Here is a 66052-nt window from a genome sequence, read left to right on the forward strand (position 1 = left end):
TCAGTAGATTTCTGCACACAATCACTTTAGACTTTCACTTGTATAGTTCTGGAGACTCAAACTTTGATATAGCCACTTTGAACTTGAAAAATATCCATCTTGTCTGCACTGTGAAAATTTTTCCCTCCTGCGCCATTCGTGGTCGACCTTGACCCCCCGGAAGAAAGAGAGAGAGAGAGAGAGTCAACCGGAAAGCTCAGTACAGTGCAATAGTTTTTGGCGTGCCACCTCTCAGGTACGTTACAGAATGCTCCAGAATGCTCCCCGCAAACCCCCGTTTCCTAGACCATTCTCGGCGAGCGTTCGCAATTGTTACGCAAAAGAACCGAGCGCTTGCTAACGCTCGCGAGCGCCACAACAAAACTATGCGTTGCATAGAAAACATTCGCAAACGTTCTGTGGCGCTCTGCCTATGCAACGCACCCCTGGTGTCCATTAGGGAGTAGATCTGCTAGTAGGCGGAGGAGGAGGGGAAGGGTCTGGGGTGGGGGGGGGGGGGGGGAGGGGGGGCACCTAACCAAGAGAGTGGAGGTGACGGGGTTGTTGGTTCTCTATAAATATATAGTAAAAGTTATATGTTTAAGAGATGTGAGGTTTTTTTATTCTGTATAAAGGATGGCCAAGTCTCCTGTCCATAGCTTTTATTTGATATTGGGTGAGTTTAGCTAACCCTAGGGTCAGAATAAAAAAAAACAAGAAAGGTAATTTGTTGGTGCGTTTGTTATTGATAAAACAATACGTTACAATCACAAATACGTCGACCCAACGGTCTTTTAAGGTAAAACTAAATTCAAGTGCACAGACAAACAATAAGTAACAAGACTGAAGAGCTTAGCTTGGCTGAGTTTTGGGCCGCTTGCTGGTAAACCGCAAGCGAATGAATCTTGAAGTAATGAATTTTGGAACGTTGGCAGTCTCTTTGTTTTTGGATTTAACCTTCGGGTCAGTTACTCCAACCAAACTATTCTTTTTTTTAAATAATGTTAAAACAAAAACATTTCTCTTTTTATCCCCCTCAAAGCGAATTTGACGCACCCACTTGCTAGCAGACTCACTCGGATGATTCTCTTTCTGTCTGCATATTTACACCCTGCCACACTATAGTGATCTGAGATACTATAATATTCTGAGATACAAGTCCCCCCGCGGGTTAGGGGGAAGAATTTACCCGATGCTCCCCAGCATGTCGTAAGAGGCGACTAACGGATTCTGTTTCTCCTTTTACCCTTGTTAAGTGTTTCTTGTATAGAATATAGTCAATGTTTGTAAAGATTTTAGTCAAGCAGTATGTAAGAAATGTTAAGTCTTTTGTACTGGAAACTGGCATTCTCCCAGTAAGGTAATGTACTACGTTGCAAGCCCCTGGAGCAATTTTTTTATTAGTGCTTTTGTGAACAAGAAACAATTAACAAGTGGTTCAATACCATCTCCCCCCCTTTCCCCGTCGCGATATAACCTTCATGGTTGAAAACGACGTAAAACACCAAATAAACAAAGAAAGAAAGATGAGATACCAGTGATTTCAGCTAATGGTGATCTCAATATAGCCTGTGATCAAAGCTACTGGTTATCAGAGAAACAAATAATCACAGAAAAAAATATATGAAGTGGGATAAGGCTCTTTCCATGGTTACTGTCTGTAAATATATGCACATACCCTGTCTCTCTGTCGCGATATAACCTTGAATGGTTGAAAACGACGTTAAACACCAAATAAAGAAAGAAAGAACCCTGTCTCTGTTTTCACCGAGTCGGGTTTAAGAAAGTGATGCAGCTCAAATTGCCTGCTGCACGTGAATTTAGCAGGACAGAGCAGCTGTAAAGAAATAGCCGTTTACACGTTTATTTCTGTTTTTGTTTTAGATAATTAAAGTGCTTGCCAAAAAAATAAGTTGTTTCTTTCATCAGTTACATAGAATACAAACATCAATTTTGATGCATTTTTTGTTTGTTTGCGAGTGTGTGTGTGTGTGTGTGTGTGTGTGTGTGTGTGTGTGTGTGTGTGTGTGTGTGTGTGTGTGTGTGTGTGTGTGTGTGTGTGTGATCGTATTGTTACTATACCTTCTCCTTTCTCTCTCTTTCTGGATCACCCACACTGATTTGTGACCCTCCAACACGAAATGAGTCACATGTCACATCGCGCTGTTCTGCGCTAGGCTTAATATAAGTCCGGGGAGTGTCTGGTAACAGTGTGAGGGTCATCTTAGGCAGAGGCTTATAACTCAAACAGTTTTCCCTCTTTTCTAAAACGGTTTTCACCACTGGATAGAGCATAACAAACTCTTTAGGAAAATGTACAAATATGAAAATCATGCAAAGGTGACATGCAACTCAGTCCGTGGTGGAGGGTCACATTTGGCGGAACAGAGACATCTGATTCCATAGGGAAGCTCACTTAACATAAAAAAATAGCACTATCACAGTTCTTTTGATTTGACATTAAGTTTAGCAAGAAATTCATTTAAAAATTTGCAGGTTCATTCAGGTGTAAAAATCATCTCCAGACGCACATAATAATACCCATGATAAATGTTGCTAGCACACAGAATAAAATCTTTGGGGTTTAAAAACATGAATAAGAATGCATACATTCAGTGTAAAGTCAACATGAATCTTTTTTTTTCAGCTAAGACATCTCTGCCACTACACACCACCCTGAGGGACAACCATGCACACACATTTTCTTGCAAAAATTCCCCAAGATAAAAATATGATCTGTCCCAAACATTATTCTCTATGAGTACTTAACTGACATGGTGTGTGTGTGTGTGTTTGTGCATGTGTGCTTGTTGTGAGTATTTGTCTGTTGTATGTGTTTGCGTGGTTTTTTGGCTCACGTAAGTGTAGCCTATGCGATCGTAACTTTGTCTGTCCGTGCGTGCGTGAGTGCGTATGTGCGTGCGTGCGTGTGTATGTCTGTGGTAGAAACTCTAACATTTGAAGACGTCACATTACATTGACGTCACATTATGACGTAAGAGGGTTAGATGTCACGCGAAGGAAGTACTGAAAGTCTCGGTCATTATTATTTTGAGCGGGCCGAGACTAGTTGGCGGTCGTGTCCCTGTAAGTAGGCTACATGCAGACAGACAGATCTAGATCTAGTGTCTCGTTTTCTTGCACAGTTTCACCTATGCTCTTTCTGTGTGTGTGTGTGTGTGTGTGTGTGTGTGTGTGTGTGTGTGTGTGTGTATGTGTGACGGAGTGATTGAGCCTTTGTGTTACTGTTTGTCGATTTCTTAGTGAGCCTTGATGGCTTCGCCTCTTGTTTTACTGTGCACTGTGCTGCGCTGTGAAAAAAATGTGATTCTTTGTATCTTATGCGAGCATGTATATGTGCTCTTTGATGATTATTTTCCTTTTTATCTGAGACAAATTGTATTAGTTGTATCTGTCGTGTTGTGTTTTTGATTGAACTTGTAAATTGAACTTGTAAAGCGCTTCGAGCTGTGGAGAAGCGCTATATAAATGTCCATTATTATTATTATTATTATTATTATTGTTATTATCATATGAATAATATTCAATACAGTAACAAAATGTTCTTTATTGTTAAACCACATTTGTTTATGGAACGACGTAAAGTTACCTTCATATAAACATCAGAATTGAGTAAGTTTCCATAACCTTCGTGGTTGAAAACGACGTTAAACACCAAAGAAAGAAAGAAAGAAAGTAAGTTTCCATACCAATAGCAATACTCTTGCCGTCTAAATTTATACTTGTTTTATTTTACCGCTGCGTCTTGTATTTGTTTGAATTAGGCTAAAAAGACATTTCCATGGAAGGGAGGTCACTACTACCATGTTTCCGGGATCGAGGCAGATTTCTCGACTTCACAGCAATGCAAACTTGTGCCATGAATTGTTATTAAGCCATTTATAAAACGACTATCACTGAGCCTTTCACTAAACGGACACCTATTTTCAAGGGACTGTAAGTTGTTACGACAGGTGGTTTGGAAAAGGAACACAATCCGCGAAAAGCCTCACAGTCAGTGAGTCACAGGTAATGTAGCGTTCTTGTTAAATTCCTAGCTCATAATACTTACTACTTGTACTTGTACTTGTACTTGTGCGACGATTTAGGTTAAAAACCTGTACGCCGATCCACAAAAGTAAGCTGCATACGCGGGGGGGCTAGTAGCAGCTTGGTGATTCACTGCAGAGGAATATTAAGGCTCCAAATTTGCAGAACCTTCACTTGTAAGCATAGCAAGTCATTTTACGAGGGTCAACTGAAAATGTTGGACTCGAACAGGAAGGAGTTGACTTGCGAGTCTCGGAAAAAGTTTGCATTTCAACATCGAAGTGGATTCACAGCGCGCGGCGCGTTCTGCAGCGTTGCGATTTTCAACGCGCGGCGCTACGAGGAGCGCTGCGATTCACGACGCGCGATGTATTCTGCTGTAATATTTCCTTCACAATCGCAAAGTTTACAACTGTCAACAGCTACATTTATCTGAGAAATAAAACTGTCAATAAAACGAAAAACAGAGCTCCATTCTCTCTCTCTCTCACTCTTTCAACTGAGTTCACCACATATCGCTGCGCCGATGTAAAAACGTGCCAAAGTTCCGGCCTTGAATACGTGGCAGTCATATCACTACATGTCATTGCGATGGCTTCTACTATATGGAAAGCAGCTAAGTTTTTAAACTGGGATGACGTTTTTAAACAAGTATCCGAGTACAGTGCCGCGGAACCGCTGTTAATCGGTGTCACACCACAGGCGGAAGGCTTCGTCCACTGGACTACTACTATCACAGAAAGACTACAAGGTATGTCACTCACCTTCGAGTCTTCTGTGTTCTTGGAGTCGCTTCCTGGGGAAAAAATATTGTTCAAGACGGTTTGCCTTTTCCTACAGTCTGTGTAAGGTCAAATAAATACAGTGGAATGATTGTTCGCACTATTATGTGCCTTTAGTTTTCAGTTTCCGTCCGCTGCAGGTTGTTTTTAACCATCATTTGGACGAATCTTCGTTTGCGAGCCGCTAATCCACTTGGGGACAAATCATGTATGCCGCACCGAATATGCATGCCAGCGCTCATTGGTTAATAACAGGATATTCTATGATTATTTTCCCGTGGGTAGCTTTGCTGCACAATATTTACATATGTTTTAGACCAATGAGCGCTGGTATGCATATTCGGTGCGGCATAACCAAATGATGGTTAAAAACAACCTGCAGCAGACGGAAGCTGAAAACTAAAGGTACATAATAGTTCAAACAATCATTCAACTGTATTTATTTGACCTTACACAGACTGTAGGAAAAGGCAAACCGTCTTGAACAATATTTTTTCCCCAGGAAGCGACTCCAAGAACACAGAAGATTCGAAGGTGAGTGACATACCTTGTAGTCTTTCTGTGATAGTAGTAGTCCAGTGGACGATACCTTCCGCCTGTGGTCACACCAGCAGTTAACTTTTCAGCAGCCATTTTGGAATTCGCGCATGCGCAGATTTATTTATTTTTTTTTTTTTCTCGGTTGATTAGAAAGCGTATTCAGTCAGCAGAAAGTGCAATTTTGTAGTCTTGCAGCCCTGAAGTTGCTTTTGAGTGTCCAAGGAAAGAATGTAAAGGTTCTTAGGATTACATCGGGCACACAAATACACGATTTGTCTTGTTTTTCTGGTTGATTTGAACGCATGCGCAGATCGTTTTTTTCGAGTGTTTTTCCTCCTCTTTCGGGTTCCTTCTTCGTTCCATGTAAGCGCTGGAACTGTTAACTGGTGTATGTAACATTCACTTGAGATAATATAATAGAGGTAGGTGCAATCAATTGTTGTTCAAAATGTTGCTGATAATCATAGATGTACGAAAATAAAGCGCGTCAACAATCTGCGCTGCTGAGAACAATAGCCGTGCTCTGGGAATCGCTGCGCTGCACAACACGCCGCGCTCTGGGAATCGCTTGCCTTTCAACATTGTCCCTCCGGACCTCCACGACGTCGTTGTCCGTTTCGTAGTGCTCAACCCTGAGGTACTTCTTCATGGTTGCAAACATACGATGGTTTGAGGATGGCGTATCTGGCAAATATAGCGGATGGTTAACCATCTCCAAGCCGCAATATAATCATTTGTTGCCATGGAAACCAAGGACTTTCTGGCAGGGTCGGTGTCTTAAGGGAGCAATATCCCTTTCCGTAGTGTTCCTCGGTGCTTAGCCTTGATATATATGCTCTCTTAGTTGACTTGCAAGTATGGAAAAAGAATTCACCGGTTACTGTCATCTTTTGGAACGAAGTCCAACAGGAAATACCCCTCTGCGTCTAATGAAACAGATGCCATCACTTTTTTTAAGGGGAATTGACCCTGACTTTCTTTAGGTGGGTATAACCTTGATGCCCCTACTGCATGAACAGTTGATTGGTTTCAGGCTGAAAGTGATGTACCCTAGTCTCATCATCAGAAAACAAATAGGGGCAGAAGATCCTCTCGATCTGCCTCAAATAAACGTAAAATGTCACGTGCCATGTTGGATCTGAAGTGCTTCTTTTCTGGTGTAAAAGTTTGAGGACCTGCCTTGCTTAAACTGTCTTCATGAAAAGTTTTCTGCACAGAATACTCCAAACATTCATGTGAGATGCCAAGAGTATCAGCAATGTAATAGGTGCACATTGGTTAATTTTGCACCACCAGTGTGAGATGCCAAGAGTATCAGCAATGTAATAGGTGCACATTGGTTAATTTTGCACCACCAGTGTGAGATGCCAAGAGTATCAGCAATGTAATAGGTGCACATTGGTTAATTTTGCACCAACAGTGTGCAGACAGCATCAACGGTTTCTTGAGTTGTGACCATTGTTGGTTTTCCACACGGTTTGTCACCTTAAACGGTTTTCCTTCCAAGCCTGTATTCCGCTGACCACCTTATGACTGTGGTCTATGAAGGGGGATCCCTGCCAAACGTTTCCGTCAGGTCATTATGAATTTCCAGTTATAACCTTCGTGGTTGAAAACGACGTTAAACACCAAATAAAGAAAGAAAGATTTTCAGTTGTCTAAGATTAAAAACATTTTTTTGCAAATATTGGATCGCTGAGTTTTGTTAGTTTTCTAGAATGTGGGGTTAACAGTGGGGTATGGTACTTTGAGAAACCGAGGCACACAAACTACTCGTCGCGATATAACCTTCGTGGTTGAAAACGACGTTAAACACCAAATAAAGAAAGAAAGAAAGAAAGAAAGCACACAAACTAACCGGTAAAAATACATATTATTTTGCATGACCTCTTCACAAGAATCTTTCTTAATTCATGTCAAGTAAAGTTTTGAATGTCTAAGTCAATTCCTTCCTGGTTGGGCCGGTACTTCTCACTGACCCTTGTAGATCCCTTTGAAGTCACGGAAAGAACTGTGAATACATTTCGTTTACATGTGTCAAAGAAAGAATGATCTGTGTAAGCCAACAGGGGAGGCAACTCTGTCGTGTAAGTGATGTCCCTTGGTTGACACAGTGTGTATTTTCTCGTCATTTTTGTCAATCAAACATGAACATTATTTGTGCTTAAGTTTGGTGCTCAATCTGTCTACTAATTTCACGACAATAATGCTCTTTGGCTTGATGACAGGGATCTGTATCAAAATCTAGTAAAGAATGCCACTGGATTTTAAGCTAAGAATTTAACACGCTAAAGTTCGTTATTACCCTTGCTCAAATTAGGAGCCGTGATTTTTGTAGTCACCTTCACTTGCCTTGACTTGATCAGTGGTTGAGGCACTTGAGCTATGGCCTGTTCACTGTTCTAAAGTTGATGGGGAATGAATACGGACTGGCTCGGGAACCGGCAAGTCGATTGTGGAGCCCTACCATCTTATTTTTGTTAGTATATTTTAAAAATGTGTTCAACTCTTTTTGTTTCCTTTTTAACACTCCTTCCTTTTATTTTGCACTAAATCTATTCCTTTTTATTCTGAAGCATTTTGGTGATGGCACTGAGATTGCAACAACTGTGATCACTGCCTTTCGTCCTTGAACTGAAGCAGCAATAAATTGGTTTCAGTTGTGGTTAGTTGTCGTGCAGGAACGCAGAAGAAGAAGTTATGGTTAAACATATAAATCTGCTTCGCATCGAGTTACTCTGCCAGGATCTCTGACAATTGCGAACCGCATCTCTTGATGTACAGTACAGTCAGTCGCTGATTAGGGATCGCACTGTTGATGAAATACAAGTCTTTCTGAGTCTTCTTCTTCTTTTTCTTCTGTGTTGTTACAATTGAATTTTTGAAGAAAATCTTATTGGACGGCAAAAAATATAGGTAGCTTGTGGAGAATGCGGGTCTCCGAGCCTGGGGGGTCCGTAGCCGACTTTGTGGTTGTCCAGCCTAGGGGCTCCGTAACCGACTGGCTGGTTCTCCAGCCACAGCTAAAAAGATATGTCAGTGTCACTGACACTCACCAGTAGATCTCTGATTCTCAGAATGCTCACTCTGAATGTAAAATGTGTATGGCATTTGTTTAAAGTGCTCCGGACAGTGGTAATGGTATGTGTGGTCGAGAGTTCAAGTCTTGCCCTTGCTGATGTTTTTTTTTTAATTTCTGCAATTTATAACCTTTCTAATATTTGTACCTTCTTAACTAACCTTTATTATATTTTTTGCTCTCTTCTTCTTTAGTCCAAAGCATGTATTCCAATGTGTTTAGGTGGTTTCTACCAAAGTGAGGCAAAGATCGCCACAACAAAGCTCACTGAGTTAATGATTCCGAATCGGCCATCATTGAATGCGCCCACGAACCAAGTATTGTGAATCACTAGTCCCAATTCTAGAAGCGGTATTTATCAACAAAATGCAGTACATGTATATATATATAAATCATCACCGGCACGGTTGGCCTAGTGGTAAGGCATCCACCGCCCTGATATGGCCCTTCGTGGTCGGCTGGGCGTTAAGCAAACAAACAAACAAACAAACAAAGTGGTAAGGCATCCGCCCCGTGATCGGGAGGTTGTGGGTTCAAACCCCGGCCGGGTCATACCTAAGACTTTAAAATTGGCAATCTAGTGGCTGCTCCGCCTGGCGTCTGGCATTATGGGGTTAGTGCTAGGACTGGTTGGTCCGGTGTCAGAATAATGTGACTGGGTGAGACATATGAAGCCTGTGCTGCGACTTCTGTCTTGTGTGTGGCGCACGTTAAATGTCAAAGCAGCACCGCCCTGATATGGCCCTTCGTGGTCGGCTGGGCGTTAAGCAAACAACCAAACCAAATACATAAATCATTAAAAACAAAAAACAAAAATCAGTTGTTATAAAACATAGCTTGTGTGAATACTATATGTCCACCAGGTAAGGACAACCAGCTAACATATCAGGATGAAGAGGAAACTGCCGTCTACTGTGGTGGTGAAGGTCGAGTACGATGTCGAAGAGCCGCCTGCAGCCTCTGATGAGATGGACACAATGCCAAACAGTAAGTGTGTGACCTGATGTTGTGTGTGACCTGATATTGTGTATTGTGTTACATTCATTGATTGATTGCTTGATACAGGCTCTTGAAATGAAAGTTAATGGCAGTAAGTCGCGTGTTGGGACGATTCGTTCACTGGGGGTTCATTATATAGTAAAATGCATACGTGGTGGCAAAATCGGTCCTACAAAGGGAGTAGTTGTAGAAAGGGGAGTCGGTAAGGGGGTGTACTACTGTATCACAGTGGAAAAGGGCATTTGTAATCATAAATCATAACTCATAACATTTTATTGATCCAACAAAGGAAATTAAATTGGTCATCAGCACATATAGGTCATTAATTAATAATTATAAAAGAATAAGAGAAGAAAATTCATAAAACCCATGATAACAAAAAATATCTAAAGTAATATATGTACAACTACAATACCCTTTTTACTTGCACACTTGACACACCGACACACCAGCACACATGCATACATACCTACATACATACCTACATACATACCTACATATATACATACATACATACATACATACATACATACATACATTCCATGTTAAAGTGCAGCCAAGAATATCACAATAACCATATCACTGTTTGGACTAACAGACAAGTCCCCATGCAAATGATGATAACAACAATCCATAATTAACGCTATTGCACTACCAAAAGAAGAGACCAACCAAACACATAAAACCAATCACAGTAATCATCATCAGTTATCACAGGTATCACAGTAGATTAGCCATCAGGTAGTTAGACTCAATTGGGCAAATATAGTGTCAACACCATCACAACAGTGCTAAAGCTCATTATCACAGCACTAGTTATGATCAAAGGTCAAACAGTCATCAAATCATATTAAATCTATCACTAAGAGGTACATTTAAAAGGCATCACTTATAGTCTGTGGCCAGGACAATGGCTCGGTTGTTGTTAAAATATCTAACAGCTGCAGGAACAAAAGAACGCCGAAAACGCTCCGTTCGACACCTAGGCATGAGAAACCGAGCGTTCCGTGTGATGCGGAGATCCATCAGTGCGTCGTGGAGGGGATGCCCTCGGTCGAACAGAATAGCTCTGGACTTACTGGCAAGCCTTCTTTCAACAAGGACTTCAAGGGTGTCAAGGCTCTGGCCTACAGTAGAACTCGCTTTCTTTATCAGCCTGTTCAGCCTGCCAGTGTCCCTTGCAGTGGCATTCCCTCCCCAACACACTGATGCAAACACCATCACACTGCACACCATACTCTGATAAAACATGTACAGCATCTTGTTACACACATGAAATGATCTCAGCTTGCGCAGGAAAAACAATCTTGACTGCGTCTTCTTAAAAACAGCATCAACATGATTAAACCAGCTTAGCTTGTTATCTAAAACTACACCTAAATACTTGTACTCGCTGACTATCTCAATCGCATCACCTTTGATGACTACAGGATGGACAGTGTCTTTCTTTTTGCGAAAATCAAAAATCATTTCCTTCGTCTTGCTTGCGTTTAATACTAAAAAGTTGGAATCACACCAAGACACAAAATCATCAATATGTTCTCTATACAAGCTCTTATCACTAGTTAATATTTATCTAGTTTTTAGTGTAGTGGTTTGTTTTTTACATTTAGTCAAGTTTTGACTGAATATTTTAACATAGACGGGGGAATCAAGACGAGGGTGTGGCCTTTGTGTGTGTGTGTGTGCGTATAGAGTGATTCAGAGAAAACTTCTGGACCGATCTTCATGAAACTTAACATGAGAGTTCCTGGGTATGATATCCCAAGACGTTTTTTCCTTCTTTTTTTGGATAAATATCTTTGATGACGTCATATCCAGCGTTTAGTAAAAGTTGAGGTTGCACTCTCACGTTTTAATTTTTCAACCAAATGTATTCACATTTTGGTCAAACAATCTTCGATGACATCCGGGCTATGGGATTGCATTTAAGCTTGGAAGCTTAAAAATTAGTTACCTTATTTGCCTCTAAAGTTATCATTAAAATCAAATTTGCAGAAGTGAAAGTGTTGCACAGATGGTCAAAAATAAAGTACATTAAAGTGTAGCCTATGCGATGCTAACTTTTGTCTGTCTGTGCGTGCGTATGTATGTATGTATGTATGTCTGTGGTAAAAACTTTAACATTTGACTGAACACTGAAATACTAATTTTACCTGGTTATTATTCAAGCAACAGCTTCAAAGTATTGAAGCAATGATCAACATTTCGTCGGCACGTAGGTAGTTAAAGTGTGTATCCAAAGAAAACGGGTGGTGGGGGGTTTTGGGGGGGTAAAAACAGTTGACTGGTTTGTGTCGTGTTTGGTATGTAGACCAGGTCAGGGGTCAAGGTTAGGTCAGATTGCTTGAAGGATTGTGGTATCGATTCACTTTTCAGTTCTAACCGAGCTGCATTCATCGATTGTTCGGTTTCGTAGCAGCTCCAGAAAAATAGATAAAGAAGATACCAAAGGAGATTTCCTACAGGTTGATCTGCACAGCGTGTTTTCAGTGTCTGCGTGAGGAGGCGCTGTCGAAAGCGCAGTGTCGATCTGGCAGTCGTGTCCCCTTAAGTAGGCTGCAGACAGATCTAGTGTCTCCCACTCTTGCACCGTGTCACCAATGCTTAGTCATACTGTGTGTGTGTATGTGTGACGGAGTGATTGAGTTTGTGTTACTGTTTGTCGATTTCTTACGTGAGCGTTGAAGGCTTCGCCTCTTGTTTTTACACATTTGCTTCTGTGAAAATTTCATTTTAAGTGACCGACCTAAGAATTCACCAGCTTTGGAGAATGACTCATGTATTGACATCTAGAGATTCTGGTTGTGTTGCTATTTTCATTGTGACACACATTGCTTACACAAAAATTATGTGCCTCTTTTTCAGCAGCTAAAGTCAAGGCAGAGGCATTCCCAGCTGTGACCGAGACGAGCAGTTCAGCAGCTGAAGTCAAGACAGAGGCATTCCCAGCTGTGACCGAGACAACCAATTCAGCAGCTGAAGTCAAGATAGAGGCATTCCCAGCTGTGACCGAGACGACCAATTCAGCAGCTGAAGTCAAGACAGAGGCATTCCCAGCTGTGACCGAGACAACCAAATCAGCAGCTGAAGTCAAGATAGAGGCATTCCCAGCTGTGACCGAGACCAGCAATTCAGCAGCTGAAGTCAAGACAGAGGCATTCCCAGCTGTGACCGAGACGACCAATTCACCAGCTGAAGTCAAGACAGAGGCATTCCCAGCTGTGACCGAGACGACCAATTCAGCAGCTGAAGTCAAGACAGAGGCATTCCCAGCTGTGACCGAGACAACCAATTCAGCAGCTGAAGTCAAGATAGAGGCATTCCCAGCTGTGACCGAGACGAGCAGTTCAGCAGCTGAAGTCAAGATAGAGGCATTCCCAGCTGTGACCGAGACGAGCAGTTCAGCATTTGAAGTCAAGATAGAGGCATTCCCAACTGTGACCGAGACGAGCAGTTCAGCAGCTGAAGTCAAGACAGAGGCATTCCCAGCTGTGACCGAGACGACCAATTCAGCAGCTGAAGTCAAGACAGAGGCATTCCCAGCTGTGACCGAGACGACCAATTCAGCAGCTGAAGTCAAGACAGAGGCATTCCCAGCTGTGACCGAGACAACCAAATCAGCAGCTGAAGTCAAGATAGAGGCATTCCCAGCTGTGACCGAGACGAGCAGTTCAGCAGCTGAAGTCAAGATAGAGGCATTCCCAGCTGTGACCGAGACGAGCAGTTCAGCAGCTGAAGTCAAGATAGAGGCATTCCCAGCTGTGACCGAGACGAGCAGTTCAGCAGCTGAAGTCAAGATAGAGGCATTCCCAGCTGTGACCGAGACCAGCAATTCAGCAGCTGAAGTCAAGACAGAAGAATTCCCAGCTGTGACACATACAGGAGAAAACCCACAATGCTCAGCAACATTTTCCCAGAAACCTCATTTAGAGATCCACATGTTAACTCATACAGGAGAAAAGCTACATTTCTGCCCTTATTGTCCAGCAACATTTTCTTGGGAAGAAAGTTTAAAGTACCACATGGTAAAACATACTGGAGTATTAAAGCCACAAGTCTGTCCTCATTGTACAGCATCATTTCCTCGGAAAGAAAGTTTAAAGACCCACATGTTAACGCATACTGGAGAAAATTTGCGAAAATTGAAGCAAAAGCCACATGTCTGCCCTGAGTGTACAGCAACATTTTCTCGAAAATTAAGTTTAAAGATCCACATGTTAAAAGTAAAACATACTGGAGAAAAGCCACATGTCTGCCCTGAGTGTACATCAAAATATGCTCACAAACCGAGTTTAAAGACGAGCAATTCAGCAGCTGAAGTCAAGATAGAGGCATTCCCAGCTGTGACCGAGACGAGCAGTTCAGCAGCTGAAGTCAAGACAGAGGCATTCCCAGCTGTGACCGAGACGAGCAATTCAGCAGCTGAAGTCAAGACAGAGGCATTCCCAGCTGTGACCGAGACGACCAATTCAGCAGCTGAAGTCAAGATAGAGGCATTCCCAGCTGTGACCGAGACAACCAATTCAGCAGCTGAAGTCAAGACAGAGGCACTCCCAGCTGTGATCGAGACGAGCAGTTCAGCAGCTGAAGTCAAGACAGAGGCATTCCCAGCTGTGACCGAGACGAGCAGTTCAGCAGCTGAAGTCAAGATAGAGGCATTCCCAGCCGTGACCGAGACAAGCAATTCAGCAGCTGAAGTCAAGACAGAGGCATTCCCAGCTGTGATCGAGACGAGCAATTCAGCAGCTGAAGTCAAGACAGAGGCATTCCCAGCTGTGACCGAGACCAGCAATTCAGCAGCTGAAGTCAAGATAGAGGCATTCCCAGCCGTGACCGAGACAAGCAATTCAGCAGCTGAAGTCAAGACAGAGGCATTCCCAGCTGTGATCGAGACGAGCAATTCAGCAGCTGAAGTCAAGACAGAGGCATTCCCAGCTGTGACCGAGACCAGCAATTCAGCAGCTGAAGTCAAGACAGAAGAATTCCCAGCTGTGACACATACAGGAGAAAAGCCACATACCTACCCACAATGCTCCGCAACATTTGCCCAGAAACCTCATTTAGAGATCCACATGTTAACTCATACTGGAGAAAAGCTACATTTCTGCCCTTATTGTACAGCAACATTTTCTTGGAAAGAAAGTTTAAAGTACCACATGGTAATACATACTGGAGTATTAAAGACACCTGTCTGCCCTCATTGTACAGCAACATTTCCTCGGAAAGAAAGTTTAAAGACCCACATGTTAACGCATACTGGAGAAAAGCCACATGTCTGCCTTGAGTGTACAGCAAAATTTGCTCAGAAAGGAACTTTAAAGAAGCATATGTTAACGCATACTGGAGAAAAGCCACATGTCTGCCTTGAGTGTACAGCAACATTTCCTCGGAAAGAAAGTTTAAAGACCCACATGGTAAAACATACTGGAGAAAAGCCACATGTCTGCCCTGAGTGTACATCAAAATTTACTCAGAAAAGTCATTTAAAGATCCACATGTTGAGGCATACTGGAGAAAAGCCACATGTCTGCCCTGAGTGTACAGCAAAATTTGCTCAGAAAGGAACTTTAAAGAAGCATATGTTAACGCATACTGGAGAAAAGCCACATGTCTGCCTTGAGTGTACAGCAACATTTCCTCGGAAAGAAAGTTTAAAGACCCACATGTTAAAACATACTGGAGAAAAGCCACATGTCTGCCCTGAGTGTACATCAAAATTTACTCGGAAAAGTAATTTAAAGATCCACATGTTGAGGCATTGTCACAAGCGGCTTTAATATTAGCATACTTTTATGCTGTGGGGTTAAAGGTATTGTGTTGGAGCGCCTGTGTTCCTCTATTTCGCCTGTCTTAGGTAGACGCTGGTTAACTGCAAGTGTCTCGTGGAGCTCGTGCTCAGGTATTTCACGTGTATTTTACTTGTATTTATGAAGGTGAACTCAGAGCTAAATTCGAGCTCGTAGATACTCCTTTTTATTCATTCGTTCTTTGCCTTTAGCCGAGGAAAGATAGCTTGCGTTCCAAGCGAATCCGTTCTTCGTTGAACGTAGGGTCTGTTTACGTCGAGCAGACGCCGGAAAACTGCTATCAATGGCAGGGGATATTGTTGTGGCTACTTCAATGCAACCAGGATGTGGTATGTAATCATTGAATATTATGTTGTGTGGGTTACAGTTAAATTATTCTCAGGTTTAGATTTGTTTATTGACTTATGAAAACCGGTCAATCCAAGATGGCGGAATGTATAGTGTGCACGTGCGTGTTTGTAACTTTGTACTTGAACGGTATGAATTTGTGAGTTTGTTTTGGGAAATGGTTTGGCATGTTATTGAATGAATATGTTTTGGTTGAAAGGAGAGTGGTGGACAGTTTTGTTTATAGAATGAATTTGGTATTGATTGTTGGACTTCATACTTAGCAAAATTGAATGTATAAGTCGGTTGGTATGTGTGTGCAAGATGCATGAGAGTGAGAGTAAAGAGCTATGTCCATTTAATCCTGCACTTGGTTGTTAAATTATAAGGACGGGTGGGCGATGTTGCTGTTACGGTGAACTAAGTCTTGCGTTCACCATTCCAGGTTGTTGTGTTTCACCATGCGGAGGCTTTGACATGGCCTACTACTGAGGAGATGTCTGCCTGCTCCACTTTCAAAGACGGCACTGCTCGCCTGGCAAGGACTTGCCGTCACCGATGGCTCCTGTCGCTTCGCACTACGGCCTCGTTAACCCAAGTTCATGGACGATTTCGGATACGCAAGCACGGTAACATTAGCCTTAGCCCGTCCTAACAGCTAAAAGTGCAGGATCCATAACGTCATTGTGAACTGAGCGAAAGTGAGAGGTGTGAAAAATGCGTTAAAAGGAAAATAACTATTCTTTGTTGTTATTGGCTTTAATACTGGTTGATCTTTGTTGTCGTTGTGGATGTTATCGTAAGAAAGAGTAATATGGTTAGTTAGTGAGTTGTGTGTGTATTTATGTTTGGTCTATGTATTATTGATTTGTTGTAAGAAACGTCCTTAATTTACTGTTCGTGTCAACTCGTGTTTTGTAGTCGAAAGAGTAAGATTGTTTTGAGTCGTGGATGACAGACTGCGTGCGTGATTTATGCATGTGTGCGTGTCAGGCATACTGGAGAAAAGCCACATGTCTGCCCTGAGTGTACAGCAAAATTTGCTAAGAAAGTGAGTTTAAAGATGCATATGTTAACGCATACTGGAGAAAAGCCATGACCTCCGAAAATCTGGGATAATCAAATATTAAAATGGAGGTGAATTTACAGAGGTTATGAATATGAAAAGATAATCTGAGTAATACGATCTTAAAGGGGAGGGAGTGTTATATTGGGGGTCTTAAAAGGGGGTTCCATTGTATTCACTTGTAAAGATAACTTACTTATCATACAGTGGACCGCCCTGATATGGCCCTTCGTGGTCGGCTGGGCGTTAAAGGCATATGTACTCGATGACTATACACGCTAATTGCTTTGCCAACAGCTGGAGACATGCTAAATTAAGTTCCCTGCAAAATATTGTGGTCTAGGACCCCTTCAATGTTGAGATATGTTAATTTTCATTTTGATCTGGATCGTCCTATTTATAGATTTGGCAACACATGTAACGTTGATGCAAGGGAGCTAACACCGCGGCTTTGTTGACATCCTCACTTTTTCAGAGGCTAGAACAAGCTGTAATGCATGTATTATGGTCCGCGCATGGTGACATATCGTCATTATATGGTCTTATGGTGCGTTTGACATCGATTATGGGCAAACTACACTTTGTAAACACGGGAGCGCGTACATATGCCTTTAAGCAAACAAACAAACAAACAAATCATACAATGGACCGGCACGGTTGGCCTAGTGGTAAGGCGTCCGCCCTGTGATCGGGAGGTAGTGGGTTCGAACCCCGGCCGGGTCATACCTAAGACTTTAAAATTGGCAATCTAGTGGCTGCTCCGCCTGGCGTCTGGCATTATGGGGTTAGTGCGAGGACTGGTTGGTCCGGTGTCAGAATAATGTGACTGGGTGAGACATGAAGCCTGTGCTGCGACTTCTGTCTTGTGTGTGGCGCATGTTATATGTCAAAGCAGCACCGCCCTAATATGGCCCTTCGTGGTCGGCTGGGCGTTAAGCAAACAAACAAACAATCATACAATGGACCGTTAAACTAACCACTCACCGGAGAGCACCCAGCAGACTACTCGGTCAAAAAGTAATAGCAGAGAGACTGGTCAAGTCTCCTGTCCCTAGCCTTTATTTGATATTGGGTGAATTTAGCTAACCTGAGGGTCAGAATAAAAGAACAAGAAAGGTAATTTGTGGGAACGTTTGTTATTGACAAAACAATACATTACAGTCACAAATATATTGTCGACCCAACGATATTTTAAGTGCACAGACAAACTACACTTGTCACAAAAAGTCAAGGAACAACTGACATATTCACATGAAAAAAGCAAACAGCAATATCTTCATAACCCGAAAAACGAAATCAACCAAACTTGGCTAATGCACTGACAACAACTCGCAAATTGTCTAGACAGCATCATTGGCCGCATGTGATGCACGGACGCGGTGCTAGGCAGGCGGAAAGTGCAGGCCCTCCACGTCAAAAATGCGCCTAAATTCACTGGCTCAGCAGAATGAACATTGGTACTGAACATCGGAACTGATCATGGCACGTGCTAGGCGGACGTCTGGGCTGTGAAACTCACCGCACTGAAAGCCTTTATAAGCCAGCGTTTCACAGCTATGGTCCATTCCAACACCATGGTCCAGAGACGATCGCTGCCAGATGTCGACAAAGGACGAGCCCTTGCCTGGCTTCAGCGCGGCGCCACCTACCGAGCTGTTGCCCACCGACTTGGGGTGTCTCCATCGGTTGTCTGGAGGCTACAAGAACGCTGGAGAGCGACTGGACGGGTCCAGGACAGGCCAAGATCTGGGAGACCAAAAAAGACTGATGCAAGGGCTGATCGTTACATCGTCCGCCAGGCTCTGACGTCACGCACCATCACTGCAGAGCGCATCAGGGGGCATGCAGCTAAGGGTGGCTACCAACATTCAAGTCAGCACGCAGACCATCAGGAACCGTCTCCACAACGTGCGGCTCCGTTCCAGAGTACCAGCCAAGAAGCCCAAGCTGACTCCAGTCCACAAACGAGCCCGCCGAGACTGGTCTGCTCGTCATTCGAGATGGACACGTCATCAATGGGCCACTGTTCTCTTCAGCGACGAAAGCAGGTTTAATCTGATGCATCCGGACAAGCGGCTGTCCGTATGGCGACGAGAAGGCGAACGGTTTAACCAGGACTGTGTCCAGGAGGTCCTCGCGTATGGTGGAGGCTCCGTGCTGGTATGGGGAGGCTTCTCTGCCAACCATAAGACCCCCCTGTACCACATCCAGGGGAATCTGACCGGGGCACGCTACAGGGACGAGATCCTGGGTCCGATTGTCATCCCTTTCCTGCAACAGCTGGGACCCCAGGCCACTTTGCAGGACGACAACGCCATACCGCATGGGGCCTTCCTGCAGCAGCAGGGAGTTCACAGAATGGAATGGCCAGCCTGCAGCCCAGACTTAAACCCAATCGAAAATGTCTGGGATCATCTTGACAGGCAGCTGCGAGACAATCACCCTCCCCCAAACACCCTTCAGGACCTGCTGGCATACCTCCAACATGAATGGCAAAACCTGGACCAGCAGCTCCTCAGAAGACATGTGCAGTCCATGCGTCGACGCTGCAACGAATGCTTGGCCCGGCGGGGTGCCCATACCCATTACTGACATTGTTTTGTTGACATGAGACAGTTGTGACTTTTGAAATTCAACACGCTTGCAGTGAACTGAGTTTAACTCATCATTCCGTTATTGGATACCAATGAAATTTGCCACATTCAATGTGTGGCCCAGAAGGTGTACTTTGGTGTAAACGATTAATAAATTGGTGAAATCGTTTCGGAGATATGACTTTTTGAATTTTTTTTCCTTGACTTTTTGTGACTAGTGTATAAGTAACAAGCACTTAGCTTGGCTGAGTTTTTGGCCGCTTGCTTGTAAACCACAAGCGAATGAATCTAGAAGTATTGAATTTTGGAACGTTGGCAGCCTCTTTGTTTTTTGATTTAACCTTAGGGTCAGTTACTCCAACCAAACTATTCTTTTTTTTTAATATTTTTAAAATAATAATACTAATAATAATGGAAACTTAGAAAGCGCTTACCTAAAAGCTCCAAGCGCTTTACAATGACATTATTATACACATGTACAAAACCAAAATACAAGCATTAAGACACAAAAAGAACAGGAGTACAAAAGCAAATTCATCGTTTAAATCCATGCAGTCACAAACAAACACGTGTGCGCACGCACATACGCGTGCGCATACACACACACACACACACACAATGCTATCACCACACACATGCACACAGACACACAGATACACATTCACACACACACACACACACGCGCGCGCACACACACACACATGCATACAGACAGGCACACACACATACATACAAACACACACACACATACACTCACACATGAATACTAATCTACCTACACAAATCTGCATACATCACATGGCATACACACGAAAATCGCAAATATATCACAAAACCAAGCTCGTGCTTATACATATTCATTTATCTAACTACATAAACCGACATGTACTTTGCACAAGGAAAAAAGAACAATCGCAACACACGATTTCCAGATCACTGGCTGCTGCAGGGGTCACCGGACAGTTTGAAAGTTACTGGTTTGTCTAGAAAATGCTGTGTGAACAGGTGCGTTTTCAGATTTGATCTAAAAGAAGAATAGGATGGACTATGTCTGACAGAAAAAGGAAGGGAGTTCCATGTTTTAACAGCAGCAAATGAAAATGCGCGTTGTCCATGTACTTTTCTTTTTTTTGTTTGAATTCGGAACATTCGAGTGTCAGCGGCAGAGCGCAGTGATCGGGAAGGGACGTACAGGTTTACGAGTTCAGACAGATATGAAGGTGCAGAACCAGTGATGATTTTAAAACAGAGACACGAGCTTTTGTACTTAATTCTTTGATTGACCGGAAGCCAGTGCAGATATTTCAAAAGGGGAGTACAAGGTTGCTTCTTGGAGGATTTACAAATGAATCTTGCAGCTGAATGTTGAACCCTTTGCAGTGGTTGGATGATAGTCTGGGGGCTACCGATTAGTACTGAATTACAAAAGTCTATTCTAGATAGCACACACGAAGAAAACAAAAACATTTATCTTTTGATCCCCCTCAAAGTGAATTTGACGCACCCTCTTGCTAGCAGACCCACTCTGATGATTCTCTTTCTGTCTCTGCATATTTACACCCTGCCACACTATAGTGATCTGAGATACTACAGTATATAACATCCTGAGACACCAGTGATTTCAGCTAATGGTGATCTCAATATAGCCTGTGATCAAAGCTACTGTGTCATGAAGTGGATTTTAGTGTGAATAAAGGAGTTACTTTTACGTATACGTGTTCTGCCCTATCTAATTACTCTGACTCTTCACTCTTCACACTAAAACACTCCAACACAGAATTTTGGGAGGATGCAGACTTATTATTTCCTCACCAAAATATAACACAATTCTTCACTTCAAATACAACTCAACTTCTCGAACACACAGTTCACACAAACATATAGCATTCACTCAATGCATGTAAATACATGTTATGACAATACCAACAACCATGCAACACAAATATCCCCCCTCATACTAAGGGGGGATAATCAATAAAAACACAAGGCTTATGATCAGTCAAGTTCATTTTTACTAGACTGATAAAAAGATATATAGGTAAAGGTTTGGCATGATATGGGCACGGATTGGCGGAAGATAAGCATGGTTGGGGGGGTAACTGCTTTATCATGAAATTCAACCCCTCCTTAGGGGGGAAACTGCTTAATCATGAAATTGAATCCCTCCAAAAGCTGGCCCATGTTAGCTGGCAACAACGTGTCTGAGCTCCCGCTGCAAACCTTCATTTACCCCTGAGTCAGCATGGTCGGGGTGTGAAACCGTTACCATGTGCTTACTTTACGGCACCCATGCTGCTGTTTTGCGGGGCTTTGCTACCAGCCCCAGGCTTCAGTCTTCTGGAGGGAGCAGGATCCAGAACCGGCCACGGGGTAGACAACCCCCCGTGGTTACGCTAGCCACATCCCGTGGTTCGCTTGGGCTCACATTGTGGACCCTGCCTAAGTCAGGTAAAATTCACCAAAATACAACAGAATGCAGTGTCCCCCTTTACCATGCTTATCTCCCGCCACATACAGCTATGCAATAGATGTTCCGCCATGTATTTATAAAGATACTTTCTCAACAATACTGGTTATCAGAGAAACAAATAATCAGAGAAAAAAATGTATGAAGTGGGATATGGCTCTTTCCATGGTTACTGTCTGTAAATTTATATGTACATACCCTGTCTCTGTTTTCACTGAGTCGGGTTTAAGGAAGTGATGCAGCTCAAATTGCCTGCTGCACGTGAATTTAGCAGGACAGAGCAGCTGTAAAGAAATAGTCGTTTACACGTTTATTTCTGTTTTTGTTTTAAATAATTAAAGTGCTTGCCAAAAAAATAAGTTGTTCCTTTCATCAGTTACATAGAATACAAACATCAATTTTGATGCATTTTTTGTTTGTTTGCGTGTGTGTGTGTGTGTGTGTGTGTGATCGTATTGTTACTATACCTTCTCCTTTCTCTCTCTTTCTGGATCACCCACACTGATTTTGGCGGAACAGAGACATCTGATTCCATAGGGAAGCTCACTTAACATCAAAAATAGCACTATCACAGTTCCCGCAGTGGGGCACTGCGGTTATGAAATTAAAGGCCCCTCCTGTTTTTGGAACCGCAGGAGCTTTCTAGTTTGCTGTTACGGGTAGATTTTTGGTTCCTCTTTCCTGTCATGCTCTCTTTTTCTTCGTGAATTCTTTTCTTTTTTCTGCCTTCTTGCTCATTCACCTGTATTTTTTCCAAAAATCTCTTCTCTTGCCGCTTGTCTCGCGATTCATGTATAGTTTAATCTGTTAGTGTTCTGATGTAAGTCCAGCAGTAGATAGGTTAAGCCTATTTTAACATACTGGAAACTGGTAATCTTCCAGTAGGGACACAAGTAATGGGTTAGTGCATTTGTAAACAGGAATCGCTTGACAAGTGGCCCCCTTCATCCCCCCCTTCCTCGTCCTGATATGGCTTTGCGTAGTCGGCTGGACGTTAAGCAACAAATAAACAAACAAACAAACAAACTATCACAGTTCTTTTGATTTGACATTAAGTTTAGCAAGAAATTCATTTAAAAATTTGCAGGTTCATTCAGGTGTAAAAATCATCTCCAGACGCACATAATAATACCCATGATAAATGTTGCTAGCACACAGAATAAAATCTTTGGGGTTTAAAAACATGAATAAGTATGCATACATTCAGTGTAAATTCAACATGAATCTTTTTTTTTCAGCTAAGACATCTCTGCCACTACACACCACTCTGAGGGACAACCATGCACACACATTTTCTTGCAAAAATTCCCCAAGATAAAAATATGATCTGTCCCAAACATTATTCTCTATGAGTACTTAACTGACATGGTGTGTGTGTGTTTGTGCATGTGTGCTTGTTGTGAGTATTTGTCTGTTGTATGTGTTTGCGTGTTTTTTTTTACTGTGCACTGTGCTGCGCTGCGAAAAAAATGTGATTCTTTGTATCTTATGCGAGCATGTATATGTGCTCTTTGATGATTATTTTCCTTTTTATCTGAGACAAATTTATTAGTTGTATCTGTCGTGTTGTGTTTTTGATTGAACTTGTAAAGCGCTTCAATCGAGCTGTGGAGAAGCGCTATATAAATGTCCATTATTACTATCATCATCATCATCGTCATCATCATCAATGCAATGTAACAAAATGTTCTTTATTGTTAAACCACTTTTGATTATGGAACGACGTGAAGTTACCTTCATATAAACATCAGAATTGAGTAAGTTTCCATGCCAATAGCAATACTCTTGCCGTCTAAATTTATACTTGTTTTATTTTACCGCTGCGTCATGTATTTGTTTGAATTAGGCTAAAAAGACATTTCTATGGAAGGGAGGTCACTACTACCATGTTTCCGGATCGAGGCAGATTTCTCGACTTCACAGCAATGCAAACTTGTGCCATGAATTGTTATTAAGCCATTTATAAAACGACTATCACTGAGCCTTTCACTAAACGGACACCTATTTTCAAGGGACTGTAAGTTGTTACGACAGGTGGTTTGGAAAAGGAACACAATCCGCGAAAAGCCTCACAGTCAGTGAGTCACAGGTAATGTAGCGTTCTTGTTAAATTCCTAGCTCATAATTCACTGCAGAGGAATATTGAACCTTCACTTGTAAGCATAGCAAGTCATTTTACGAGGGTCAACTGAAAATGTTGGACTCGAACAGGAAGGAGTTGACTTGCGAGTCTCGGAAAAAGTTTGCATTTCAACATCGAAGTGGATTCACAGCGCGCGGCGCGTTCTGCAGCGTTGCGATTTTCAACGCGCGGCGCTACGAGGAGCGCTGCGATTCACGACGCGCGATGTATTCTGCTGTAATATTTCCTTCACAATCGCAAAGTTTACAACTGTCAACAGCTACATCTATCTGAGAAATAAAACTGTCAATAAAACGAAAAACAGAGCTCCATTCTCTCTCTCTCTCACTCTTTCAACTGAGTTCACCACATATCGCTGCGCCGATGTAAAAACGTGCCTAAGTTCCGGTGTCACGGCGTGAGTTTACACTGTCCTGAGTTTACGCAGTGGCCCCAATGCGTGTGCGTCGAAATATGCGTCACTTCCGCCATCGTGAATTTGCCGAACTCGAAGCCGGTTGTTTTCACTTTGAGTAAGGAAGGTGTCAATCACGTTTTTAGTGATCATAACCCGCACGATGGAACAGTTCGCTCATCAGATGCTTTCTTTGAAACATTTTCTCCGAAATCACACGCACCGAGGCAGAAACAAAATACAAACAAAAATACAGAACAGAAGAAAACAGAACAGAACCCCACCCAAAAACACCCACGGCACCACACTGGGGCGCATGCGGCGACTCTGGGAACCAAGGATGAGAGAGAGTAAACGTTCATTCAAGTCATTTATGTTAACACATTTACAATTTGCTATTTCTCTCTTTACTTTGATTATCACGATAATTCATTTATGTCACTGCAACAAACAACACTTAAGTCAACTCAAACCCGCCAGACGCATGTATAAGACAAGTATCCATTTTGATTTTGGCAACTAGAGGAAGCATTTCTGATTCCGAACATATCCAGCATTATGTGGGTTTTTTTTTAAAACACAAACATGAAAAAGGTGACTAAAACAATCTCTACGAGGGAGCATATAATTATAAATAGTCCAAGGTAACAAACACAAAACCATCGATTCCCACTATTCTAAAATTCAAATCAGGCTAATCTAAATTTGTTGAGAAAAAAATCTACACCCGTTTTCTTCCAACACTCGCAGACCACTGACAAACACAAACACATCGATTTCCCACTGAATTCTTTGATACAGTGGCGAACGCGATCGGCGAAACAAAGACGGTCACCGTGGCAACCTCAAAAATGCTTTGGTAAATTCACATCATCATAAACTCACGACGCTGTAGGCGTCGTGAATTTGGTCAGGAAGTGACGTATATTTCGACGCATGCGCATTGGGGGCCACAGCGTAAACTCAGGACAGTGTAAACTCACGACGTGACACCGGCCTTGAATACGTGGCAGTCATATCACTACATGTCATTGCAATGGCTTCTACTATATGGAAAGCAGCTGAGTTTTTAAACTGGGATGACGTTTTTAAACAAGTATCCGAGTACAGTGCCGCGGAACCGCTGTTAATCGGTATCACACCACAGGCGGAAGGCTTCGTCCACTGGACTACTACTATCACAGAAAGACTACAAGGTATGTCACTCACCTTCGAGTCTTCTGTGTTCTTGGAGTCGCTTCCTGGGGAAAAAATATTGTTCAAGACGGTTTACCTCTTCCTACAGTCTGTGTAAGGTCAAATAAATACAGTTGAATGATTGTTCGAACTATTATGTGCCTTTAGTTTTCAGTTTCCGTTGGCTGCAGGTTGTTTTTAACCCTCATTTGGACGAATCTTCGTTTGCGAGCCGCTAATCCACTTGGGGACAAATCATGTATGCCGCACCGAATATGCATACCAGCGCTCATTGGTTAATAACAGGATATTTGATGATTATTTTCCCGTGGGTAGCTTCCCTTTGCTGCACAATATTTACATATGTTTTAGACCAATGAGCGCTGGTATGCATATTCGGTGCGGCATAACCAAATGATGGTTAAAAACAACCTGCAGCAGACAGAAGCTGAAAACTAAAGGCACATAATAGTTCAAACAATCATTCAACTGTATTTATTTGACCTTACACAGACTGTAGGAAAAGGCAAACCGTCTTGAACAATATTTTTTCCCCAGGAAGCGACTCCAAGAACACAGAAGACTCGAAGGTGAGTGACAATACCTTGTAGTCTTTTTGTGATAGTAGTAGTCCAGTGGACGATACCTTCCGCCTGTGGTCACACCAGCAGTTAACATTTCAGCAGCCATTTTGGAATTCGCGCATGCGCAGATTTTTTTTTATTTTTTATTTTTTTTCTCGGTTGATTAGAAAGCGTAATCAGTCAGCAGAAAGTGCAATTTTGTAGTCTTGCAGCCCTGAAGTTGCTTTTGAGTGTCCAAGGAAAGAATGTAAAGGTTCTTAGGATTACATCGGGCACACAAATACACGATTTGTCTTGTTTTTCTGGTTGATTTGAACGCATGCGCAGATCGTTTTTTTCGAGTGTTTTTCCTCCTCTTTCGGGTTCCTTCTTCGTTCCATGTAAGCGCTGGAACTGTTAACTGGTGTATGTAACATTCACTTGAGATAATATAATAGAGGTAGGTGCAATCAATTGTTGTTCAAAACCCCGGCCGGGTCATACCAAAGACTTTAAAATTGGCAATCTAGTGGCTGCTCCGCCTGGCGTCTGGCATTATGGGGTTAGTGCTAGGACTGGTTAGTCCGGTGTCAGAATAATGTGACTGGGTGAGACATATGAAGCCTGTGCTGCGACTTCTGTCTTGTGTGTGGCGCACGTTAAATGTCAAAGCAGCACCGCCCTGATATGGCCCTTCGTGGTCGGCTGGGCGTTAAGCAAACAACCAAACCAAATACATAAATCATTAAAAAAAAAAAAAAAAAAAAAAATCGTTATAAAACATAGCTTGTGTGAATACTATATGTCCACCAGGTAAGGACAACCAGCTAACATATCAGGATGAAGAGGAAGCTGCCGTCTACTGTGGTGGTGAAGGTCGAGTACGATGTCGAAGAGCCGCCTGCAGCCTCTGATGAGATGGACACAATGCCAAGCAGTAAGTGTGTGACCTGATGTTGTGTGTGATCTGATATTGTGTATTGTGTTGCATTCATTGATTGATTGCTTGATACAGGCTCTTGAAATGAAAGTTAATGGCAGTAAGTCGCGTGTTGGGACGATTCGTTCACTGGGGGTTCATTATATAGTAAAATGCATACGTGGTGGCAAAATCGGTCCTACAAAGGGAGTAGTTGTAGAAAGGGGAGTTGGTAAGGGGGTGTACTACTGTATCACAGTGGAAAAGGGCATTTTTAATCATAAATCTTATCACTAGTTAATATTTATCTAGTCTTTAGTGTAGTGGTTTGTTTTTTACATTTAGTCAAGTTTTGACTGAATATTTTAACATAGACGGGGAATCAAGACGAGGGTGTGGCCTTTGTGTGTGTGTGTGCGTGTAGAGTGATTCAGAGAAAACTTCTGGACCGATCTTCATGAAACTTAACATGAGAGTTCCTGGGTATGATATCCCAAGACGTTTTTTCCTTCTTTTTTTGGATAAATATCTTTGATGACGTCATATCCAGCGTTTAGTAAAAGTTGAGGTTGCACTCTCACGTTTTAATTTTTCAACCAAATGTATTCACATTTTGGTCAAACAATCTTCGACGACATCCGGACTATGGGATTGCATTTAAGCTTGGAAGCTTAAAAATTAGTTACCTTATTTGCCTCTAAAGTTATCATTAAAATCAAATTTGCAGAAGTGAAAGTGTTGCACAGATGGTCAAAAATAAAGTACAAGATATTGGACTCTGAGTGGTACTACACTGTTGCTTAGTGTCTGTAGGAAGCTACAAGGTGAAACTAGAAAAAGAAAAACCCAATTCTTGACTCTGAGAGGCTTTTCTGCTCGTAAACACACATTCGTCTACTCATCACAGTATGCCCCATTATTGCGTTTAAAACTCCAATTAAATTTGTTTTGAATAAAACTCCCAAGTTTACAATAAGAATTTTGAGACCTGCATTCATTAGGTATATCATACTTAGTTTCATTTTTGCAAAACTAAGGAATTACACATTTAATTGAATCAGTCAGACAGATGGAGACACAGAGAGACAGCAGATGGCAAACCAAAATCTGAGAAAGAAACCCCTTTGACAATTTGAACTATGTTTGAAATAAAATGTGGCAAGGAGAAGCCATAATTCATCACCTTTTAGTATGACGCCATGTCCGTGTTCCGCACTTGTAATGATGTGCTTTTATTCTGTTATCGGCTGCACTGAGCTTGAAAATTTAATTTTAATTAAATTACATATTCTTACCGCAATTCTCATAAATGCATTGACTTCAATCTCACATGCTAGATGTCGAAACACTACTCAAATTACCTGCCCTTGTAAGGGTGGTAACCAAGCTAAAAAAAAAAAACAGACGCCATAGCCGTTGCTATGCCCTGAACCCACTTGGTTACCCATAACCCTCCGCGCACCACGTGAGCGCCGGCATCCGGAATAATCATTCGAGACTTCTCAAAATCCCCCCTTTGTTCAGCTACTTTGAAACAAATAGGCCTCTCTTTCGATGTTCATGGCACTTTTGCGGGCATGATCAAAGGACCTTGTTGTAAGAGGTTCCTTTTGGGATTTGTTTCTGGTTTTGGAATGGTTGCGTTCTTTGGCATTTTGAGCCTTTTCTCTCGGCTCGTATGCTAGACTTAACGCGTAAGATACCCGTGTGACCTGGAATAATAGGCCGTGAAAGGTGGATGCAGCGCCTAAAGGCAGTCGATCTACTGGCCGATGTGAATGCGTGATATATTGTGTAAAAAATTCCATCTCACACGGCATTAATAGGTAACATGCGCCTTGAGTCGCCTTGTGTGGTGAGATACGTGCGCGATATAAATCCTCGTAAATAAATAAATAAAAATAAAATAAAAAATAAAGTAAGACTTTGTTCCTCTTACTCTGGGCTTCAGCCCTCAAGGGCAGTGAGACCCATGTGCTTTGGGGTTACCAGAGGATGTAGCATTTGAACATAATGATTCCGTTTTTCACTGCTTTTCGGCCAGATTTCCTGGAATCAGAAACCTGGTCAATCTCCTCCGGTATTTAATTCCCTCCTCTCGGGAGGATTCTCGCTCCGGCTGGGCGATTTGGATTTTCTAACTGTCTGGTTAGAGCTTTAAAATCCTATCTAACTTGCGCTAAGTCAATTGGAATTAAGAGCCATAAGCTCCTGTTTTTATCTCTTTACACTTTACGTGAAAGAGACATCTCTAAATTGACTCTCACATGTGGTGTTGCTACTTTCATAGGACAGTCCTATGTGTGGTTGCTTATTGAACAAAGGGGGGGGGGGCGTTCAGTCCTCCCTCTGTCCTTTACAGGGGTTCAGGAATCCAGAGCCGGGGGTTCTTCTCTCGCTGTGTGACGTTTCAGTCGCCTCGGCGAAGTCTTGCCATGTTCTCTTTGGAGGTCCGATGACGTGTTCATTAATTTTTACCTCCTTGACAGGCCCCTCCTTCCAATAAGGGTTATGGAACCGGCTAATGGAGCGTTTAAAATGGCGCTGCTTTCATGCCGATTCAGGATGAGAAGACATTTGAGAAGCAACCGGATCTTTCTTGACCGCCTACATCCACTGAATTGTTACGACGTGGAACTGTTCAGAAAATTCTGCTTTCGTCGGCAGGACATTCTTGCAATCACGGATGAACTGTAAGAGCAACTCGAACTGCCGAATCAAAAGGGTGCATTGCCGCCGGTTCTGCGGGTTATCTTGACTTACGGTCAGTTTTTACGCGTGCGGATCTTTTGAAGATGTGTGTGGCGAACTGATCGCGGTACATAATAATAATGATAATACAGTAAAACCTGTCAAATAAGGACACCCTTGGGACCAGACAAAAGTGTCCTTATTCTGCAGGTGTCCTTATTAGACAGGTGCAAGTAAAACGCGATAAAGTCAAGTGGAGAGAGAGAGAGAGAGTACTGCACATGTACATGTACATTTATAAGAAAAACAGAAGCTGTTTAGTTTAAATAGAGAAACATTTAATATTGACTGTTGTAAAACAAGTTTAAAAGCTTTTTATCATATCAACTGTATAAATTTAAATTGTTAAAAAGTTACTGGATCTCATTCATACAACACATTCACATTCACTTCATTCTGCACTCATCAGCTTTTGAAAGAATTTGTCCAGCGTTGTCTGAGTGGACCATTGATGGCAATGTGATTCGCACGTTTGGTTGAAAACCACTCGAACACGGCGTCATTTAGCTCTTCGTATTCGGTTGTCTTCTTCGAAACCCATTTCTGGTCAGCACGTCCGTCTCCCGATTCCCACAACTTCATTATTTTTTCCCGATCGACGCTGATTTTCGAAATCTGCGTTCTCCCACACCCAAGCTCTTGTGCAATCGTTCGGCATGATTTCCCACTTTCCAGTTGTTTGACAACATTTATCCTTTGTTCTAAAGTCAGCGCATTTCTTCCTTTTCTTGAATTTGAATTTCTTGCTGCCATCTTGTTAAACACGAATCACTCTTTCGAAGAGAAGATACATTCTTTCATACACTTTCACTTCCGTTCCACCGAACACGTTCCACGCGTTGGATTGGCTGCCTTGGAACTCTAGCAGCCAATCAAATGCGTCGACTTAAAACACTCTCAACTGATCGATTTATCGTCTTCTTCGTCGATCGAACTTCCCAGCTTGCTGTGGATGTCCGTATTTAGCAGGTATATGACTTATTATGGACCCAAAATACGTGTCCGCGTCCGTAATGCCGAGGTGGCCGTAACGTACAGGTGTTTTACAGTGTAAAGCAGTCCGTGCCGAGACTGACTGTCCATATTCTGCGAGTGTCCGCTAAGTCCAGTGACCGTATTTGACAGTTTTCACTGTAATGATAATAATACGGGAATTTATAACATCAAACACAGCATGCAGAACCAGCAAGAGAGTGACTTATACCTTCATGGCGAGGGTACCGGAATGGATATAGTTTCCAAACCACGAAAGCCAAGTTTTATCAGGAGACGGGCTTTTCAAACTGTCTACGGCAAATGGTGTAAAACTGACCCGCCGCGAAGCATCACAAAGCTTGACGCATGCGCAGAGACACAGGATGACGGGGAATCCCTTCCACTATCTACGTGTTAAAAATAGAGCCGCTATTAGCTATTGCAGGCACTATTTGACCTCATGCATGCGGACCGCTGAGTTCTATAGTGCGTTTCATAGCTATGCGCTCCACAGCGCTATGAAATCCAAAAAGTATGGAGGGGCTATGCATTCAGGCCCTGTCCATTTACGCACTGTGCCATCTTGAACCAGTGACCACATTTTTTATCTTCTGGCTGCGTTTCATCAGTTTGATCTGATTCCCGGACCGGTATGTCTCTATTGTTGTATCTTTATTGTTGTGGAACGTTGCTTTGTGTATGCGATGATTTTTATGTTCCTTATTTTGGTTTAGGATACTTATTTTGAAGAATTAAGATTTCTTCACAAACACTTGTTTGATTTAGTCTTGTGATCAGTGCGCGGGTCTGATCAGTGCCAGAATCTTTTATTTCTCTTTCGAGTCTAACTCATTTTGTTTAAATCAACTCGAACTGCTGATGTGATCATGGGGTATTTTCCTGTAACTTTTGGAAGGGACGTTGCTGTTATCAGTCTTTGTAGAACTTTGATTGTTTCTAGAATTGGTCCAATTCAAAGTGGCCGCTCTCAAAGCGTGGGTTTCCAAACTAGGTCAAACCCGTCAGTCAGTCGCTGAAGCTAACGCTGGAGATCTATTTTTAGCTAGAGATATGGAGTCTCCTCCCATATAAGGAAGTTTTACATCACTTCCGGTATTCAAGGGTAAACAAGGGAACCTCTTCTTCTCGGACTTGGCCCGTTTTGTTTGAAACTTCAGTTTTGGGTTTTCTTTTGTAATTATAATTGTTTTTATCCGCTTTCTGTTTAGTGTTACAGCTGATTCTTGTCTGTTACTTTAGGGAATTTCCGTCACTGATTTAGATGAAAGTTTACTTAGATTTGTGTGGATTGTTTTGACTTCATTTATTGATACATTGTTTTTGCAAAAAAATTATAATATGTTGTATATAATGTATATAATTGTGTAACTATTTTTGATAAAACTATGTTTATTGATTATATCTTTCTGTCAGGTTAGATTCTTTTTCTAAATTCGTTTACTTAGTTTATTTTTGTGTGGATTAGTGACCTCAGGTCTTTGGATTTTCAGTATGTAAGCTGATGCCTACCGGTACCAGCTGATGATGTGAGGCGACCCATGACCGCCTGTTTATTGGTTTGTTTTCTGCTCTGAGGTTTGTTTACCTGCAAATTCGCAACATTACGGTTACTTTGTCTTGTTAATCTGTCAGCTTAGTTTTGTTGATTGTGGAAGGACAGTTGTGCCTGTGTTATTATAATATGTCTGTAAATACTTAATTGTGTGTGTGTGTGTGTGTGTGTGTGATTACAAACCTAAATCACATACGAGTTCAGATGGATGTCTGATTGAAAGTGATGATTTCATAAGAGAAGTTAAGCACCGGATTGGGCGGAAGGTGTGTCTAATGGGATTGTTTGTCGAGGTTAACAATATCAGACGGATGTTCATGAGGTGTTTTCTTTCTTTGTGATCTCTCTGTATATAGTTATGACTATTTCTTTTTGGATGATTGCAATTCATCACATGTTGATGTTTCTGCAACTATTTGTGTGTTCCCTGTCTTTATGACAGTCATCACAAATACTATTGATTTTTATACTTTGATCTTGTACATTTTCTTATGTTGTTTTATATACTGGCATGTTCCCGGTGTGATGTGATGAATAAACCCATGCACACTCTATGCTGATGTTCGAGTTTTCCTTTCCCTTGTTACACCTATGCGATGCTAACTTTTGTCTCTCTGTGCGTATGTATGTATGTTTGTGTGTGATAGAAACTTTAACATTTGACTGAACACCAAAATACTAATTTTAACGGGTTATTATCCAAGCAACAGCTTCAAAGTATTTAAGCAATGTTCAACATTTCGTCGGCACGTATGTAGTTTAAGTGTGTATCCAAAGAAAACGGGTGGTGGTTGTTTTTTTTTTTTGGGGGGGGGGGGGGGGTAAAATCAGGTGATTGGTTTGTGTTGTGTCTGGTATGTAGACCAGGTCAGGGGTCAAGGTTAGGTCAGATTGCTTGAAGGATTGTGGTATAGATTCACTTTTCAGTTCTAACCGAGCTGCATTTGGGGAAGACGATTTCACATTGTTCGGTTTCGTAGCGGCTCCAGAAAAATAGATAAAGAAGATACCAAAGGAGATTTCCTACAGGTTGATCTGCACAGCGTGTTTTCAGTGTCTGCGTGAGGAAGTGCTGTCGAAAGCGCAGTGTCTATCTGGCAGTTGTGTGTAGGCTACAGACAGATCTAGCGTCTCCCACTCTTGCACCGTGTCACCTATGCTTACTGTGTGTGTGTATGTGTGACGGAGTGATTGAGTTTGTGTTACTGTTTGTCGATTTCTTACGAGAGCCTTGAAAGCTTTGCCCCTTGTTTTTACACGTTTGCTTCTGTGAAAATTTCATTTTAAGTGACCGACCTAAGAATTCCCCAGCTTTGGAGAATGACTCATGTATTGACACATCTGGAGATTCTGGTTGTGTTGCTATTTTCATTGTGACACACATTGCTTACACAAAAATTATGTGCCTCTTTTTCAGCGGCTGAAGTCAAGGCAGAGGCATTCCCAGCTGTGACCGAGACGAGCAGTTCAGCAGCTGAAGTCAAGACAGAGCCATTCCCAGATGTGACCCAGATGAGCAGTTCAGCAGCTGAAGTCAAGACAGAGCCATTCCCAGATGTGACCCAGACGAGCAGTTCAGCAGCTGAAGTCAAGATAGAGGCATTCCCAGCTGTGACCGAGACGAGCAGTTCAGCAGCTGAAGTCAAGACAGAGCCATTCCCAGATGTGACCGAGACGAGCAGTTCAGCAGCTGAAGTCAAGACAGAGCCATTCCCAGATGTGACCGAGACGAGCAGTTCAGCAGCTGAAGTCAAGACAGAGGCATTCCTAGCTGTGACCGAGACGAGCATTTCAGCAGCTGAAGTCAAGACAGAGGCATTCCCAGCTGTGACCGAGACCAGCAATTCAGCAGCTGAAGTCAAGACAGAAGAATTCCCAGCTGTGACACATATAGGAGAAAAGCCACATACCTACCCACAATGCTCCGCAACATTTGCCCAGAAACCTCATTTAGAGATCCACATGTTAACTCATACTGGAGAAAAGCTACATTTCTGCCCTTATTGTACAGCAACATTTTCTTGGAAAGAAAGTTTAAAGTACCACATGGTAATACATACTGGAGTATTAAAGACACATGTCTGCCCTCATTGTACAGCAACATTTCCTCGGAAAGAAAGATTAAAGAACCACATGTTAAAACATACTGGAGAAAAGCCACATGTCTGCCCTGAGTGTACAGCAACATTTACTCGAAAAGAAAGTATAAAGGAGCATATGTTAACACATACTGGAGAAAAGCCACATGTCTGCTCTGAGTGTACAGCAAAATTTGCTCAGAAAGGAACTTTAAAGAAGCACATGTTAACGCATACTGGAGAAAAGCCACATGTCTGCCTTGAGTGTACAGCAACATTTCCTCGGAAAGAAAGTTTAAAGACCCACATGTTAAAACATACTGGAGAAAAGCCACATGTCTGCCCTGAGTGTACATCAAAATTTACTCGGAAAAGTAATTTAAAGATCCACATGTTGAGGCATTGTCACAAGCGGCTTTAATATTAGCATACTTTTATGCTGTGGGGTTAAAGGTATTGTGTTGGAGCGCCTGTGTTCCTCTATTTCGCCTGTCATAGGTAGACGCTGGTTAACTGCAAGTGTCTCGTGGAGCTCGTGCTCAGGTATTTCACGTGTATTTTACTTGTATTTATGAAGGTGATCCACATGTTGAGGCATACTGAAGAAAAGCCACATGTCTGCCCTCAGTGTACAGCAAAATTTGCTCAGAAAGTGAGTTTAAAGATGCATATGTTAACGCATACTGGAGAAAAGCCATGACCTCCGAAAATCTGGGATAATCAAATATTAAAATGGAGGTGAATTGACAGAGGTTATGAATATGAAACGATAATCTGAGTAATACGATCTTAAAGGGGAGGGAGTCTTATATTGGGGGTCTTAAAAGGGGGTTCCATTGTATTCCCTTGTAAAGATAACTAACTTATCATACAGTGGACCGGCACGGTTGGCCTAGTGGTAAGGCGTCCGCCCCGTGATCGGGAGGTCGTGGGTTCGAACCCCGGCCGGGTCATACCTAAGACTTTAAAATTGGCAATCTAGTGGCTGCTCCGCCTGGCGTCTGGCATTTTGGGGTTAGTGCTAGGACTGGTTGGTCCGGTGTCAGAATAATGTGACTGGGTGAGACATGAAGCCTGTGCTGCGACTTCTGTCTTGTGTGTGGCGCATGTTATATGTCAAAGCAGCACCGCCCTAATATGGCCCTTTGTGGTCGGCTGGGCATTAAGCAAACAAACAAACAATCATACAATGGACCGTTAAACTAACCACTCACCGGAGAGCACCCAGCAGACTACTGTCTCAAAAAGGAATAGCAGAGAGACTGGTCTGAGTAATACGATCTTAAAGGGGAGGGAGTCTTATATTGGGGGTCTTAAAAGGGGGTTCCATTGTATTCACTTGTAAAGATAACAATGGACCGTTAAACTAACCACTCACCGGAGAGCACCCAGCAGACTACTCGGTCAAAAAGTAATAGCAGAGAGACTGGTCAAGTCTCCTGTCCCTAGCCTTTATTTGATATTGGGTGAATTTAGCTAACCTGAGGTTCAGAATAAAAGAACAAGAAAGGTAATTTGTGGGAACGTTTGTTATTGACAAAACAATACATTACAGTCACAAATATATGTCGACCCAACGGTCTTTTAAGTGCACAGACAAACAATAAGTAACAAGCGCTTAGCTTGGCTGAGTTTTTGGCCGCTTGCTTGTAAACCACAAGCGAATGAATCTAGAAGTATTGAATTTTGGAACGTTGGCAGCCTCTTTGTTTTTGGATTTAACCTTAGGGTCAGTTACTCCAACCAAACTATTCTTTTTTTAAAATATTTTTAAAATAATAATACTAATAATAATGGAAACTTATAGAGCGCTTACCTAAAAGCTCCAAGCGCTTCCTCCAGTCATGTTGATGTTCCCACTGATTGTTCTTTTACATCATTTCAGCCAATCGGTGAAAAAGACCTTAAATCCATTATTCTGAAGTCAAAACCAACAACTTGTCCACTTGATGCCATACCCACACCACTGCTTTTGGAGAATCTTGATGTGTTGTTGCCAACTCTTACTCAAATTGTCAATGATAGCCTGTTATCTGGTGTTTTTCCATCATTGTTCAAAACTGCACTTGTCAAACCACTTCTCAAAAAACCTAGTCTAGATGTCAATATTTTGAAAAACTATCGTCCTGTATCTAATTTATCATTCTTGTCCAAAGTTTTTGAAAAGGTAGTTTTGAAGCAGCTGTTGTCATATTTGAACACCCATGATTTGATCTCGCACTCTCAGTCCGCTTATCGCCCTTCTCATTGTACTGAGACAGCCCTACTTAAAGTAATCAGTGACATTCTGTCTGCTCTGGATGGTGGTGATGTGTCAGTGCTTACCCTACTTGACCTTTCTGCAGCGTTCGACACGATTGATCATGTCACGCTTCTCCATAGACTTCAGACTCTGTACGGCATCTCCGGTCCACCGCTGGCATGGCTCGAGTCCTATCTCATTGGCAGGACTCAGGCTGTGCTTGTCGATGGCCAGATGTCTGCTCCAGCCCCACTTTCTTTCGGCGTTCCTCAAGGTTCAGTACTCGGTCCCATCCTTTTCATCATGTACACTAAGCCCCTCTCCACACTGATTCAAAACCATTCTGTCTTAAATCAGTCTTTTGCTGATGACACCCAACTGTATAAACCCAGTCCCCCTGCAGAGACACATTCCGCCATCCAGACCATTCAGACATGCATCACTGATGTTAAATCTTGGATGATCGATAACAAACTTAAGCTGAATGATGATAAGACTGAAGTCTTACTGTGCAAAAAGAAGAACACTACATTTCCCTCTCCCCAACCCGTTTCTGTTCAAGTAGGCGACACTGACATTCTTTTCTCCCCATCAGCTAGAAACCTTGGATTCACCCTTTCATCTGACATGACCCTTAACAAACATATATCTTTAGTCTGTAGAGCAGCTTATTTTGAGCTTCGTAAGATCAGCACCATTCGCCACACACTCTCCTCTCAAACAACTAACACTCTTGTCTGTGCCTTTGTTCTTTCTAAACTCGACTACTGCAACTCTCTTCTCTCTGGCTGTCCTCTGTATCTCCTGCATAAACTACAAAAAGTCCAAAACTCGGCAGCACACCTCATTCTGAAAGCACGAAAACGAGATCACGCAACACCACTTCTTCACACACTGCACTGGTTACCTATTCAAGCCCGCATTGACTACAAACTGTCCGCCCTCTGCTTTAACTTCTTTTCTGGCTCGTCTCCTGCTTACTTCTCTGAACTCCTCACCGTCTATTCTCCAGCAAGACAACTCCGTGCCTCTTCTGACTGTCGCATCCTCACCATTCCACACACCAAAACCAAAACATACGGACAACGCACTTTTACTTTCTGCGCACCCACACACTGGAATTCTCTCCCCTTCCACATCCGCCACTCTCAGTTACCCCAAGCATTCAAACGAGCACTTAAAACGCACCTCTTCAAGAAATACAACCCCTGATTTTGTTTTCTCAGTCCATCAGTAGGCTACATGTAGTGTATTTGTTGTTTTAGTGATAATGTGATAATGTGTATACACATTTAGGGCTGTTTTTCAGTATTAATAACATGTTCTGTTTGATTAAGGGTATTCGGCTGGTATTTCCTTGTTTTTACTACCTATTTTATTCATGTTTTTATTACTTAATTAGTGGAAGAATCTGTTGTAATGTGTGTTTGGTGGTGTATGCTTTTAATCGAGCGTTGCTGATTATGAATGTAGATGTAAATGCTTGTATGACTGTGTTTGAATTTTGAATGTGTCAAGCGCAAAGAGCATAATTGTAGAGTTATGATGTTGCGCTATATAAATGCTCATTTATTATTATTATTATTATTATTATTATTATTATTATTATTATTATTATTATACACATGTACAAAACCAAAATACAAGCATTAAGACACAAAAAGAACAGGAGTACAAAAGCAAATTCATCGTTTAAATCCATGCAGTCACAAACAAACACATGCGTGCGCACGCACATACGCGTGCGCATACACACACACACACACATGCTATCACCACACACATGCACAGATACACACAGACACACAGATACACATTCACACACACACACACACACGCGCGCGCACACACACACACACACATGCATACAAACACACACACATACACTCACACATGAATACTAATCTACCTACACAAATCTGCATACATGGCATACACACGAAAATCGCAAATATATCACAAAACCAAGCTCGTGCTGATACATATCCATTTATCTAACTAGATAAACCGACATGTAGTTTGCACAAGGAAAAAAGAAAAATCGCAACACACGATTTCCAGATCACTGGCTGCTGCAGGGGTCACTGAACAGTTTGAAAGTTACTGGTTTGTCTAGAAAATGCTGTGTGAACAGGTGCGTTTTCAGATTTGATCTGAAAGAAGAATAGGATGGACTATGTCTGACAGAATAAGGAAGGGAGTTCCATGTTTTAACAGCAGCAAATGAAAATGCGCGTTGTCCATGTACTTTTCTTTTTTTTTGTTGGAATTCGGAACATTCGAGTGTCAGCGGCAGAGCGCAGTGATCTGGAAAAGACGTACAGGTTTACGAGTTCAGACAGATATGAAGGTGCAGAACCAGTGATGATTTTAAAACAGAGACACGAGCTTTTGTACTTAATTCTTTGATTGACCGGAAGCCAGTGCAGATATTTCAAAAGGGGAGTACAAGGTTGCTTCTTGGAGGATTTACAAATGAATCTTGCAGCTGAATGTTGAACCCTTTGCAGTGGTTGGATGATAGTCTGGGGGCTACCGATTAGTACTGAATTACAAAAGTCTATTCTAGATAGCACACACGAAGAAAACAAAAACATTTATCTTTTTATCCCCCTCAAAGAGAATTTGACGCACCCACTGGCTAGCAGACTCACTCTGATGATTCTCTTTCTGTCTCTGCATATTTACACCCTGCCACACTATTGTGATCTGAGATACTACAGTATATAACATCCTGAGACACCAGTGATTTCAGCTAATGGCGATCTCAATATAGCCTGTGATCAAAGCTATACTAAGTGTGTCATGAAGTGGATTTTAGTGTGAAAAAAGGAGTTACTTTTACGTATGCGTGTTCTGCCCTATCTAATTACTCTGACTCTTCACTCTTCACACTAAAACACTCCAAACACAGAATTTTGGGAGGATGCAGACTTATTAATTCCTCACCAAAATATAACACAATTCTTCACTTCAAATACAACTCAACTTCTCGAACACACAGTTCACACAAACATATAGCATTCACTCAATGCATATAAATACATGTTATAAAGATACTTTCTCAACGATAGATTAACGCACAAGATGAAGTGCTGACCAACACTCACGAGTTCGTATCACGGCTCACTGCATGTCGTCATTTACACATCCTTGTGTCGTTGAATCCCGTAGATGATGAATTCCCAGAACTTATAGGTGCCAACACAATGACACACCTTTCACGTTTCTCCCCGAGAAACATTTCCGCCATTAGCGAAATAAACCGTCGTCGCTACGACCGGTACCGATGGAAACTCCGCCGTTTAGCCATCTCTGCGCCGATGTGGTCTCTTCCCCCACCATCGCTCCGCATTCTCCCGTGTAAGGTCCCTCCCTTGTCCACGCCATGGAAAAACCCTCATGGAACCTCCTAAAGAATTAACCCAAGTCTTAATACACATTCTCTTAAACGATCTCCTCTTCCTAAACTAAAGTCGTGTAAACATCTCTCTCGTTCATTCTACATTCACATTCCGTCCACAGACAAAATCCAACTATACTTCATCCATGAATCACTTAATCCATCACTGACACTACCACACATAGTATCACTGTCTTAAACATAACATAAATGCGTAACAGCAATTATGTTCAAGAATTTACCAACAAAAACCATAACATAATCACAAGAATTCTCTCAAAACTTCACACTTAGAATTTAGGGCACTTTGTATACACTAACCTTTACATTCCAGCTATGTATTCCAACTTCAATAATATACAACATAGTAAATCATTTACCTTAAGAGACCCGTCTCTTGAAAGAGCACTTGTTCCCAGAACAAGACCGACACGCGCCGACAACCTTCCCGGTTGCAAATCTCAAACGCTGTGACGTTATTTACCCCAGACCAGCTACAGTTCTCAATAACACAACTCATGTCAAACTATGGTTTTCTCGTGCAACGCACAAAACCCGTGATAACGCCTCTCCCGTCACCTACGCATCGCACTGCAATATTTAGGGAGGTTATAAACACGACATGGTTTCACATCACAAATATGCTACTCACATCTTTGTGACATACTGGTTATCAGAGAAACAAATAATCAGAGAAAAAAATGTATGAAGTGGGATATGGCTCTTTCCATGGTTACTGTCTGTAAATTTATATGTACATACCCTGTCTCTGTTTTCACTGAGTCGGGTTTAAGGAAGTGATGCAGCTCAAATTGCCTGCTGCACGTGAATTTAGCAGGACAGAGCAGCTGTAAAGAAATAGCCGTTTACACGTTTATTTCTGTTTTTGTTTTAAATAATTAAAGTGCTTGCCAAAAAAAAGGTTGTTCCTTTCATCAGTTACATAGAATACAAACATCAATTTTGATGCATTTCTTTGTTTGCGTGTGTGTGTGTGTGTGATCGTATTGTTACAGAATACAGAATACAGAATACAGTATTTATTGAGCCAAGTGACATTAAAAAAACATTTAAAGCACAAGGAATTTAGCGTAGTGTTGGTAAAATCACGCACACACACACACCCACACACACACTGACACACACACACACACGCCCACACATTCACTGACATACACACCAACACACACACGCCCACACTACAGCAGTCACGATCACACCATCACACGCAGGGCAGACATGAGGTAAAACAAATGACAATCATCTATTAAAAGAAAAAGTACAAAGAGTGGTCTAAGATGCTGGTGGAAGGGTCTACACAGAATACAATTTTATAATCTAATGCATAGTTAGAACTAGCCCATCCCCTCCACCCACCCACTCATGAATGACTAAAATAATGCAGCTAAAAATATAGAAAAAAATAAAAATCACACATCAAAGTCCCACTCAACCCCCCCCCCCCCCTCCCCACCACCACCACCACCACCACCTAACTATACCTTCTCCTTTCTCTCTCTTTCTGGATCACCCACACTGATTTGTGACCCTCCACCACAAAATGAGTTGCATGTCACATCGCGCTGTTCTGCGCTAGGCTTAATTTAAGTCCGGGGAGTGTCTGGTAACAGTGTGAGGGTCATCTTAGGCAGAGGCTTATAACTCAAACGGTTTTCACCACTGGATAGAGCATAACAAACTCTTTAGGAAAATGTACAAATATGAAAATCATGCAAAGGTGACATGCGACTCAGTCCGTGGTGGAGGGTCACATTTGGTGGAACAGAGACATCTGATTCCATAGGGAAGCTCACTTAACATCAAAAATAGCACTATCACAGTTCTTTTGATTTGACATTAAGTTTAGCAAGAAATTCATTTACAAATTTGCAGGTTCATTCAGGTGTAAAAATCATCTCCAGACGCACATAATAATACACATGATAAATGTTGCTAGCACACAGAATAAAATCTTTGGGGTTTAAAAACATGAAGAAGAATGCATACATTCAGTGTAAAATCAACATGAATCTTTTTTTTTTAAGCTAAGACATATCTGCCACTACACACCACCCTGAGGGACAACCATGCACACACATGTTCTTGCAAAAATTCCCCAAGATAAAAAAATGATCTGTCCCAAACATTATTCTCTATGAGTACTTAACTGACATGGCACAAGTTTGCATTGCTGTTGTGAGTATTTGTCTGTGGTATGTGTTTGCGTGTTTTTTTTTACTGTGCACTGTGCTGCGCTGCGAAAAAATTTTGATTCTTTGTATCTTATGCGAGCATGTATATGTGCTCTTTGATGATTATTTTCCTTTTTATCTGAGACAAATTGTATTAGTTGTATATGTCGTGTTGTGTTTTTGATTGAACTTGTAAATTGAACTTGTAAAGCGCTTCGAGCTGTGGAGAAGCGCTATATAAATGTCCATTATTATTATTATTATTATTATTATTATTGTTATTATCATATGAATAATATTCAATACAGTAACAAAATGTTCTTTATTGTTAAACCACATTAATTTGTTTATGGAACGACGTAAAGTTACCTTCATATAAACATCAGAATTGAGTAAGTTTCCATAACCTTCGTGGTTGAAAACGACGTTAAACACCAAAGAAAGAAAGAAAGAAAGTAAGTTTCCATACCAATAGCAATACTCTTGCCGTCTAAATTTATACTTGTTTTATTTTACCGCTGCGTCTTGTATTTGTTTGAATTAGGCTAAAAAGACATTTCCATGGAAGGGAGGTCACTACTACCATGTTTCCGGGATCGAGGCAGATTTCTCGACTTCACAGCAATGCAAACTTGTGCCATGAATTGTTATTAAGCCATTTATAAAACGACTATCACTGAGCCTTTCACTAAACGGACACCTATTTTCAAGGGACTGTAAGTTGTTACGACAGGTGGTTTGGAAAAGGAACACAATCCGCGAAAAGCCTCACAGTCAGTGAGTCACAGGTAATGTAGCGTTCTTGTTAAATTCCTAGCTCATAATTCACTGCAGAGGAATATTAAGGCTCCAAATTTGCAGAACCTTCACTTGTAAGCATAGCAAGTCATTTTACGAGGGTCAACTGAAAATGTTGGACTCGAACAGGAAGGAGTTGACTTGCGAGTCTCGGAAAAAGTTTGCATTTCAACATCGAAGTGGATTCACAGCGCGCGGCGCGTTCTGCAGCGTTGCGATTTTCAACGCGCGGCGCTACGAGGAGCGCTGCGATTCACGACGCGCGATGTATTCTGCTGTAATATTTCCTTCACAATCGCAAAGTTTACAACTGTCAACAGCTACATTTATCTGAGAAATAAAACGTTTCGTTGTTCACTTGTGTGCTGAATGCTGCTGCACATGCTTTTGCTTTGCTTTGTATGTATTATGTATGTTTGTCATTGTAAAGCGCTTTGAGAATGTAAAGCGCTCTATAAATCTCCCATATTATTATTATTATTATTAAAACAGAGCTCCATTCTCTCTCTCTCTCTCACTCTTTCAACTGAGTTCACCACATATCGCTGCGCCGATGTAAAAACGTGCCAAAGTTCCGGCCTTGAATACGTGGCAGTCATATCACTACATGTCATTGCGATGGCTTCTACTATATGGAAAGCAGCTGAGTTTTTAAACTGTGATGACGTTTTTAAACAAGTATCCGAGTACAGTGCCGCGGAACCGCTGTTAATCGGTGTCACACCACAGGCGGAAGGCTTCGTCCACTGGACTACTACTATCACAGAAAGACTACAAGGTATGTCACTCACTTTCGAGTCTTCTGTGTTCTTGGAGTCGCTTCCTGGGGAAAAAATATTGTTCAAGACGGTTTGCCTTTTCCTACAGTCTGTGTAAGGTCAAATAAATACAGTTGAATGATTGTTCGAACTATTATGTGCCTTTAGTTTTTAGTTTCCGTCCGCTGCAGGTTGTTTTTAACCATCATTTGGACGAATCTTCGTTTGCGAGCCGCTAATCCACTTGGGGACAAATCATGTATGCCGCACCGAATATGCATGCCAGCGCTCATTGGTTAATAACAGGATATTCTATGATTATTTTCCCGTGGGTAGCTTTGCTGCACAATATTTACATATGTTTTAGACCAATGAGCGCTGGTATGCATATTCGGTGCGGCATAACCAAATGATGGTTAAAAACAACCTGCAGCAGACGGAAGCTGAAAACTAAAGGTACATAATAGTTCAAACAATCATTCAACTGTATTTACTTGACCTTACACAGACTGTAGGAAAAGGCAAACCGTCTTGAACAATATTTTTTCCCCAGGAAGCGACTCCAAGAACACAGAAGATTCGAAGGTGAGTGACATACCTTGTAGTCTTTCTGTGATAGTAGTAGTCCAGTGGACGATACCTTCCGCCTGTGGTCACACCAGCAGTTAACACTTCAGCAGCCATTTTGGAATTCGCGCATGCGCAGATTTTTTTTTTTTCTTTTTTTTTCTCGGTTGATTAGAAAGCGTATTCAGTCAGCAGAAAGTGCAATTTTGTAGTCTTGCAGCCCTGAAGTTGCTTTTGAGTGTCCAAGGAAAGAATGTAAAGGTTCTTAGGATTACATCGGGCACACAAATACACGATTTGTCTTGTTTTTCTGGTTGATTTGAACGCATGCGCAGATCGTTTTTTTCGAGTGTTTTTCCTCCTCTTTCGGGTTCCTTCTTCGTTCCATGTAAGCGCTGGAACTGTTAACTGGTGTATACATTCACTTCAGATAATATAATAGAGGTAGGTGCAATCAATTGTTGTTCAAAATGTTGCTGATAATCATGGATGTACGAAAATAAAGCGCGTCAACAATCTGCGCTGCTGAGAACAATAGCCGCGCTCTGGGAATCGCTGCGCTGCACAACACGCCGCGCTCTGTAAATCGCTTGCCTTTCAACATTGTCCCTCCGGACCTCCACGACGTCGTCGTCCGTTTCGTAGTGCTCAACCCAGAGGTACTTCTTCATGGTTGCAAACATACGATGGTTTGAGGATGGCGTATCTGGCAAATATAGCGGATGGTTAACCATCTCCAAGCCGCAATATAATCATTTGTTGCCATGGAAACCAAGGACTTTCTGGCAGGGTCGGTGTCTTAAGGGAGCAATATCCCTTTCCGTAGTGTTCCTCGGTGCTTAGCCTTGATATATATGCTCTCTTACTCTTAGTTGACTTGCAAGTATGGAAAAGAATTCACCGGTTATTGTCATCTTTTGGAACGAAGTCCAACAGGAAATACCCCTCTGCGTCTAATGAAACAGATGCCATCACCTTTTTAAGGGGAATTGACCCTGACTTTCTTTAGGTGGGTATAACCTTGATGCCCCTACTGCATGAACAGTTGATTGGTTTCAGGCTGAAAGTGATGTACCCTAGTTTTAATGCTGAAAATGCGTATGGTTTGAGGTACACGACGTAGGACCCAAAAAACACCGAAAAACCGTAAGAATTACGCAGAATGCGTAGGACTTGACAGGTATGAGAGTATCAGCAATGTAATAGGTGCACATTGGTTAATTTTGCACCACCAGTGACCAGTGTGCAGACAGCATCAACGGTTTCTTGAGTTGTGACCATTGTTGGTTTTCCACACGGTTTGTCACCTTAAACGGTTTTCCTTCCAAGCCTGTATTCCGCTGACCACCTTATGACTGTGGTCTATGAAGGGGGATCCCTGCCAAACGTTTCCGTCAGGTCATTATGAATTTCCAGTTGTTATAACCTTCGTGGTTGAAAACGACGTTAAACACCAAATAAATAAAGAAAGATTTTCAGTTGTCTAAGATTAAAAACATTTCTTTGCAAATATTGGATCGCTGAGTTTTGTTACTTTTCTAGAATGTCGGGTTAACAGTGGGGTATGGTACTTTGAGAAACCGAGGCACACAAACTAACCGGTAAAAATACATATTATTTTGCATGACCTCTTCACAAGAATCTTTCTTAATTCATGCCAAGTTCAGACCTGTGCACATCTACGGTTTCTTCGTTATTTCTTCGATTTTTATATGCAGAATACGGTGCTACGGATTTTTAATTAAAATTCCAAAATTCCGATGTTTTACTCACAAAAAAAAAGTGTTGTACTTTTTTCTGTTTTAAGATGTTTTGTCCAATTAGTTGGCCGTTGCGCTGAAAAGACGTTTTTCGATTTACTGGAAGCGCGCGTGTTCTCATTGAGTCTTTGTTCTTAGATTTAGTTCGTCCAGCGTCTACGTGGCAACTTGTGATTGAAGTGAAACATGGAAAAGAAAACAAGTCGCGTAAGGCGAAAATACAATATTTAGTCAAGTAGCTGTCGAACTCACAGAATGAAACTGAACGCAAGACCGTATACTCGTAGCATCGTCACTCCACCGCTCATGGCAAAGGCAGTGAAATTGACAAGAAGAGCGGGGTAGTAGTTGCGCTAAGAAGGATAGCACGCTTTTCTGTACCTCTCTTTGTTTTAACTTTCTGAGCGTGTTTTTAATCCAAACATATCATATCTATATGTTTTTGGAATCAGGAACCGACAAGGAATAAGATGAAAGTGTTTTTAAATTGATTTGGACAATTTAATTTTGATAATAATTTTTATATAAGCTACTCACAAAAAGTTAAGGATCACTTGCACACAAATTCATAACTTTCCAAATAAGAAAGCCAATGCGTTGGTATTTGGCAAACGTTTAATTCAATGCTTTAGTGATAACGATTCAACATTTCCTTTAATTTCGAGCAATCGTTTGGTCTGTACATTTTATCAAAGTGTGTACGTATCGAAATTTAATTTCACAAAGTCGTTGAAATCACAAGACATGGCATTCAGATGCTCCCAAAAGTTCAGTAATGCGTGTAACCGCCCTGACTGTTCTGGCACTCGACGCAGCGAGTCCTCATTGAGTTGACCAGGGTGGTGAAGATCCTCTGTGGAAGCGCCTGCCACTCAGCCTGCAGCATCTGGTAGAGGTGCTGGACATCCCTGGGAGGGGGGTGGTTGCTCCTCACTTTGCGATCCAACTCATCCCAGAGGTTCTCAATCGGGTTGAGATCGGGACTGCATGCTGGCCACTCCATTCTGTTGACTCCAGAATGCTGCAGGAAGTCGTTGACCACCCTTGCCCTGTGGTGGCGAGCGTTGTCATCCTGGGAGACAGCCTGCGGTCCCATCTGCTGCAGTGTAGGCACAGCCAGCGGTCGAAGGATCTCATCATGGTATCGGAGGCCAGTCAGGTTACCCTGTACATGAAACAAGGGTGTTCTGTGGTGAAGGCTGAAGGCCCCCCAGACCATTACAGAACCTCCACCAAAGGCCACCTTTTCTTGGACAGTGGCGTCAATGTAACGTTCCCCTTGGCGCCTCCAGATCTTCAGTCGGTCGTCGTTGTGGTTCAGGGTGAAGCGTGATTCATCACTGAACAGGACCTGGGACCATTGCTGACGTGTCCACCTCACGTGACGTCTGCAGAAGGCGCGGCGTGCTGCCCTATGGGCTGGAGTTAAGCGTGGCCGTACAGCTGGGCGACGAGAACGGAGGTTAAACCCATGATGGCGATTCCATATGGTCTGCTGGCTGATGTTGGTGTTAGTAGCCACCCTCAGCTTCCTTCGAATAATGCTGGAAGAGGCTGTTCTTGTTTGCAAGGCTAGTCGTTCAATGAGACGATCTTCACGTGGAGTTGTCTTCTTTGGTCGCCCAGGTCTACGTCTTTCCTGGACCCTCCCAGTGGCTGTGAAACGTTGAATCAGTCTGACAATGACCGAGATGGACACGTGAAGTCGCCTGGCCACTTCTCGCTTGGGGACACCATCTTGGAACCATGCAACAGCTCGTCCCCTCTCAAACTTGTTCCATTTTCGTCGTGGAGGCATTGTCAGATAATGCCTAATACTGGTGGAATGTCTTCTCAAAAAGCCAAGCAAGTGACAGCATCTCACACATAAACAGCAGTGCTTGCACGTGCATAATGGTTTTTCCTTGTGGCTTGTGCAATGTGTTCGGGCTGAACGGTCCAAAACAAGGTCCTTTTTCGCAAGTTTCCGCTTTTTCTTTTGCTACCAAGCTCAGTAGTAGAGAATCCCGTGCAATTTTCCCACTAACACAACATCGCCCACTTACAGCTGAACAAGAATTCATAACAATTTGGTTTGACTGAGAAATAAATAACAGTAGCGAACTGATTTTATTGAGCACCTGTTTTCTCATAGTGATCCTTAACTTTTTGTGAGTAGTGTATTTAATTTTCAGAGCTTGTTTTTAATCCGAATATAACATATTTATATGTTTTTGGAATCAGCAAATGATGGAGAATAAGATAAACGTAAATTTGGATCGTTTTATAAATTTTTATTTTTTTTTAACAATTTTCAGATTTTTAATGACCAAAGTCATTGATTAATTTTTAAGCCACCAAGCTGAAATGCAATACCGAAGTCCGGGCTTTGTCGAAGATTACTTGACCAAAATTTCAACCAATTTGGTTGAAAAATGAGGGCGTGACAGTGCCGCCTCAACTTTCACGAAAAGCCGGATATGACGTCATCAAACACATTTATCAAAAAAATGAAAAAAACGTTCGGGGATTTCATACCCAGGAACTCTCATGTCAAATTTCATAAAGATCGGTCCAGCAGTTTAGTCTGAATCGCTCTACACACACACACAGACAGACACACACACACACGCACATACACCACGACCCTCGTTTTGATTCCCCCTCGATGTTAAAATATTTAGTCAAAACTTGACTAAATATAAAAAGAGTGCGAGATTCAGATAGTGAAGAGGAGACACCAGCTCTGTCACCAGTCCCATTCTACTGCGTCATAGTGTTTCAGTTTGTGTGCTTTGTGAGCAGAATTATGTCTTGAACTGTCGTTACAGCTTACTACTGAAACATTTTAAAAACTACTGAAATTTGGTTTGTTTACTCTACTGATGAGCGTTTTGAGTGTGCACAGGTCTGCAAGTTTTGAATGTCTAAGTCAATTCCTTCCTGGTTGGGCCGGTACTTCTCACTGACCCTTGTAGATCCCTTTGAAGTCACGGAAAGAACTGTGAATACATTTCGTTTACATGTGTCAAAGAAAGAATGATCTGTGTAAGCCAACAGGGGAGGCAACTCTGTCGTGTAAGTGATGTCCCTTGGTTGACACAGTGTGTATTTTCTCGTAATTTTTGTCAATCAAACATGAACATTTATTTAATTATTTGTGGATCTGTGATAGTCTGTTAATACTGTTGTTTTAAACTGTCTAGATCATGATTATATAATTTTATGTGATGATCTGACTAAATGATAATAATTACATGTACTACTTTCTTTTAAATGGATTATAAATTTTAGGTATTGTTCTAGTATTCACTAATGTTGTATTGATATTACTGGCACCCCTTTTAAACTGATATGGTTTTTACGTTTACAAGGCGACGATGTGAATTTGTGATGTAGATATGTGGCTGGTTATGTGTGAGAATGTAAATAATTGTGTGTGTGTGTGTGTGTGTGTGTGTGTGTGTGTGTGTGTGTGTGTGTGTGTGTGTGTGTGTGTGTGTGTGTGTGAGTTGTGTCTGTGTGTGCATGACAGTGTAATGTACGTATGTATGCATGCATGGTGATGTGTGTCTGCATATGTGTCTGGTTGGTTTTTATTTTATTTTTACCGTGCCGTGCCAAGATGAAATCCTTTTGCAAAATTGGTGAATAAATATCTTGTATCTTGTATCTTGTATCTTGTGCTTAAGTTTAGTGCTCAATCTGTCTACTAATTTCACGACAAATGCTCTTTGGCTTGGTGACAGGGATCTGTATCAAAATCTAGTAAAGAATGCCACTGGATTTTAAGCTAAGAATTTAACACGCTAAAGTTCGTTATTACCCTTGCCCAAATTAGGAGCCGTGATTTTTGTAGTCACCCTCACTTGCCTTGACTTGATCAGTGGTTGAGGCACATGAGCTAGGGCCTGTTCACTGTTCTAAAGTTGATGGGGAATGAATACAGACTGGCTCAGGAACCGGCAAGTCGATTGTGGAGCCCTACCATCTTATTTTTGTTAGTATATTTTTAAAATGTGTTCAACTCTTTTTGTTTCCTTTTTAACACTCCTTCCTTTTATTTGGCACTAAATCTATTCCTTTTTTATTCTGAAGCATTTTGGTGATGGCACTGAGATTGCAGTAGATAGGTTAAGCCTATTTTAACATACTGGAAACTGGTAATCTTCCAGTAGGTATTAATTTAGTTTTACTAAAGCCTGCTGGGACACAAGTAATGGGTTAGTGCATTTGTAAACAGGAATCGCTTGACAAGTGGCCCCCTTCGTCCCCCCCCCCTTCCTCGTCCTGATATGGCTCTGCGTAGTCGGCTGGACGTTAAGGCAAGGTAACAAGAAGATTTTCGACTAAAATCGTTCAAAGTTGTGATTTGGGTTTACTTTCGTTTTGCCTTCATTCAGTAATCAAGAACACTTCTGTAAAAAATTTTCCCAAACAAAACACGATTTTATTACCTTTGTTGATGTTTTCTAATGTGTGTATGTCAAAATATTACGTTTGTTTTCCTTCATGAACTTGGTGCAACTTAGGTGCAACTTTGATTTTGCATAACTCAGCTGGTAGAAGTCGGATCGCAGAAATTTAAAAAGCAGACGAAACAGGACGGTGATTTGCACAATCGCATTGGAGGGATAAAAGAAGCATTTTCATTGGCTGAACCTTCAGTGAGAGAAAGAGCATTTGAGCTCTTTGACCTCAGCAGCCAACCAATCAGCGCGCTCCTTTCATAACCTCCATCGGCAAGACCACGCTTGCGTCATGGCGTCACCCGGTCGCTAAGTTTACAGTACACGCAAAAACGTGTCGATTTTTCACTTCGTAGTTCCAGTCTGATCTGTTTTAGACTCTTTGAATCTATCCATCATGGGAAAACCATCGTCTAGGAGAGCTGATAGGCGAAAATCACGCAAAGGACAGGATAATATGTACACAAGAAGAAATAGTAGGCCACAGGCACAGCGAGCACAGAACACACCGCCACCGGCTGAAGCACCCACTCGCTCGTCGAAACCAAAACAAGCCACTTCGTCGGAATCGAAACTAGGCTCTCATCTCGACATGGAATTTGATCAGGAAGATGGACTTTCTGGGTTTCGTTTCATCGATGTGAGCCTCCTGATTGAATTTGTATCAAAACTTCTCTGTCCAACTTGTAAACGGCCTATGGGTGAAAACAAGAGGCTGTCTCATGTGTCAGAGAGTCGTAGTTCCCTTGCATCGAAATTCGAATTCACATGTCAATGCCAGATGAAGCAGAGCTTTTGGACTTCTGCTAAGTTGACAAAGACATATGAAGTGAACAGACGGTTTGCCGTGGCAATGTTTGCAATTGGCAGAAATCAACAACAAGGTACACGTTTTCTTGGCAATATGAACATGCCTGCTTCAATGTACAAGACAAGCTGGGTACATCACAAGAAGGCCATCCTACAGGCGACTGAAAGAACTGCTGAAGAAAGTACTAAAAAAGCTGCAGGTAAGAGAATGAAGCACATATTCTTTCTATACTTTGTAAATGTCTGTAATGCATTATTGTTGTCTTTGTAAAGTAGTAATGGAAGTTAGGTAATGGAGGGTGGACCGTGACAGTGGCTAGCTTCACTGAGGAAGTGAGCTTTACGCTGCAGCAGCTTGTGGACTGTCGCGCAGTCTCTCTTGTTACTTATATAATATTATGCAAGTACAAAGATCAACTTCATGCTGCTGTAATAATACATTACACACATAGTATAAAGGATAACGTTAGTCATATATCTTATACTAACTGTACATGAATCATTGTGAAGAACATGCGATATGTTTTGTTTTTGTTTTTTTACCAGTTGATTATATTATGGTATTTTGACAGTTCCATTGAAATAGTCATAAATGATACTAAATTCTTTTCCCATCATTTACAGCTGACCTCAAGGCGGCCAAGGGAGACCAGGTAACTGTCTCATGTGACGGTACGTGGCAGAGGAGGGGCTTCCAGTCCAAGAACGGCGTCTTCACCTTGCTGTCGGCAGACAAGCAGAACTCGAAGGTGATTGATACTGTCACTATGTCATCTTATTGTGATTCTTGTGCAAAGAACAAGAAAAAGAAGACACCCGAGGAATTCATTGAGTGGAGAGATCATGATCATATTCCAAAAGGAGAGTGCGACAAAAATCATGATGGCCCGGCTGGCGGCATGGAGGCTGCTGGCGCTCTCACTGCTTTTCAGCGGAGCGTCGACCAACACCAGCTCAAATATGTCTCGTTTCTCGGTGACGGTGACAGCAAAGCCTATGCTTCTGTCAGTAGTAGGAATATCTATCCAAATCTTGAGATTAAAAAGCTGGAGTGTTGTGGCCATGTACAGAAGCGTATGGGTCGACAGCTCACAAGCAAAGTGACGGAACTGAAAAAGACAAAATTTCCAAAAAACGGGAAAACGGTGACAGGGATAGGAGGGAAGGGAGGGCTGACAAAGAAAGCCATTCTAGCAATTCAAGGCCACTATGGTGCTGCTATCAGGAACAATTCAGGTAATGTCAAAGGAATGAAGAAGGCCATTTGGGCGATCTGGGAGCACCGCAACAAGATCCACGACAACTGTGGAGCCGGGTGCCCTTCCAAGAAGAACCCGCCAGAGGACCCAAACAGGAATGCCCTGCCACAGTTTGCGTGTGAAGCCATCAAACCTGTGTTTCAAAGGCTGTCTGATGATGTGCTTCTCCAGAAGTGTGCTCATGGAGGTACTCAGAACACTAACGAGTCCTTTCACAACATCATCTGGGAGCGGTGTCCCAAGACTGTTTTTGTCGGTCGGCCGCGCCTCGCCATAGCTGTTGCTGATGCTACAGTGGCCTACAATGACGGGGAGCTGGGGCGCCTGAGTATCTTCACTAAACTCGGAATGCCGCAAGGATTCTATACCATCAAGTGCTTCCAGGAGCTTGACCGGCAGAGGATCAGGGGTGCGGGGGCAGCACTTGACCCTGCCGAGCGTCAGTCGCGAAGAGTGGTGGCTCACCGCAATGAGCAAGGACATCATCAATTTTATGATGGAGGTGCTCACTAGCAGTCCAGGTCAGTGTTTTAATTTCTATTATACTCCAAGATGACAGAAAACATGCGTGTTTTTTTAAATAAAATGTAATAAAATCAACACTGAAGACATTGTACATTTTCAAAGTCAATTTTCTCAAAAATTGAATTTTACGTGTTTGCGTCACGGATGTCAGGATATTTCAGTCATTTATTATCCAAATGACTTGAAATTTTCTGCAGACATTTCTGATAGTGTGTTCTTCAAAATGACGAAAAAACTAAGGTCTCCCATTATTTAAAAAAAAAAATCAAAAATTGAAATTTTGTCATAAAATATTTTTTTTAATTTCATAAGATATATTATCGATATCGCAAAAAATTTTCGTCATTTTATAGACATACTATTGCTTTGAATATATGCAAAATGTTGGCACTCTAAGTGCCTTAGTTTGTTTTAAAGAGCGACATCCCTGAAATAACGTTTTTGCATTTTGTCGTTGCGCATACCCCATAAAAAGCCAAAAGTGTACCCCTTTAACTTATTTTAAGAGGTAATGGTCTTTCTTTCCTGAAAGTAGAATAAATATAAGTTACTATGCCCAAGTTTCATTGAAATCTAACTATATTTCTAATTGTGAGTGAGAAATGAAAGTGAACGATTTTTGCAAAAAATCTTCTTGTTACCTTGCCTTAAGCAACAAATACACACACTGAGATTGCAACAACTGCGATCACTGCCTTTCGTCCTTGAACTGAAGCAGCAATAAATTGGTTTCAGTTGTGGTTAGTTGTCGTGCAGGAACGCAGAAGAAGAAGTTATGGTTAAACATATAAATCTGCTTCGCATCGAGTTACTCTGCCAGGATCTCTGACAATTGCGAACCGCATCTCTTGATGTACAGTACAGTCAGTCGCTGATTAGGGATCGCACTTTTGAAGAAATACAAGTCTTTCTGAGTCTTCTTCTTCTTTTTCTTCTGTGTTGTTACAATTGAATTTTTGAAGAAAATCTTATTGGACGGCAAAAAATATAGGTAGCTTGTGGAGAATGCGGGTCTCCGAGCCTGGGGGGTTCGTAGCCGACTTTGTGGTTGTCCAGCCTAGGGGCTCCGTAACCGACTGGCTGGTTCTCCAGCCACAGCTAAAAAGATATGTCAGTGTCACTGACACTCACCAGTAGATCTCTGATTCTCAGAATGCTCACTCTGAATGTAAAATGTGTATGGCATTTGTTTAAAGTGCTCCGGACAGTGGTAATGGTATGTGTGGTCGAGAGTTCAAGTCTTGCCCTTGCTGATGTTGTTTTTTTAATTTCTGCAATTTATAACCTTTCTAATATTTGTACCTTCTTAACTAACCTTTATTATATTTTTTGCTCTCTTCTTCTTTAGTCCAAAGCATGTATTCCAATGTGTTTGGGTGGTTTCTACCAAAGTGAGGCAAAGATCGCCACAACAAAGCTCACTGAGTTAATGATTCCGAATCGGCCATCATTGAATGCGCCCACGAACCAAGTATTGGGAGTCACTAGTCCCAATTCTAGAAGCGGTATTTATCAACAAAATGCAGTACATGTATATCTAAATCATCACCGGCACGGTTGGCCTAGTGGTAAGGCATCCACCGCCCTGATATGGCCCTTCGTGGTCGGCTGGGCGTTAAGCAAACAAACAAACAAACAAAGTGGTAAGGCATCCGCCCCGTGATCGGGAGGTCGTGGGTTCAAACCCCGGCCGGGTCATACCTAAGACTTTAAAATTGGCAATCTAGTGGCTGCTCCGCCTGGCGTCTGGCATTATGGGGTTAGTGCTAGGACTGGTTGGTCCGGTGTCAGAATAATGTGACTGGGTGAGACATATGAAGCCTGTGCTGCGACTTCTGTCTTGTGTGTGGCGCACGTTAAATGTCAAAGCAGCACCGCCCTGATATGGCCCTTCGTGGTCGGCTGGGCGTTAAGCAAACAACCAAACCAAATACATAAATCATTAAAAACAAAAAACAAAAATCAGTTGTTATAAAACATAGCTTGTGTGAATACTATATGTCCACCAGGTAAGGACAACCAGCTAACATATCAGGATGAAGAGGAAACTGCCGTCTACTGTAGTGGTGAAGGTCGAGTACGATGTCGAAGAGCCGCCTGCAGCCTCTGATGAGATGGACACAATGCCAAGCAGTAAGTGTGTGACCTGATGTTGTGTGTGACCTGATATTGTGTATTGTGTTACATTCATTGATTGATTGCTTGATACAGGCTCTTGAAATGAAAGTTAATGGCAGTAAGTCGCGTGTTGGGACGATTCGTTCACTGGGGGTTCATTATATAGTAAAATGCATACGTGGTGGCAAAATCGGTCCTACAAAGGGAGTAGTTGTAGAAAGGGGAGTCGGTAAGGGGGTGTACTACTGTATCACAGTGGAAAAGGGCATTTGTAATCATAAATCTTATCACTAGTTAATATTTATCTAGTTTTTAGTGTAGTGGTTTGTTTTTTACATTTAGTCAAGTTTTGACTGAATATTTTAACATAGACGGGGGAATCAAGACGAGGGTGTGGCCTTTGTGTGTGTGTGTGTGTGTGCGTATAGAGTGATTCAGAGAAAACTTCTGGACCGATCTTCATGAAACTTAACATGAGAGTTCCTGGGTATGATATCCCAAGACGTTTTTTCCTTCTTTTTTTGGATAAATATCTTTGATGACATCATATCCAGCGTTTAGTAAAAGTTGAGGTTGCACTCTCACGTTTTAATTTTTCAACCAAATGTATTCACATTTTGGTCAAACAATCTTCGGTGACATCCGGGCTATGGGATTGCATTTAAGCTTGGAAGCTTAAAAATTAGTTACCTTATTTGCCTCTAAAGTTATCATTAAAATCAAATTTGCAGAAGTGAAAGTGTTGCACAGATGGTCAAAAATAAAGTACATTAAAGTGTAGCCTATGCGATGCTAACTTTTGTCTGTCTGTGCGTGCGTATGTATACATGTATGTATGTATGTCTGTGGTAAAAACTTTAACATTTGACTGAACACTGAAATACTAATTTTACCTGGTTATTATTCAAGCAACAGCTTCAAAGTATTGAAGCAATGATCAACATTTCGTCGGCACGTATGTAGTTAAAGTGTGTATCCAAAGAAAACGGGCGGTGGGGGGTTTTGGGGGGGTAAAAACAGCTGACTCGTTTGTGTTGTGTGTGGTATGTAGACTATGTCAGGGGTCAAGGTTAGGTCAGATTGCTTGAAGGATTGTGGTATCGATTCAATTTTCAGTTCTAACCGAGCTGCATTCATCGATTGTTCGGTTTCGTAGCGGCTCCAGAAAAATAGATAAAGAAGATACCAAAGGAGATTTCCTACAGGTTGATCTGCACAGCGTGTTTTCAGTGTCTGCGTGAGGAAGCGCTGTCGAAAGCGCAGTGTCGATCTGGCAGTCGTGTCCCCTTAAGTAGGCTGCAGACAGATCTAGTGTCTCCCACTCTTGCACCGTGTCACCAATGCTTAGTCATACTGTATGTGTGACGGAGTGATTGTGTTACTGTTTGTCGATTTCTTACGTGAGCGTTGAAGGCTTCGCCTCTTGTTTTTACACATTTGCTTCTGTGAAAATTTCATTTTAAGTGACCGACCTAAGAATTCACCAGCTTTGGAGAATGACTCATGTATTGACACAACTGGAGATTCTGGTTGTGTTGCTATTTTCATTGTGACACACATTGCTTACACAAAAATTATGTGCCTCTTTTTCAGCAGCTAAAGTCAAGGCAGAGGCATTCCCAGCTGTGACCGAGACGACCAATTCAGCAGCTGAAGTCAAGACAGAGGCATTCCCAGCTGTGACCGAGACGACCAATTCAGCAGCTGAAGTCAAGACAGAGGCATTCCCAGCTGTGACCGAGACAACCAATTCAGCAGCTGAAGTCAAGATAGAGGCATTCCCAGCTGTGACCGAGACAACCAATTCAGCAGCTGAAGTCAAGACAGAGGCATTCCCAGCTGTGACCGAGACGACCAATTCAGCAGCTGAAGTCAAGACAGAGGCATTCCCAGCTGTGACCGAGACGAGCAGTTCAGCAGCTGAAGTCAAGATAGAGGCATTCCCAGCTGTGACCGAGACGAGCAGTTCAGCAGCTGAAGTCAAGATAGAGGCATTCCCAGCTGTGACCGAGACCAGCCATTCAGCAGCTGAAGTCAAGACAGAAGAATTCCCAGCTGTGACACATACAGGAGAAAACCCACAATGCTCAGCAACATTTGCCCAGAAACCTCATTTAGAGATCCACATGTTAACTCATACAGGAGAAAAGCTACATTTCTGCCCTTATTGTCCAGCAACATTTTCTTGGAAAGAAAGTTTAAAGTACCACATGGTAAAACATACTGGAGTATTAAAGCCACAAGTCTGTCCTCATTGTACAGCATCATTTCCTCGGAAAGAAAGTTTAAAGACCCACATGTTAACGCATACTGGAGAAAATTTGCGAAAATTGAAGCAAAAGCCACATGTCTGCCCTGAGTGTACAGCAACATTTTCTCGAAAATTAAGTTTAAAGATCCACATGTTAAAAGTAAAACATACTGGAGAAAAGCCACATGTCTGCCCTGAGTGTACATCAAAATATGCTCACAAACCGAGTTTAAAGACGAGCAATTCAGCAGCTGAAGTCAAGATAGAGGCATTCCCAGCTGTGACCGAGGCGAGCAGTTCAGCAGCTGAAGTCAAGACAGAGGCATTCCCAGCTGTGACCGAGACGAGCAATTCAGCAGCTGAAGTCAAGACAGAGGCATTCCCAGCTGTGACCGAGACGAGCAATTCAGCAGCTGAAGTCAAGACAGAGGCATTCCCAGCTGTGACCGAGACGAGCAATTCAGCAGCTGAAGTCAAGACAGAGGCATTCCCAGTTGTGATCGAGACGAGCAATTCAGCAGCTGAAGTCAAGACAGAGGCATTCCCAGCTGTGACCGAGACGAGCAATTCAGCAGCTGAAGTCAAGACAGAGGCATTCCCAGTTGTGATCGAGAAGAGCAATTCAGCAGCTGAAGTCAAGATAGAGGCATTCCCAGCTGTGATCGAGACGAGCAATTCAGCAGCTGAAGTCAAGACAGAGGCATTCCCAGCTGTGACCGAGACCAGCAATTCAGCAGCTGAAGTCAAGACAGAAGAATTCCCAGCTGTGACACATACAGGAGAAAAGCCACATACCTACCCACAATGCTCCGCAACATTTGCCCAGAAACCTCATTTAGAGATCCACATGTTAACTCATACTGGAGAAAAGCTACATTTCTGCCCTTATTGTACAGCAACATTTTCTTGGAAAGAAAGTTTAAAGTACCACATGGTAATACATACTGGAGTATTAAAGACACCTGTCTGCCCTCATTGTACAGCAACATTTCCTCGGAAAGAAAGTTTAAAGACCCACATGTTAACGCATACTGGAGAAAAGCCACATGTCTGCCTTGAGTGTACAGCAAAATTTGCTCAGAAAGGAACTTTAAAGAAGCATATGTTAACGCATACTGGAGAAAAGCCACATGTCTGCCTTGAGTGTACAGCAACATTTCCTCGGAAAGAAAGTTTAAAGACCCACATGTTAAAACATACTGGAGAAAAGCCACATGTCTGCCCTGAGTGTACATCAAAATTTACTCAGAAAAGTAATTTAAAGCTCCACATGTTGAGGCATACTGGAGAAAAGCCACATGTCTGCCCTGAGTGTACAGCAAAATTTGCTCAGAAAGGAACTTTAAAGAAGCATATGTTAACGCATACTGGAGAAAAGCCACATGTCTGCCTTGAGTGTACAGCAACATTTCCTCGGAAAGAAAGTTTAAAGACCCACATGTTAAAACATACTGGAGAAAAGCCACATGTCTGCCCTGAGTGTACATCAAAATTTACTCGGAAAAGTAATTTAAAGATCCACATGTTGAGGCATTGTCACAAGCGGCTTTAATATTAGCATACTTTTATGCTGTGGGGTTAAAGGTATTGTGTTGGAGCCGCTGTGTTCCTCTATTTCGCCTGTCATAGGTAGACGCTGGTTAACTGCAAGTGTCTCGTGGAGCTCGTGCTCAGGTATTTCACGTGTATTTTACTTGTATTTATGAAGGTGAACTCAGAGCTAAATTCGAGCTCGTAGATACTCCTTTTTATTCATTCGTTCTTTGCCTTTAGCCGAGGAAAGATAGCTTGCGTTCCAAGCGAATCCGTTCTTCGTTGAACGTAGGGTCTGTTTACGTCGAGCAGACGCCGGAAAACTGCTATCAATGGCAGGGGATATTGTTGTGGCTACATTGTACTTCAATGCAACCAGGATGTGGTATGTAATCATTGAATATTATGTTGTGTGGGTTACAGTTAAATTATTCTCAGGTTTAGATTTGTTTATTGACTTATGAAAACCGGTCAATCCAAGATGGCGGAATGTATAGTGTGCACGTGCGTGTTTCACTGTTTGTAACTTTGTACTTGAACGGTATGAATTTGTGAGTTTGTTTTGGGAAATGGTTTGGTATGTTATTGAATGAATATGTTTTGGTTGAAAGGAGAGTGGTGGACAGTTTTGTTTATAGAATGAATTTGGTATTGATTGTTGGACTTCATACTTAGCAGAATTGAATGTATAAGTCGGTTGGTATGTGTGTGCAAGATGCATGAGAGTGAGAGTAAAGAGCTATGTCCATTTAATCCTGCACTTGGTTGTTAAATTATAAGGACGGGTGGGCGATGTTGCTGTTACGGTGAACTAAGTCTTGCGTTCACCATTCCAGGTTGTTGTGTTTCACCATGCGGAGGCTTTGACATGGCCTACTACTGAGGAGATGTCTGCCTGCTCCACTTTCAAAGACGGCACTGCTCGCCTGGCAAGGACTTGCCGTCACTGATGGCTCCTGTCGCTTCGCACTACGGCCTCGTTAACCCAAGTTCATGGACGATTTCGGATACGCAAGCACGGTAACATTAGCCTTAGCCCGTCCTAACAGCTAAAAGTGCAGGATCCATAACGTCATTGTGAACTGAGCGAAAGTGAGAGGTGTGAAAAATGCGTTAAAAGGAAAATAACTATTCTTTGTTGTTATTGGCTTTAATACTGGTTGATCTTTGTTGTCGTTGTGGATGTTATCGTAAGAAAGAGTAATATGGTTAGTTAGTGAGTTGTGTGTGTATTTATGTTTGGTCTATGTATTATTGATTTGTTGTAAGAAACGTCCTTAATTTACTGTTCGTGTCAACTCGTGTTTTGTAGTCGAAAGAGTAAGATTGTTTTGAGTCGTGGATGACAGACTGCGTGCGTGATTTATGCATGTGTGCGTGTCAGGCATACTGGAGAAAAGCCACATGTCTGCCCTGAGTGTACAGCAAAATTTGCTAAGAAAGTGAGTTTAAAGATGCATATGTTAACGCATACTGGAGAAAAGCCATGACCTCCGAAAATCTGGGATAATCAAATATTAAAATGGAGGTGAATTTACAGAGGTTATGAATATGAAAAGATAATCTGAGTAATACGATCTTAAAGGGGAGGGAGTGTTATATTGGGGGTCTTAAAAGGGGGTTCCATTGTATTCACTTGTAAAGATAACTTACTTATCATACAGTGGACCGCCCTGATATGGCCCTTCGTGGTCGGCTGGGCGTTAAAGGCATATGTACTCGATGACTATACACGCTAATTGCTTTACCAACAGCCGGAGACATGCTAAATTAAGTTCCCTGCAAAATATTGTGGTCTAGGACCCCTTCAATGTTGAGATATGTTAATTTTCATTTTGATCTGGATCGTCCTATTTATAGATTTGGCAACACATGTAACGTTGATGCAAGGGAGCTAACACCGCGGCTTTGTTGACATCCTCACTTTTTCAGAGGCTAGAACAAGCTGTAATGCATGTATTATGGTCCGCGCATGGTGACATATCGTCATTACATGGTCTTATGGTGCGTTTGACATCGATTATGGGCAAACTACACTTTGTAAACACGGGAGCGCGTACATATGCCTTTAAGCAAACAAACAAACAAACAAATCATACAATGGACCGGCACGGTTGGCCTAGTGGTAAGGCGTCCGCCCTGTGATCGGGAGGTAGTGGGTTCGAACCCCGGCCGGGTCATACCTAAGACTTTAAAATTGGCAATCTAGTGGCTGCTCCGCCTGGCGTCTGGCATTATGGGGTTAGTGCTAGGACTGGTTGGTCCGGTGTCAGAATAATGTGACTGGGTGAGACATGAAGCCTGTGCTGCGACTTCTGTCTTGTGTGTGGCGCATGTTATATGTCAAAGCAGCACCGCCCTAATATGGCCCTTCGTGGTCGGCTGGGCGTTAAGCAAACAAACAAACAATCATACAATGGACCGTTAAACTAACCACTCACCGGAGAGCACCCAGCAGACTACTCGGTCAAAAAGTAATAGCAGAGAGACTGGTCAAGTCTCCTGTCCCTAGCCTTTATTTCATATTGGGTGAATTTAGCTAACCTGAGGGTCAGAATAAAAGAACAAGAAAGGTAATTTGTGGGAACGTTTGTTATTGACAAAACAATACATTACAGTCACAAATATAATGTCGACCCAACGATATTTTAAGTGCACAGACAAACTATAAGTAACAAGCACTTAGCTTGGCTGAGTTTTTGGCCGCTTGCTTGTAAACCACAAGCGAATGAATCTAGAAGTATTGAATTTTGGAACATTGGCAGCCTCTTTGTTTTTTGATTTAACCTTAGGGTCAGTTACTCCAACCAAACTATTCTTTTTTTTAAATATTTTTAAAATAATAATACTAATAATAATGGAAACTTATAGAGCGCTTACCTAAAAGCTCCAAGCGCTTTACAATGACATTATTATACACATGTACAAAATCAAAATACAAGCATTAAGACACAAAAAGAACAGGAGTACAGTCGAGACCGGATGTAAGAAAGTCGTCGGGACCCACTTTTTGTCTTTCATACATCCGGTCTTTACTAAATCCGGTTAACCGGATGTATGAAAATATTGTGGATTGACTTTCATACATCCGGCCACGCGTCTGTTACTTGATAAAAGTAGGGTTTTTTTCATATCATTTTTGTATTTATTTGTTTTTTTTATGTTTAAATGTTTTGATGCATATCCTTGTTAGAAGAAAAGGTTTGTGAATAACAAGTGGAAAAGTACATGTACTTACGTACACTGACACAGTCAGGACAACCGATAGAAAGAGCAACTGTTTGTGTAAGGAACTGTTCTGCTTTGCATAAGACCGTGCACTCTCCGCCCCACCCCCCCCCCCCCCCCATCCCCCTGTGTGTGTGTGTGTGCGCGTACATGCGTGCGCTCGCGCGCACGTGTGTGTGTGTGTGTGTGTGTTTGTGTGTGGCTCAACTGTATTGTGTGTGTTCCCTCCACAACCCTTTTGCGCTTTTGACAATGTTTTTGGTCGTGGAAGCTTTGTAATGACCGTTGGCGTAGCAAATAACATTTTCTGAGTTCTCTCTCTCTCTCTCTCTCTCTCTCTCTCTCTCTCTCTCACGCGCGCGCACTGAATACAAAAAAGTGAGTTAAACTTAAAACCAGTTTAACGGATTAAAACAACAACAACAACATAGAAAACAAGTCGTGTAATGCGAAATTACTACATTTAGTCAAGCTGTGGAACTCACAGAATGAAACTGAACGTAGTCCGCCGCTAGTGCAAAAGGCAGTGAAAGTGACGAACCTGGTTGGCGCGGCAGCGGTTGCGCTGTGCTTCATAGCACGCTTTACTGTACCTCTCTTCGTTTTAACTTTCTGAGCGTGTTTTTGATCCAAACATATCATATCTATATGTTTTTGGAATCAGGAACCAACAAGGAATTAAGTAGATGTGCAACGCCAAGGCACTGCATACCCCAGCGAAAGACAAACCTCTCTCTCTCTCTCTCTCTCTCTCCCTGTCTCTGTCTCTCTCTCACCCTCTTTCTCTCTCTCTCGCTCTCTCTCTTTCTCTCTCTCTCTCTTTCTCTCTCTCTTTCTCCCTCTCTCTCTTTCAAACACACACACACACACACGAACACACACACACACACACACACACACACACATACACACACACACACACACACACACCCAAGTTACACACGTACACACATACACACTCACTCACACGCACTCACTCACTCTCTCACACACACTTCACTGTACACACAAAACACACCCCCATACGCACATATAGACAGACGGACATACACACCTTTACGAACAAACACACATACACACACACATACACTTACGCACACGCACAAACACACCAACCCTCTCTCTCTCTCTCTCTCTCTCTCTCTCTCTTTGTCTCTCTCTTTATCTCTTATACAAACAGACACACACCCACACAAACACACACACACACACACACATGTACATACGCACGCATGTACGCACGCACACACCCACAGACACACACACACACACACACACACACATTGACTCACACAAATCTCATACACACAATACACACACTCATACGCACATACACGGTTGGCCTAGTGGTAAGGCGTCCGCCCCGTGATCGGGAGGTCGTGGGTTAGAACCCAGGCCGGGTCATACCTAAGACTTTAAAATTGGCAATCTAGTGGGTGCTCTGCCTGGCGGCTGGCATTATGGGGTTAGTGCATGCTAGGACTGGTTGGTCCGGTGTCAGAGTAATGTGACTGGGTGAGACATGAAGCCTGTGCTTTTGTGTGGCGCACGTTATATCTCATAGCAGCACCGCCCTGATAATTATGGAAACAAACAAACAAATACGCACATAGACAGACGGACACACACACCTTTACAAACAAACACATATACACACTCATACACACACAAACACACACACACACTCCGGTTGGTCCGGTGTCAGAATAATGTGACTGGGTGAGACATGAAGCCTGTGCTGCGACTTCTGTCTTGTGTGTGGCGCACGTTCTATGTCAAAGCAGCACCGCCCTGATATGGCCCTTCGTGGTCGGCTGGGCGTTAAGCAAACAAACAAACAAACACCCACACACACATACACTGTACATACGCACGCGCACACACACACACACACACACACACACACACATTGACTGACACAAATCTCATACACACATAACACACACTTATACGCACATAGACCGGCACGGTTGGCCTAGTGGTATGGCGTCCGCCCCGTGATCGGGAGGTCGTGGGTTCGAACCCCGGCCGGGTCATACCTAAGACTTTAAAATTGGCAATCTAGTGGCTGCTCCGCCTGGCGTCTGGCATTATGGGGTTAGTGCTAGGACTGGTTGGTCCGGTGTCAGAATAATGTGATTGGGTGAGACATGAAGCCTGTGCTGCGACTTCTGTCTTGTGTGTGGCGCACGTTATATGTCAAAGCAGCACCGCCCTGATATGGCCCTTCGTGGTTGGCTGGGCGTTGAGCAAACAAACACATACGCACATAGACAGTCGGACACACACACCTTTACAAACAAACACATATACACACTCATACACACACAAACATACACACAAACTCATGCGCACACACATTCACACACACACACACACACACACACACACACTCTCTCTCTCTTAAACACACACACACACACACACACACACACACACACACACACACACACACACCAAGTCACACACACACACACTCACACGCACTCTCTAACAAAAAACTTCATACACACAAAACACACACCCATACGCACATATGGACAGACGGACATGCACACCTTTACAAACAAACACTACACATACACGCACACACATACACTTATGCCCACACACACACTTACACACACACGAGTACAGACTCATGCACGCGTGCGCACGCACACAGACACACAAATACACACACACATACGAGTACAGACTCATGCACGCGTGCGCGCGCACACACACACACACAAATACACACACACACACACGTCACACACACACACACACACACACACACACACACAATAATACTAACACATGTGCACACAATGAACACAAACACACACACTGCGCGAGAGAGAAAGACTACAGGGAGGCATGACGTCATGATGCATTAATTGACGTCAAAGACTTTCGACCGTGACGTATTCTTCTTACGCGAGCTTTATCCATAGACTTGGAAACTACGGAATTTCTACCCGTCCAAAGCGGCCTGGGGTGGCGTTTGCTGAAAAAATGGGGGCGCCTATTTTACCCACCGTATTTTTGTTAGTATGGTCCCCATTTTTGGTGAACTTCCATCTCCAACTGTAGCACGTAGCCGGGCACAACGAATCCTTCTTTATCATGTATTATTCGGTGTGCACATTTCTCAAATCGATTACAGTATAGCGTTCACGGGATACCTCCAGCTTCGCTGGGATAAGATGAAATAGTTTTTAAATCGATTTCGGAAATATAATTTTGATCATAATTTTTATATTTTTAATTTTCAGAGATTGTTTTTAATCCAAATATAACATATGTATATGTTTTTGGAATCAGAAAATGACGAAGAATAAGATGAAATTGTTTTTGGATCGTTTAATAAAAAAATAATTTTAATTAAGTAGATGTGCAACGCCAAGGCACTGCATACCCCAGCGAAAGACAAACCTCTCTCTCTCTCTCTCTCTCTCTCTCTCTCTCTCTCTCAAATGACACGCACACACGAACACACACACACACACACACCCAAGTTACACACGTACACACATACACACTCACACGCACACACTCACTCTCTCACACACACTTCACTGTACACACAAAACACACCCCCATACGCACATATAGACAGACGGACATACACACCTTTACACTGAAACAAACACACATACACACACTTACGCACACGCACAAACCAACCCACCCACTCTCTCTCTCTCTCTCTCTCTCTCCCTCTCTCTTTATCTCTTATACAAACAGACACACACCCACACACACACATGTACATACGCACGCATGTACGCACGCACACACCCACAGACACACACACACACATTGACTCCCACAAATCTCATACACACAATACACACACTCATACGCACATACACGGTTGGCCTAGTGGTAAGGCGTCCGCCCCGTGATC

At 42.3% G+C, this 66052-nt stretch overlaps 4 protein-coding genes across 4 annotated transcripts; all 4 read left to right on the top strand.

Moving 5' to 3' along the window:
• Positions 1–3648: 3648 nt before the first annotated feature.
• LOC138979616 (gastrula zinc finger protein xFG20-1-like) lies at positions 3649–16461 on the top strand. Its single transcript, XM_070352331.1, has 3 exons — positions 3649–4008; positions 9294–9417; positions 12298–16461. The coding sequence occupies exons 2-3, from the start codon at positions 9321–9323 to the stop codon at positions 15207–15209; spliced, it is 3009 nt and encodes a 1002-aa protein (XP_070208432.1). The 5' UTR covers positions 3649–4008; positions 9294–9320; the 3' UTR covers positions 15210–16461.
• Positions 16462–23587: 7126 nt separating this feature from the next.
• On the top strand, positions 23588–40863 carry LOC138979625 (zinc finger protein 771-like). Its single transcript, XM_070352348.1, has 3 exons — positions 23588–23782; positions 26783–26906; positions 33605–40863. Exons 2-3 carry the CDS (start codon positions 26810–26812, stop codon positions 34684–34686), a joined length of 1179 nt encoding a protein of 392 aa, XP_070208449.1. The 5' UTR covers positions 23588–23782; positions 26783–26809; the 3' UTR covers positions 34687–40863.
• Positions 40864–42371: 1508 nt separating this feature from the next.
• LOC138979618 (zinc finger protein 605-like) lies at positions 42372–60215 on the top strand. Its single transcript, XM_070352335.1, has 3 exons — positions 42372–42890; positions 55037–55160; positions 56739–60215. The coding sequence occupies exons 2-3, from the start codon at positions 55064–55066 to the stop codon at positions 58946–58948; spliced, it is 2307 nt and encodes a 768-aa protein (XP_070208436.1). The 5' UTR covers positions 42372–42890; positions 55037–55063; the 3' UTR covers positions 58949–60215.
• LOC138980795 (uncharacterized) lies at positions 50722–53015 on the top strand. The gene is made up of 2 exons (XM_070353686.1): positions 50722–51443; positions 51868–53015. The coding sequence occupies exons 1-2, from the start codon at positions 50831–50833 to the stop codon at positions 53013–53015; spliced, it is 1761 nt and encodes a 586-aa protein (XP_070209787.1). The 5' UTR covers positions 50722–50830.
• Positions 60216–66052: the final 5837 nt, after the last annotated feature.

The sequence above is a fragment of the Littorina saxatilis genome, linkage group LG11, assembly GCF_037325665.1.
Source record: "Littorina saxatilis isolate snail1 linkage group LG11, US_GU_Lsax_2.0, whole genome shotgun sequence".
Classification (NCBI taxonomy): domain Eukaryota; kingdom Metazoa; phylum Mollusca; class Gastropoda; order Littorinimorpha; family Littorinidae; genus Littorina; species Littorina saxatilis.

What these genes read in the sequence shown, in the direction of transcription:
- LOC138980795 (XM_070353686.1), top strand. Translation starts at nt 50,831, where the DNA reads ATGGGAAAACCATCGTCTAGGAGAGCTGATAGGCGAAAATCACGCAAA. An exon ending in AAGTACTAAAAAAGCTGCAG is followed by an intron (nt 51,444 to 51,867) that starts GTAAGAGAATGA and finishes CATCATTTACAG; the next exon opens with CTGACCTCAAGGCGGCCAAG.
- LOC138979625 (XM_070352348.1), top strand. Translation starts at nt 26,810, where the DNA reads ATGAAGAGGAAGCTGCCGTCTACTGTGGTGGTGAAGGTCGAGTACGAT. An exon ending in GATGGACACAATGCCAAGCA is followed by an intron (nt 26,907 to 33,604) that starts GTAAGTGTGTGA and finishes CCTCTTTTTCAG; the next exon opens with CGGCTGAAGTCAAGGCAGAG.
- LOC138979616 (XM_070352331.1), top strand. Translation starts at nt 9,321, where the DNA reads ATGAAGAGGAAACTGCCGTCTACTGTGGTGGTGAAGGTCGAGTACGAT. An exon ending in GATGGACACAATGCCAAACA is followed by an intron (nt 9,418 to 12,297) that starts GTAAGTGTGTGA and finishes CCTCTTTTTCAG; the next exon opens with CAGCTAAAGTCAAGGCAGAG.
- LOC138979618 (XM_070352335.1), top strand. Translation starts at nt 55,064, where the DNA reads ATGAAGAGGAAACTGCCGTCTACTGTAGTGGTGAAGGTCGAGTACGAT. An exon ending in GATGGACACAATGCCAAGCA is followed by an intron (nt 55,161 to 56,738) that starts GTAAGTGTGTGA and finishes CCTCTTTTTCAG; the next exon opens with CAGCTAAAGTCAAGGCAGAG.